This window comes from Triturus cristatus, chromosome 4_1, assembly GCF_964204655.1.
Source record: "Triturus cristatus chromosome 4_1, aTriCri1.1, whole genome shotgun sequence".
Lineage (NCBI taxonomy): Eukaryota > Metazoa > Chordata > Amphibia > Caudata > Salamandridae > Triturus > Triturus cristatus.
In genome coordinates this window covers 65,356,726-65,428,814 of record NC_140585.1, presented here as the reverse complement: position 1 = coordinate 65,428,814, position 72,089 = coordinate 65,356,726, and the positions used below count along the sequence as shown (strand labels likewise).

Below are 72,089 nucleotides of genomic sequence, written 5' to 3'. Positions count from 1 at the left end.
CTGTATCACCTAGAATTAGAGGTGAAAGGCTCTGTATTCCTGTACCACCCAGTGATAGAAGTGAAAGGCTCTGTATCCCTGTATCACCTAGAATTAGAGGTGAAAGGCTCTGTATTCCTGTACCACCCAGTGATGGAAGTGAAAGGCTCTGTATCCCTGTATCACCCAGTATTAGAGATGAAAGGCTCTGTAGCTCTGTGTCAGAAAGAATTACTGTTTCGAGTCTATTGAGCACCCATTTCCTACAGGTGAGTGACTTCTCTGCATCCTGTCCTACAGGCGAATGGCTGTGTCAGTTCACCGAGCCCCCTTATGCCCTAAAGTAGATGGCACTGCCAGTCCCCCTGAGCACTATGTTCTGGCCATCACAGGCCGAGCCTGTCCTCTCAGCCCTTCAGAACCTATAGGCGCATTGCTGTCTTGTTATCTGAGCCCCGTATATCCGTGCCAGTCTCACGGTGTCCTGTGATGTCATTTTTCTAGCTCTTAGTACAGCTAGTGTCCTTTCTAGGCGCTGGGCTGATGAGTCGTATGTCTGGACGAGTCTCCATCGTAAGTGTCAAGCACTGACTGAAAAGCAAGGATGGTTTTAATTGTTCAGAGGGTGTTGGCCAGTGAGCTCCACCGTCTTGCTCCTCGGTGGTCTAGCGCCTAGAGGTGGTGAACCTCCCCCCCGCCCCCAGGTGAGCTGCAGCGCCCCCTTACCTTAGCGGAGTAGCCCTGGAGCGCTTCAGGGGTCTGGCGAGAGAGGTACTCATGCAGCGAGGATCACAGGACCTGTTGGCTGGGGCTTTATATAGAGAGGGCCTCTTTAAAGGGACAGGCGAGGGGCAGGAGAGACAGCCCCTTCCAGGGAGGAGTGCGCTCAGCAGTTCAGGGCCCGGGGCACACGGAGGGAAGAGAGGCCAGGGCAGAGGGCCGGGGCTGGGAGGGCAGCGAGACCGCATCCATTGGTTAGAAACAGAAGGCTCAGCAGTTCTGGGTCCGGCACACACAAAGGGAGGAGAGGCCAGCGCCCAGGGCGGGCGTCAGGGCGCAGAGGGGCACAGAGGGAGGCGAGCATCAGCGAAAGTCGCATAATACACGGATTTGGGAGAAGCTACCAGCAGCAGGCACGTGGGGAAGAGAAAGGACAAAGAATTCACCTGCCCCTGGGGGGCAGAAAACAAACCACACACTGCGAAGAGAAAGCAATGCACCAAACACTACACCCAGAACGAGAACAGAGGCGCGCCATTCATCCAAACACTGCTAATGGGGCACATGACTGACTACCATCCAGAGAGGGCACAGGGCGTGTCCCTCACCCAAACACTGCACACAGGGCACAGGAGGCACCATTCACTCACCCAGGGAGGGCACAAGATGTGTCTATCACCCAAACACTGCACACAGGGCACAGGAGGCACCATTCACTCACCCAGGGAGGGCATAGAACGTGCCTATCACCCAAACACTTGCACAGGACTCACCATCCACCGACCCAGAGAGGGCACAGAACATGGCATGCCCATCACCCAAACGCTGCACACAGGGCACAGGACCGACCATCCACCCACCCAGAGAGGGCACAGGACGTGCCTACCACTCTAACACTGCACACGGGTCACAGGACTGACCATCTACCCACCAAAGAGGGCACAGAACATGGCATGTCTATCATACAGATAACTCACTCCGAAGAGAAGGACTAGAAACAACAAAATAATGCCCACCTGAGATGGAGGGGGAAATAGTTTTATAATTGTGAAGCCCTCCCTCGAGATGGCTAGACAACTTAGCAAACGACGTAAGAGGAAAGAAGAAAAGACATTGCTTTTCTTAATACTGCCCTCACACACTTTGCAGTGTCATGCTTCATCATAGGGCCGCATCAAACGTCCAGGTTCAGAACAACGCACTGGACGGAGCGCGATTTTTTGGAGTATGAAGATGAGTGGTGAGGGAGGAAAAGAAAAGGCGAAAAAATTGTGAAAACAGAGGAAAGAATATTCCCTCAAGGAGGCACCAAAACGTGCAGATAGAGATAGTTAAAACTACCTAAGGGGATAATCACTATGGGCCATATGTAGGAAGCCTAATACCGGTCGGTAACGGCCGATTTTCGGTAAATATCCCGTTACCGACCGGTATTTAGGCTTTTGGTATGTAGGGGGCACATTTCAGGATTCGGTAATTTACTGAATCGGTAATTTTACCGATTCGGTAAATACCGAATCCTGAAATGATATGTAGGGGGAGTGTGTCGTTGGTGTGGGGATTCGTTATTTACCACCAACTAAAAGTTGATGGTAAATGACGAATAGCTGTAAAAAAGCATTTTTGTGCACTTTGAAGTGTGCAATGTGGCAGACATACATGCCCTTAGGGCATGTATGTGCGCCACATGTGCACACATGGACGAATCAGGGGTGCAACAGGGTGTCAATGTGACACCCTGCCACCCATGATGATGCCTCCCCCATTACCGATTCGGTATTTACCGATTCTTAAATACCGACACTTACCGATTCGGTAATATTTTACCTACATTACATTTACCGATTCATAAATACCGAATCGGTAAAATTCGGTATTTAAGAATCGGTAAATGTAATTTACCTACATATGGCCCTATATGCCTTTATTATTATGTCCTCTTGATAGGATTACAACTTAAGAGATGGGATACTTAGGGGAGGTAAAGGCCCCTATATATCCCTACTGCAAAACCAACATGTTTCAGCCTGTGTACGTGCCGAACCGAGTCACAGTGGCCTTCGTCAGGGTATGAACCCTTATCCTTTATGATCTTCACCCCTACTAGGGTGTTTACCTCAGCTGCAAGGTGGAAAATCTCCAATACTTCACACTCCAGTAATCGTAGAGAGGAATCGTTTTCTGAAAGAGAAGCAAAAAACGTAATTCTAATGTCATCAAAGACATAATTATTCTCCTCCTGTTATCCAAATTCTATGATCTATATACCACTACAAACGCTTCCGATGCAGTGTCTTCATCACTCTCAGCCAGTGATGTATTTATAATTAGAAATGTGTACACCACTTGGTGCAACAGCACAAGCACTCACACAACGGTGGGGGAACAAACTTGAGACTCTCCCATATAGCCGTGGTGACACTTTTACTCCTAAACGTGTGAAAATAATTAAAACTTTAGAAGACTGTGTGTGTAATCCGCAATTATATAAACGATAGATATTACATGGTTCTCTCCTTTATACAGCGTGTGACTACAAGCCCACGTTCCCACAAAGGTCCCAGGTTCAGAGAATTTCTTGTGAACTCTTGTAGGTAGGAGAATGATATGATAAGATCATGGATTTTCGCCGAAGGCACCTAAGTATTGGTGTTTTTTAAAAACTTTTTCACACGTTTAGGTGTAAAAGTGTCACCGGGTCTATTTGAGAGAGTCTCAAGTTTGTTACCCCACCGTTTGAGTGCTTGAGCTGTTGCACCGAGTGGTGTACACATTTTCTCTCTTCTTATTGTGGGATAGAATGTCTATCATACAAACCCTGCACACCAGGCACAGGACTGACTATCCAACCACCCAGAGAGGGTACAGGATGTGTCTATCACACTGACACTGCACACCCGGAATAGGACTGACCATTCACCCACCTAGAGAGGGCACAGAACGTGGCATGTCTATCACTCAAACACTACACACAGGGCACAGGACTGACCATCCAATCACCCGGAGAGGGCACAGAACGTGGCATGTCTATCACTCAAACACTACACACAGGGCATAGGACTGACCATTCAACCACCCTGAGATGGCACAGGTTGTACCTATCACTCAAACACTGCACACCAGGCACAGGACTGACCATCCAACCACCCAGAGAGGGCACAGGACGTGACTATCACACTGACACAGTGGACTAGGCATAGGCATAGGACTGACCATTCACCCACCTAGAGAGGGCACAGAACGTGGCATGTCTATCACTCAAACACTATACACAGGGGACAGGACTGACCATTCAACCACCCAGAGAGGGCACAGGACATATAATCCATCTAACCACTGCACTGAGAGATGGCACAGGACATGCCTATCACACTGACACTGCACACAGGGCACAGGACTGACTATCCAACCACCTAGAGAGGGCACAGAACATGGCATGCCCATCACTCAAACACTGACCACAGGGCAGAGGATTGACTATCCAATCAACCAGAGAGGGCACTACAAGTGTCTATCACACTGACACTGCACACAGGGAACAGGACTGACCATCCAACCACCCAGAGAGGGCACAGAACATGCCCATCACCCAAACACTGCATACAGGGCAGAGGACTGACTATCCAACCACCCAGAGAGGACAACACATGTCTATCACACAGACACTGCACATAGGGCACAGGACTGACCATCCAACTACCCAGAGAGGGCACAGGTTGTGCCTATCACCCAAACACTGCACACCCAGCATAGGACCGACTTGCCAACCTCCCGGTGAGGACACAGAACATGACATGTCTATCACTCAAACATTACACACAGGGCAGAGGACTAACCATCCAACCACCTAGAGAGGGCACAGAACATGGCATGCATATCATCCAAACACTGCACACCGGGCACAGGCCTGACCATCCAACCACCCACAGAGGGCACAGCACGTGTCTATCTCACAGACATTGTACACAGGGCACATGACTGACCATTCAACCACCCAGAGAGGGCACAGGACATATAATCCATCTAAACACTGCACTGAGAGATGGCACAGGACATGTTATCTACCCAAACACCGCACACAGGACAAACATTCAGGAAAACACTGTCCCAATAGAGGGTACGCGACAACCCACCAATCCAAACACCACATATATAGAGCAAACCAAGCTAGACATGACAAACCATGAATCCAAAACCTGAGTGGGCACTTGACATGCAACCTATTGTTTTGTAATGTAACCTTTCTATAGCGCTTACTACCCCTACGTGAAGCGCTTGCCTACATGGATAGCACGCTACACCCTGTGGGGTGTTTGGTTGAAGGTATGTTGTCTTTGTTTTGATCCTTTGTGGGAAGTGTTTCCATGTTGCGCGGGAGAACCGATGAGGTGTGGTTGTCGTGTATGGGACACAGCGCTTAGCAGCGTGATGGATGAAGATGTGTGAGAGACAGGCACACAGTTTATAGTTTTCAGTAAACTGGCAGCTTTGAGCAGCTCTGCAGTCTGATCTCAAGAGTGCACCCAGGGCAAACCAGCCAACAGAGCCTTATCTCAAGTGAGGGTACAGGAGAGACCTTCTATCCAAATTCGGTACCCAAAGAGGGCACAAGACATGCAATAGATCCAAAAACTGCCTACAGGACACAGCACAAACCCTCCATCCAAACGCGACACACAGAAAGCAAACCAAACACTGCATGTGGCAAACCATCAATCCCAACACTGTACCCACACCGGGCACTTACATGCAATCCATCTAAAACCTGCACCCAGAGAGGCACAGGGCAAACCATACGACAAAACACTATCACATGTGAGAACACAGGACAAACCATCCACCCAAACATGATATACATAAAGTAAACTAGGCACAGCAAATCAGACCATCAATCCACACACTGCACCCAAGGAGGGCACACAACAGATTATCCATTAATCTCTATTAAACTCTGTGCAAAGAGGGGACATAAGACCAATATTCCCCAAACACTCACCCACAAAGAGCATACCATCCATGACACCTCTCTATACAGAGAGGGAAAACAATCAATCATCTACCGAAACAAAGCACTTAGATTTTCATAATATGCCTGTACTTATAGGGGCACAGAACAAACCATCAATGCTACCAGTGCACCAACAGTGGGCATGCAACAAACCATTGATCCAAACACTGCACCCATACAGGTTACAACACTCATCATTCATGCAACACTTCAGCCAGTGGGGAACAGAGCAATCCATCTATCCGAGCTGTGCACCCAGAGGGGGGAATTTATACACTGCACCAAAACAGAAACACGTGTGATACAAAGACACATGATACATGCTCATATCCAGGCAAACGGCACATCCTCACCATCAGAAGCTGAAAGGAACGTTGCAATCTACCATCCTAAATGATGCTAACCACTACAACCTTATGTAAACCACAACCACCCAGACAACACACTCAACCCACACTCCTGCGGACTAGCACTTATCATGCATGCTAATAAATGCCACATTGGTTAACGCCTTTCACAACAAAATATTCAACCCGATATAGACCATAAGCTCAATGCACTCTACATTACCGAGACCTGGCTAAATGACCACTTCAGTTCCATCCTTCTCCTCCTAGTTCCTCATAACTATGGAATCCTATGGAAAAAACAAGATAAGTGGAGGCCTAGTGGCCATTGTCAGAAACTGCACAAGTGCCAAAATAAATCTACTACAACCCCCGGCAAATTAAATACCTCAAGCTATCGGTGTACTTGTCCAAACAGAGACAATACATCAATAGCCCAAGAACGACCCAAAAGTTACAGACCAAGTAACTGAACACTTCTCCAAGAGCCGCAGGCTATCTCCAAAGAACATATCCCTGGCGGATCTTAATCTAGAGTGGGACAATCATAAATCCAAACACTTCACCACAGTCAATACATGAAGTGGTTCTTAACCTTTTCACTTCTCTGAACCCCAACTTAATCACTACTGGAACCTGGGGACCCATACTGAATTATTGGAATCTGGGGATCCCCCTACTGAGTCATTACTGGAGTCCGAGGACCTCGGCCTAAGCAATTTCAATAATTTGAACCGCAAAATAATACAGAGAGATATGGAAAAGGACTTCTGCGCTCCCTGCAGCCCCCTCAACATTTAAATAAATCATTACCGGTGCCCCACCCTTTATCTGGCACCAGTACAAACATACCAACAAAATTTTCCAAAATAAAGTCCTTGCAGGGCATTATGGAGTATTCCTCTCAGGAGGAGAAAATATTTTATGAGCAGCGAAGTTGCTACTGTTTTTCTGTGCATGGCGGTTGCATCGTAATACCGCCTGTGGGACCACCGCATTGTGGGCAGGTGGTCCCACTCCCCGACAAGATGATGGATGGACTGAAGTCCGTCCACCATTGTACTGACACCCTAAGAATCTTGCTATAAGGTCCCAGAAAATGTATAGAGCACCGACCATTGGTGTCTTTTCTTCTGGCTTACGTGTACAATAAAAATATCTCTCCGAGCCCACTAAAAGTCTAAAACATGTTTATTGAGGAAAATGAAGCAAAATTAAAGCAATAATATTTCTCAGCGAAGCAGATCTTCAGCTCACTAAGTAATTAAGTATCTATTGCTAACCCCTCCCCAAATATCCCCAACTTGTATACATTCTCTTCACAAAGGTGGTTGAAACAGCATACTTGTGATTGCAACCAACATTTTACATAACGCTGCTAACAGGTACCCTGGTTTCTCATGAGAAGAATGAAAAAGGACCTTTAAATTACAAACAGCTGGGGGAGATCTCAGATGCTGGGCTATCGTCGTTTCTGAGTGACAGCCATGGAAACAAGTCCGAGTACGTCAGAAACAGGGTAAGGTAAGTCACAGAACATGGTGGTTTAGCAAGTTTGTTAGTAAATTATTAGAAAACAGCAAAATTTGTTCACACGTGCAACAATTTGCATTATCTTTGTGACTGAGACTGTATGTTTCTATTGCTGATGAGTGGGTTACATTATTTTTGTTACATTATTTTATTTACTTGCTAGACTACATTTTAGATACATTGTCTTCTGATACTGAATGTTTATTTACATTGGGGTCTAGTCACACAATGCACTTTGTAGTATGTTTAGTAGTTCTAAAATAGTAGTAGTCATGTACTACAAAATGCTCACAATATTCACAAACCTACATGTAGAGTCCTCCACCTCTGCCTCTCCTCTCATTTCTCTGCATAGATCTCCCCGTTATATTTTTGTAGAAAATATTGTAGGGATTACAGGCAGTGTCTGAAAATGGGGAATACTTACTATAAAACGGTTTACGGGAGGGAAAAGAGGGGTTAAGCTGTATTAAGGAGGGACAAACTCCCATATACAAAAGAGTACAAAATTAAGCCCTTTGTTGTTTACAAACTGTGGGACATATCATCAAGGTGGCGCTATAAAATTATCGCCGCTTTTGCGTCCGTTTTCAGCCAAAAAGCAGCGATAATTTTATCGCTTTATCAGCAAGGTCACGCTATCATGTGAATCCTTGCCTTAGCGCCCTTCTCCTTAACGCCCAGCTTTGCATCTCTAATGAGATGCAAAGTGGGCGATCCTTCCCAAAAGAACGTGAGAAATGTCGCTAACTGACATTTCTCCTATATCTAGCCTCACGCTAACCTGCAGAGCGATAAGAAAAGTAGTGCTAACCGCGGTTATCGCTACTTTCCTTACGCCTGCTTTTCATCTGACTTAGCCATGATATCCAATGGAAGGTGGATATCATGGCTGAGTCTGCCCTGCCCTATCAACAAGCTATCGCCAAACGTTGTGCGATTATCACTGGATTTCCAGCGATAATCGCACATTTGGTAGCTTCCGCTTGGAATTTTATCGCTGTTGAGATCAGCGTTGCTGATCGCACGCTATCTCAGCTATAAAATTTAGCGTTAGCCGGCAATAATTATCCTCGCGCTAAGCGCGCTGAGCGATAATTATCGCCGGCCCTTGCTGATATGCCCCTGCATTTCTATAGTTACTAAAGCCATAAACTGTTGTAAAGGTTCCTCCAGCTCAGACCTGGCGGAACCACACATGGCCAGTCACTGAAACTGCATTACCCTTCTAAAGAAATAGAGGCAGGATTTAAAACAAACCCCCTTAGAAAATAATCTTAAAATAAATTAACATATTTTGACTTTAACAAAATATATACACTTTATTTAAAGCTTAAAAATAACTCAAGCTCCCAGATTTCAGGTTATATACGGATTTGTACACATAAAACAGGCGGAAAAAATGTTGCTTCTCTGTTGGTATTTGTGTAAACACCGGAAAACGCTTCCCCTGCCTGTGTAGCCTACTTACAAGCAGCGGGCACAAAAAAAGGGTATTGGAGGAATTATCTGTACAAATACGAGGACCACCGTAAAGCAAGTTAGAGGCAGTAATTAAAGCTTGAACGTTTCTAATGGCGTTCACTGGCATTTCTTTTCCATCAGCTGGCTCTCATTTCATGAATGGTCATGGCCTGAAGTGGAGTGAAGCTGTGTGAAAAGTTGTGTTTTGCGTGGTGTCGGAGCACCTAGGGGCATATTTACAAGCCCTTAGCACCGCCAGAGCATCTCTTTTTGTGATGCTCCAGTGGCGCTGTGTGCTGGCCCATGTTTACAAGCAGAAGTAAAGCCACTTTGGGTGGCTTTACACGGCCTTGCAAATATGGCCTTCTTTCACTCAGTACTCTGTTTCAAAGGGGTGTGCCATGGGGTTTGCTGTGGGTGTTACCACACAACCCCCATGGCTTGTTGACACTGCCCCAAAATTACAAGAATCTATAAATCTGAGGCAGCACCAAAAACGAACAACTTTCCAGGGGAGGCGTTAAAGTGGTGCAACGAGGAGAAATACTTTTATTTCTCCTCGTTTGTTGCTCTTTCTAAGTGGTCTGCATTTTGAGGCCCACATAGAAGGAACGAAATGCCATTAAATAATATTTTTGTGCAGGAAAGTGTCCTTTCCTGTACAACAACAAACATCCCTGAAACGCAGGCCCCCAAGCACCAGGGTGCAAGGGGCCTGCGGTGGGACACAGCTGCTGTTTTAGCGTCGGCGCAGGGGTGAGTACAGGGGTGCGCCATATTCTTGTAAATATGGCGCATCCCTGTGTTTTTGAAAGTACGCAGCTTGCCACAGCAAAATTGCTTGTGGTGCCACTCTGTGCCATTTCATTGTATTTATGCCCCCTAGTTTTGAAAGGAAAGACGTGGTTTTAATTGTTGCAATTAAATTGCCATGGGCACTTCAGGATGCTCACTGCCCCAGCCCCTCTGCTGCCTTTGAATGTCATATGTAGGGGTTTGTAAGAAGTAGGTATGGCTAGTCCAAACTTACATTAATGCACATTGTTTCAAAGAGGCTTGAAGGGCTGGGGTGGGGAGTGTCGCAGCACTCAACAATTTACAGCAGTGTGGATGGTGAGAGCAAGGTCTGTCCAAATTTATTATTTATAATCGCCAATCCCATGATTGTCATTCTAGAGAAATAAATATGATGCTGATGATTACATGTATGTCAAGGTCTTTGTGACAGAGAAGACACTCCACATAAAAGAATTACACACATTTTTATTAAAATGAAATGATGTGTATTCTGTCCTGCTGTGTACAAATCTATCTCCCGAAGGAGAACAAGCTCAGCCCAAGGGTGAGTCCCAGGCAGGCGCGTCTGGTACAGGCAAGAGTGGTGGGGCGGAGGTAAGTAAACATACAACGCGATAGGGAAAATAAATAAAAGAAACTACTTACCTTGCCGCATCGCCGAGTCGGTGTTGCGGCGAGCGCCAGGTAAGTGGTTTTATTTATTTATTTTCCCTATCCCGTCATCTCTCAACTTTCGCCCATCCTGCCCTACACCCGCCTTGCCCCACCGCTCTTACCTGTTTCAGGCAGAGTGGACTCCCCTTCCAGATTATCACAGATTTTGTGGAATGGACAAGTAAGTTTAGCACTTGCTTTTAAGGTCTTTATTTGCCAGATGGAGTCAGAGTAAATTAAGGGTGGCAGACTTGGCTTTTCATCCTTGACTAGCTTGATGTTTCTATTACCTCATTGGTGCTTATTACATCTGTTCTTTTCAATCCTATGGGATGGAAAGGGTTTCTTTGCTCAGGTGTGTTTACAAAGAAGGTAAATGCAAGGATTTTTTCCAAAGGGAACAGTCTAATGTGATTTCCTATTGAATGCCCGGTAGGTTGTATGTTCATATAAAGTTATAATTCTGCCTCATGGAATGTATAGCTTTTTTACAAGTTAAAAGCTGACATCACGAATGTTGTTGAAGAAGAGTTCTACAAGTTCACAATGCGCAGTATTCCACAGGGAAAGATCAGCGATATGGCCCTCTCAGAGGTAGGAATGGACTCTCCTCACCCTGCCAGCATCCTCTGCAGATGCAGGGTTCCAGCTGCCTTCAGTACATGAGCAAGTCAGAAAGAGCCTCAATGCCTGTAAAGTCTCTTGAGAGGCATGTGCTGCTATCTCGAAGTCTTCAGATGAGCGTGGTGCAGCTACATGTCATGCCCATGTAAATATATGTTACTCTCTAACTATCAAGTGCAAGTGTGCATTGCCTCCTTTTCTCCATGAACAAAAGAAACGTGGACAAATACAGATACAATAACAAAAAAAGAAATATGGATAAATACAGACTGAAAGGAAAAAAAATATTTATATATATATATATGTTGCAGGGATTCTGCACAAACACAGAACTATGCGCAGGAATATGGGACCTTGGTGTATAGGGACTGAGCCTTCCTACCACCTTAGTACCCACGTAACCAGGACCGACTAGCTATAGTGTCTCACTTGCTCTACTACTTACTCACAGTGAGACAAATGATGAGACACCCCAGAACACAACACTCCCAGATCTCTCAGGAATCGCGGTAACAAGACACTCCCTTTGGCTCGCACTCTATACTCTACATCATAGGTGCTGTCTCGCTATTCTCCCTGCAAAGGTCCCTCTCCAAGTGTGCGTTACCTATTTGTGTATCCCACTAAAAACCAGAGCACTTTGTCCAAACAATAGCTGCATCGGTATTTTTTGTCAAAGGGCTGAGGCCTGGCCAGAACAAAATAACAAGGGGCATTGTTGTGCGACCTTGCACATAACGTTCAGTCAAAATTCCAGGAACATGCAGAGAGTGAACCCCGCGATGAGATCTCATGTGAAAACAGCCATAGAAAACATTGCAAAAATAAAGACGCGTAGTAACGTGCGCAAAGCAGCAGGCAAGCTGCAACGTGCTCATGCTAACTTAGTGAAAATGACAATGTCCCTAAGGGGCACGTGACATATATATGTATTTAAAAAATGTATATTTTATTATATTTTATTAAACTTTTAAAGTGTAAAAATTAATTTTGCATGTATTTTAAGTGAACACATTTCATTTATTAAATTCATTTTATATATACCTTTTAGTAATGTTTACATATTAAATAAAAATTGATATTTTATTGTTGACAGGATATTTTTTTTAAAATAAATCTTTAAATGAATAATTCTATAATAAGTACATTTATTTTAATTAATTAATTTGTAATACATTTTACGATAGTAGTGCTGTAGCATTGTGTATTTGTTCTCGGTTTAAAAAAAATAAAAGTAATTAATAATAATTTTTAATATTAGAATGTTTTTACGAAGTTATTTTAAAGTTTAAGAACTAGAAACTATACACCCTGGTTTCCCCGGGGAATGTAAATGTACACTTTGTAATGAATTTACACTCAGAATTTGTGAATAGCCAAAAGATGTAAAGTTGCTACTAAATCTATACATGTACATTTAACTTTATGAATAGGGCCGGTTGTGGTATCACTTTTTTGGTACCAGTTTTTGTTCTACTTTTTGTTTGCATTATTGTTTTTGATATTAATAAAATCTTTTGAACAGAAAGATTCAAATCTTCAGTTATTTGAAAGATAGACTGTATTTGTGGCTTCCCCAACAGCAGGCAGGGGGACGCACTAGAGACTCATTATATTGGTTTTTTTTGCACAGTCAACATATATGCTTATGATTTTCCATTTTTACCTTGGCACTATGAATATGTAAGATGGGTAGATACCTACCTGCTCTTTGGTCTGCCTCATATTTCATCAGAAATCAGGAACGACAAGGTCTAAAACCATGGGGTGTACCTTAAGGTGAATAAAATGGCTTATTCCAGCAGCCTTTAAGATCTCTAACAGATTGAGCTGGCAAAGTGATTTCAACTGAAGGCTCAGTTCTCTTATCAATACTGGAAAAGGATCAAAACCACCTTCAAATTTACAAAACAACAAAAAGTTGTTTTTATAGCCACCACGTTGGATAACCAAATTATCACCCCTTCGCTTCTCTCATATAACCAAGCATTTGTGTCTTGTTTTGTTATGAGTTTGCAGTTGAATGATTATATGGACTAGAGGGTGAATACCTTCAGAGAAGGAACACTTGGGCCATCATTGGTTGAAGACCCGTGACTTGAAGGCATCTTAGAATTTTGGTCAGCAGTAGGAATGAACAACATGAAATGTAGAGGACTAGAAAAAGTTATGAAAATGTAGCAATCTGAAATAATGAATACAAAATGTAATTTGACTAAACCAATAATACAAGAGAAGAGAGGCAACAATAGTGCAGCGTCCGTACTATAAAGTTTTACAACCAAAAGTAATGTGGTCCTGCCCTAGATGCTAGTCACTACCACATCTTATTGGGTCTCATCTCTAAGGGACCTATTACGATGTCGGGCCGACCGTCTCGGTGTGAGAGCCGACCAACCGTAGATCAGCCGTTCTGCCCCCCACCCCTAATACGATGTGACCACACATGGTGCTGCCACAAGCTCCCATTACTCTATGGGAGCTTGTGGTGCAATTGGAAACTGGCCTCAGCACAAGCTCCCATAGAGAAATAGGAGTTTCTGTGAATCCCGGCACTGCTTGGCAAGCACCTCACGGTGCCTGCCACACAGTGCAGGGATTTACAAGGGGCATAATAGGTGCCCCCCCAGGCACCCATACTAAGGCTGCTGAGGGATGGGGGCCCTGCTAGGGGCCCCCTAAGTTGCTTTCCGATAGACTTTTCATGTCGGAAAGCCCGACATGGAAAGCCTGTCTGAAACCGACTTCATAATCCCGATGGCAAAACGCTATCTGTATGGAATTATGGTGGCGGTTCGGACTGGCCTACAGACTCTTTGAGCCCATTGGAAGCCAGCCGGACTGACTGTCCAGTTTACACTCTGACTGACGACATTATAATTCGACGGTCCGACTGTAAACCTATGATGTGAGTCAGTGAGCCTCCGATGAGCAGTTGGAGGAGCCCTGACCGACATCATAATCGGGCCCTTAGTGTTTTCTAACTGTAATCATGGATTTCTATTATTAGGATGCAAAGGACTGGGGGCGTGGCTTGATGCCTGAGCAAGATGGCAGCATCGCGCTGAGGCTTCGAGTGATGGCACATGGAGCAACGATGCAGAGATGGCTTCCCTGATTAAAACTTCACCTCAAATGTCTCTAACTGCCTGCGAACTCAGACAGACGCCACAAATAACCTTGTAAATGCTCGGGTAGGCATAATCATTGCATTTTCAGCAGTCCACTCAAGTGCTCTATACGCGGCCACCATTTTGTTTTCTGTGAGATGCGCAATGAGCTCGAATACACGCAGTCTGCATGCAGCTCTTTTCAGCTTTTCTTCACAGAAAATAACCTCAGCACCTGGCGGTTGGTGATAACTTCTTTGCCTTGTTTGAAGACTCCTCACAAACCAAGTGGCACCAATTTGTTGGCATGGGAGAATTAATCATTTTTCCTCCTCAGTTGCATTACTTTATCCCCTTGCTGAAAGAACACATTGTGGACCCCTGAGTTCCTGTTGCATGGTATATATCGTTGTGCACCATACACTTTACTTATCTCTACATTGCCTACAATTTTTTGGCGGACTAAGGAACCTGAAACAACACTCTAGGCTCTCTACAGTTAAAACCTTCAAGTGCTCTCCAGTGTTTTCTACGTTTATTAAAATGGAGGATGCTTCATCACATAAAAGCCCTACCTTCTCTTCGGTTGCTCTCACCAATTCTGCGCAATCTACCTCTGGCAAGGTGGTCATTAAAAGACTTAGAAAGGATCCACCTTTTCCCACCAAATTTCCTCCCAAAGGATCCACCTTTTCCCACCAAATTTCCTCCCAATGTCTCATTGGATCACTTGTTGGAGGGAATTAGGCCCCTACGACCCTTCAAGGAGGAAACGAATTCCAGGTTACAGAGTATCAGAAACATTTCGAAGAGCAAAAATCTACGGTGGAGCAACAAATCACTAGTTTTGATGAAGCTCCTCTCATGGTGAATTATCTATAAACGTAAGTAGTTGCCCTGCAGAAACAAGTGGAGGACCTTGAAAATCACAATAGAAGGAATTACCTCTGAATTTATGGTCTTCCTGAGGGCTCAGAAGGGATGAACTCCCTTTCTTTCTTCAAAACATTTTTACCTCACATATTGAAATTACCAGCAGGGCTTCTGCTTAACTTCCAGTGAGCACACAGCCTGGGCCACCCTTCTTCAGTTCTTACTATGTCTACAAAGCCTAGAGGAGTCATTCTGCACTTTCTGGAATACACCACAGAGATGCAGGTCATTTCTGCTGCCAGGCAACCTAAACATATTTCCCAGTCAGGTCACAACATTTACTTTTCCAAGGACTAAGCTTAGAGTACTGCAGATGGGTGCAGAGATTTCCTGAGTATGCGACCAACACTTCGCTGCCTTGGAGCATGTTTTGCGCTTTTTTATCCTTGTCTTTTTAGATTCACATTCAACCATAAGACGATGACCCATGAAGACCCTTCTTGCTTGCAGTCCTTGCTTGCAACATACAGATTGGATAATATGAACACTATAGCTTTAGCACATTTATCTAAATGATTTATTTGCCTCTAGTTCTTATTTTTTATATTTGAACGTGTTTGATTATATAGGATTGTGTTGTCACTGTTACTGCTTCTTTCACTTCACTTCATGATGTAGTAATACTGCAAGTCATCGCATGCTATTCCTTTAAGATGCAGCAATGCTGAATGTTGTTACTCTCTACTTAAGTCGATTTACCTTAATGTATTTCTTATTACAGGTGTTGTTTCCTCATTGTGCATGTCCTCGTCTCCCATATCATGTCACAAAGCCCTCCAAGTGCCTTGTCTTCCCTCTGGAGTTTGTACGTGCCGTCTTATCCACATGATCTCTCCACCATTCTCATAAAACTATTTGCAGGTATGTTTTCCATTTTTATTATTTTTATTGTCCTCCTCACTCCTATCCTTCTTCACCACACTTTATTTCTCCTCTTTTTCCTCCCTCTCCTGTTCCTATCTCCTGTTTCCCTCTCTCCTGCTTTCGTCTCTCTGAACTTGCAGTTGTAACACTTTCCTTTTATGATCATACTTTTCCTGTTACTTGTCGGCTTCTTTTTTACCTTTTTAAACTTCATGTCTGAATGTACTTCGCATCTCGCTTTTTCTAAGTGGTTTTGATAATGGTTCTTGGAATATCAGAGGTTTAAACTCCCCGATCGAACAACAAAGAGCCTTGACTCATTTAGCAAAGTTGAATGCTGACATAGATTTCTTACAGGAATCACATCTTACAGAAAGTACATCTGTAAAATAATGTAAGGGGTGAGTGGGTGGAGTATTCTTCTCTCTGGTCAATGGTAAAAAGCATGGAGTTAGAATTTTTTGTCATTCCTCTTAGCACATTCAAAAGGTGTCTCAGTGAACTGATGAGGAGGGGAGATGGTTACTACTTAAATTATATAGTGCTAAGATTCCGATCATAATTGTTAATGTATATGGTACTAATGCTCCGGATTGCCAGTTTTGGTACGCTAGTTCCCAGAAAATCTTACAATTTCCTGATGATAATTTTGTTTTACCGGGAGACTGTAATCATTTTGTTGATCCATTTCTTTCTTCTCATCTCACTACATATCGAACAAATCACAAAAATAATTTGTCCACGCCATTCAACAACATCACCTTGGCGAATATGCAATCCTAGATTTGACATATTTAGACACAGATAATACATATCCAGCCCTTCATCTTGCACTACTTGCCCTTAAAAAAGATAAAAGCTCCTGGACCAGAAGGTATTAGCACTGAATTTTACATATACTTTTCCAAACTACTTCTTCCAAAACTATGAACCCTTATTCACTCGTTTACTAACACTTTTAACTCACCTGATTTCTTTTTAGACACACTCATTTGTCTTATTCTGAAGGATGGGAAAGATTGACATTATTGTAAGAACTATAGACGCATTTCTTTTTTTAACTTAGAATATAAGATCTCTTTGAAAGTATTAGCTGCTAGATTGGAACCTTAGCTTCCCAAACTTTTGAGAAAAGAGCAGTCAGGTGTCATCAAGGGTAGATATCTTTCAGATAACACTTGTTTTTAATATCATTACCAAATCCTCAGATATCCCTGAATCAATTGCTGTAATGGCCTCTGATACTGAGAAGGCATTTGATAAAGTCAACTGAAAATTCCTCTTTCATACTCTCGCTTAGTTTGGCATTTGGTCCTAATACTATTACTTTATTTTCTCTTTTATAGGCTTCTCCTGAAGCCGCCATTTATGCTAATGGGTTGACCTCTCCATATTTCAACCTAGGTAGGGGAGTCCAACAAGGTTGTTCCCTTTCTCTGTTTCTTTCTCTTTTTTTTTTTGTATTCCTCATATGCCACCAGATGGGAAGGGCAATCTAGATGGGGAGCCCCTTCCCCTCTACCCCCAATAAATATTATACGGTTCCGATGTTTAAAACCCAGGGGGAGAAAGAGAAGGGTCTAACCCCTCTAGTATTTTACTGTTTGCTCTGTCCACTCCAACCTTCTCTCACTGAGAGGCCCCTTAACAATGTTGGAGATAGAGCCCCAACAGTGCCCAGGTAAAATCATCGGAATACCTTCATCTGTTCCGCCAGGCCATAAAGGCTGCCCATATCTTTACACCACTTGAAGGATCGCAAGCAATATCGGGCTCATAAGTAAAGATGATGTGTTTCAAACAGTCTGAAAAAGTAGGTGCCTTCTCGTTTTTCCACGCCCTACATATTTCTCGCCTAGCTAACAACATTACATAAAAAATAAATTTGGAGTCCATGTCACCAAGTCGATATTCCTTAGCTGGCCCAAACAAGATTATCCTTGGAGTGATTGTAAATTGTATATTCAATACTGCCGCGATAAATTTGCCTATTCTAGCCCAATAACTCACCAGCAATGGACAATCAACAAACATGTGTATGTCGTCGGCGGCGAGGAACCTGCAACGAGGGCATCGATGTTCTAGGTTTGTAATTCTTACTAATTTCTTAGGTGAGATGTATACTCTATACAGGGTAAACAGATGATTCCTTTTGAGTGTAGCTGACTTGACCACAGTGTGTAGCATTGTAAAGGAATCCACCCACAGCTCCTGAAGATTGTTATGATCTAAGTCAACCTGCTCACCCCATATTTTTAAGAGTTCGGCCTCCGGCACTTCTTCTTCACCCGTCATGGCCCAATACCAAAATGCCAGCTCTCTTTTCCAGGTCCCTTTCCTATTTACTAAATCAAACTTTGGATTAGATGAACAAGACGACGACGCGAGAGTTGCCCACCAACCCGATAGTTGATAATATTTAAACCTGGTGAGTGTACCCCCAGTCAATCTACCGAGAGAATCCCAATCCATGAGCTGCGTATCCTTTAGAAGATCTCCCCAGTGTGTTATACCGGCCGACCTCAGGGGGCGAGCTAGCTGATCCTTTAAACACTCGGGAGTCCCTGGGGAGTCCCAAATCGGGGCCTGAGGAGCATAATAGGGAATTCCCAGCTTTTTCCTGAAAAAAACCCAATTTTTTTGGGCAGCTATTAAGATCTTTAATCTTACTTTTTTATAAAACCTGGGATCTCCGAATTTAAACAGAAAGTATTCCTGACCCTGGGGTAATCCATGTAACAATGCCTGAAATAGAGAGCCTAAAACAGAAGTATCTGCCTTATCAGCCATTCGTCTAAAGTTTTTTAGTTGGAACGAGTGACAGTAAATGAGTAAATCTGGGAGGGCGAGACCCCCAATTTTTAGTTTCCTCGTCAATTTCTTCCAAGAAATTCTCGGAGACTTGGAGTTCCATATAAATGAACCTATTTTCCCCTGTAATTTAGCCATGTCTTTCGGATTGAAAGTTAACGGGATAGAATTAAATAAGAAGGTGATTTTTGGTAAAATAACATTTTTTATGAGGTTCACTCTGCCGAATATGTTAAGCGAGAGACCAGACCAGCGTTGTAGGAGATGACAAATCTCCTTATAAACTCTATCCAAATTTATTTTAGATATCTGGTTGATATCTTGAACTAGATGAATTCCCAGGTACCTCATCTTAGGTTTAACAGCAGGATACTTCTTAGCCTGGTTCCACTGCATAAGCTCGGTCTTTTCTCTATTTATTTTGTAACCAGAGATTGCCCCAAAGTCTTCTGCCCAAGCAAAAAGTCTAGGGATAGCCTCTTCAGGATTCAAAGTAAACATTAGGAGGTCGTCAGCGTAGAGAGCGAACTTCAGCTCCAGACTCGCAATATTAAAAGGTTTGAAAACAGGATCTGCTCTCAGCTTAATAACGAAAGGTTCAATGTATAAATTAAACAAAAGGGGAGAAAGGGGACATCCCTGTCTGGTGTCACGGGATATATGTACCCAGTCGGTAAGAAGGCCATTTACTAAGATTTTAGCTTTGGGACTAGTATATAGGGATCGAATCGAGGCTATAAAGTTCAATGGCATACCGAATGCGGCTAATGTTTCCCATAGATAGAACCAATTAACTTAGTCGAAAGCCTTTGCGGCATCAATGGCCACAATGGTCAGGGGAGATTTTTCATTAGTAGCAACATCAATAGCAGCAATAGCCTGAAACGTGAGCTCGTTCAACTGCCTACCCGGCATAAAGCCCCTCTGATCGCTATGAACCACTGATTTAATAACCTTAGCCAATCTCGCTGCCAGTACACCTGCAAAGATTTTATAGTCAGTATTCAACAGCGAGATTGGCCGATAGGATTCAACGGTCTGGGGGTCCTTACTGGATTTTAATATTAGAGTCTCTGTTTCTTTTTGACTTGATTCTCAAACTATTCTTGTCTCGGATCAGGCAAAACATAAACATACACTGTTTTACGCACTATACCCATCACATCAAATTGGCGGTATACGATTGTAGGAGAGTAGGATCGGCACTTATGTTGCCCCCACTTTTTTTTCTGATGTTAACACTGGTTTCTGGCTATAGTCTGGCTGGGTCCCTGCTAATCAGGCCCCCAGTCTCTCTGTTCTCTCTAAACAACTTGGAGTGCATATTAGATGCACTAGTGATTTGATACTGTGGTACCTTATGAGCCCCTAGTACATGGTACCTTAGGTACCAAGGGCATAGGTACTCCACAGGCCTACCAGGGGCTGAAGCATGTATTATGCCACCCCTGGGAAGCAGACTAAATCTGACTCCACAGGCCTGCTACTGCAGCCTGGGTGAGGTAGTGTTAGCACTCCTCACTGAGGTATAGGTTCCCTTTATCTCACCATACACACACATATAAACCTATCAGTCACCCCTAAGGCAGGCCCAATCAATCCTGAGGGCAGAGTGCTGGGTTTACAATGTAAGGGGGTGCCTCTGCATGAGCACAGCCCCTCTGCAGCTGGCAGAGTCTATTCCCTGTGGCTGTTTGTGGATGCGGTTAAACCATGTACTCTTAAGTGCATTATAACCTGCCGGTAAATGCTACCTTTGGAATGACTGCATCAAAACATGTTGTGTTTGGTGTCAAACAACTTGGAATCATACCCCCACACCAGTAACTGGTGTGAGAGTATGATCCCACCCATCTAGAGGGGAAGACATGTGCCTACTGTGGAAACACAGTAGAAATCTGAAAGAGCCCTGGCATCACAAAATGGATGCCACCAGCACAGACACTGGGCTGCCCTCCTGCTGCTGACTGAAACTTGCAGTGCAGGAGACCCAACAATAGGCTCTTGTCACAGGGAGGTGTAACCACCTTCCAGACAGGGTTTAGTGTATTGGGGCTGGGTGGGTGCACTCCTAGAGTGCTTTGAAGTCCTGCACTGGGGGAGCAGTAGGCTCCCCTGTGCATATGCCAGCTCAAACCAGTTCAGGGGCTATCTGTCCCTGCTCTGGCGTGAAACTGGACAAAGGGAAGTGGGTGTAACCACCCACTACCCCGACCCTCCCAGAGGTGTGGTCATAGAGCTAGTCTTTCCCGCTCCTGCTGGAGTCCGAAGTCCCTGCAGCCCTGGAAGTAGATTTCCTGACTTCTCAATGGCCATTGTGACTCCCCATCAAAGCTGAGGCAAGTGGACCCCACGAGTGACGAGAAACAGCAATACCTGGGTACCGTGCACTATTGTCGAGTGCAACCACTTCACAACGTTCTACGAACTTATGCATTGGACTACATGTGGCCCAAGCCTCCAGCAGGATTTCCCTTGAAAATCAGAGGCCTACTTCGTCCCGAGTGACCGTGGGCTCCTATGAAGTGAATACTCATGAGGTGTCTTTGCGATCCCTTGCCCATTGGCTTGTGAGTCCCCTGAAGACTTTCTCATCAAACCAAAGGGCTCCCTTGGTTGCTCCAGGCCTGCCCTGACTTACCCTCGCTGGGTGAGTCCCTCAGACCTTGCTGGTCTGCACCGCTGACTTTCTTCATTTTCCACAAGACTTGCTGTTGCCAAGGCTTGTTGGCTCCAATCCGGTTGCCGACACCTCAGTAAGCTGCAGACTTTATGGAACACTCTGAATCCAGCTCATGGTCATTGTTGATGCCTCCTGGACCTCGTGGCTGAAGTCAAAACACCCTTGATCACCTGAAACCACCCGACTTCCGTTGGCATCCATCTTCCTGGCCCCGGGTCACTGGCAAGTGACTGTGAACACTGTCCCTTCTGCTTTCAAGTCTTCTTCATCTTGAATCCAGCCTTGGATTCCACCGGACACTTCTACAGTCTTCACAAGCAGCAAAACTTCTTCGGCTTCCATTGAAAACGACGACGCGACCCGACACCAAAAGACACCTATGCACCCGGCTTCCCTGGGTGAGGTAACTCGTGCACTCCGGTGCTCCTGTGCGTGTTGGCCCTCGAATTACCTTGTAAGTGGCTTGCTTGTAGACTCTCCGGAAGTACCCTAAAACTTTAAAAATCTAACCGCGACTTGCTCCATTGAAATCAATAGGGAACCTGCGGCTGTGTTCTCACACTGCACGCGTCTCCCGTGGGTCCTTTACTTACCTGCCTTGGGTGGATTAGTGAGGCCCCAGCGATTCTACAGGCCCTAGGCCTTGTCCCCTTGCAAGTCGACATTCCTAAACCTCTTTTTTAGTATATGGTCTGGTACGCCCCTAGGACCCCAGCCATATTTGTGCTTAACTTATTGTGAAACGTTGATATTTGCATATGTTCTTGACTTCTAATCTCATAAAGAGATTAGTAGAGTGTGTCTAGTAATAAATACATATATATTTGATATATATACCTGTGTGGTGCCTATCATTTGGTAATTCAAGAGATTATAAGGTGAAACAAGCTGCTTTACATTCCTCTGAGACTTAGCCTGAAGGCTGCTCTCCACAGCTACCACTAGGATAGCTTTCTTTAAAAGGTTATCTTAAACCTATCTACCATAAGAGTCGAATTGGACTGGTGCAAGGTGGCCACTATAACTAGTGACCAGCATATGCCAGGCCAACTTCTCACAACAATGATGAATTTTTGTTATTTCGTTCAAAGCCTCGTTCTTCGTTGTCTTCTTTTTCATCACAAGTTACGGGGCATGCCTTAGTTTCTCAATGTAAATTAAACTATGACTAATGCAAAGTTCTAACTTTGAACAAATTCATTCTTAGGCATGACTTCTCAACCTCCAAATTTGCATGGCAATCCATCCAACTTAAATATCTGGGCCTTCAATTTACCCAATTCCTTAACAGCTCTATTTCCTTTGGTATAGATATCTTTGATCGTAAAATCACCTCATTAATCATCAGATGGCATCTCCTTCCCTTATCCTGGTGAAGTCAATTGGACACCATCAAGATGATGTTGGTTCCAGTTATCCTTTTTACTTTATCTAACATTGATTATTCCTCTTAAATCATACCCCCAAAAACCACTCTATAATATCCTCCTTTCTCTGAAACAACAAGAAACGCGCCATGTCTTCACTTAATCTAAAATGCCCTAAGGCTCAGGGGGCGTGAAATATCCTGATTTCCCTAAATACCATAAAAGAGTTTTTATTAAAACAATAGATACATTAGATTGCCTACTTGGTACCAAACACCCCACAATGGGTAGATATGGAGCGCGCGTTCTTAGCCCCTTTTTCTTCTCTCAAAAATGTAATATTCATGTGACAGCACCAAAAAATTTCTACTCCAATCTTTAGGAATACCTGTAAGTTATTATCATTGTTAGTTCTTATCATCCCACAGACTTAAGTTTTTTTAAGCATTCCACTATTTGGCATAACCAGTATATACAACAGAAGAATAGACCTATTTAATGGAAAACTTGGAGAACTAGAGGATTAATTTGAGTAAACCAATTGTTTAATTGGGACTCTCTTATATCTTTCTCACAAACCCAGGCACTCTTTGGTTTCTTGTCCGCATTTCAAACCTGATTCATTACTCTACAGAACATCGTATCTCAAGCTTATGTTCACTTCAAATCAATTTCTCCACCTAATCAAAAACCCTCCAACCATTATGTTAGCATTTTACACACCAATCCATTTTACACACAAATCCAAAGGCAATCACCATCTACTCACACTTACAGTGCATCTATGGTAACAGACCTAAATCTAGCACTGAATTAGCATGGGAAACAGACTTTTCCTCTACCTTTTCTATACAAACTTGGAAACACATTTGGATCAAAATTAGGAAATCCTCCTGAGCAGCAAACACTATTTTTCATATATAATAGACTTTTTGCGAGAACTGCTTTTCTACACAAGATGAACCCGAACACTGCAGGCCCTTGGTGGACTTGTTTTTCTCAACATGCTGATTTGAAACACTTGTTGTTCATGTGACCTTCAGTTTCTATTTCTAGGACACAAGTTTGGGACCAGATTAAATCTATATTCCATTCCAACATACCTTATTCAATAGGTAATGTGTTTCTAGGCAGTGTTTCTAATGCATGGGCAAATGTTTAATTTGACATGGAAATATTGGAATTTTATTAGCAATTTCCTTTCAGCAAATATCTCAACATTGGAAAGACTCTACGCATTTATCATCCAAAGGATGGTGGTATGCAGTATGCCAGAATCGTCGATTAGATCCTGCTTATATGCACCCAATCTCTCTTGTTTTAAAGTGAAAAGAACTTTGGACACCCATTACACAGTTTCTGCACAATTTTGCAAAATTGGCTTTTGTACCTCCACCCGACCTCCAAGAAGTTCTTCAACCTCCCTAACTTCCTACTTTAGATCATATATTTATCTCTTATGTAGAGTTTGTTATATATTTCCTTACTTATCCTCTGCTTATAATCAGACGACATTTATGTATGAAGCAAGTACTTCCTCCCTCTCCTTTTTCTACTCCCCTTCTCCTACACATTATTTAATTGCTTATTGTTAATTCAATGCAGTGCTCCTTATGTATTTTTAGTCTCTATTAAATTAATTATAATAAACGTACTCTTTAAAACTTTAGGATGCCTCACCCACAGTAAGTGACATGGACTATGAGCTACTAGTACCCTTGTAGTCATTATGTCCCTTTATTTTGGACATGTTTCTTCGCACATCGAATGCCATTTTAGGTGGCATTCATCAGGACACTGGGAACCCGAAACGTATTATCTAAGATTGTTAGTGATTTCTACTAAGGATGTAGACCAACCAGTGATGTCTTAATGTAAGAAATGATCAACCTATTGCCAGTGTAAACAGGACCATCTTGGATGATCCTGTTAGAATAGAAATGTTTCTGCTTATGCATTATCCCATGTAAGTTAGCATTTGCGTCGCCATTTTGAATAATGATCGAAACCAATCCTTTGCTATTTCTGAGAAACAGCCTCTGATAGGTTTCGTTTCCCCAAGGCTGGGTTTTGCTTTGCTAATAAATAGACTGTTCTTATAGCGCATACCTTTACCACTAGATAAAGGCCTTCTCCCACTTGTCTGGTGACGGGCCTGACTGGAACAACCTTGGACTTTGTAACTTTGTGTAAGATATAAGTGCTGAGACAGTTTTTTTTCCTTGCCTTCCATTGCTTAGCTGCCCCTGCCTGAAAAAATCCACTACGGGCCTGTTTTAGCCCAGTCACGAAACATACATAATGTATCTTTATGCTGGTCAATTTCAGTCCCAATACAGCACTCATAGCGACTGGGCAGACTGAGCTCCGCTCTGAGTGTACTTTGAATAAACAGCTTTTGGTTTGTATTCTGTACTGTCTGACCGACTCTTCATTTGGCATGGAAGGCTGAGAGGTGGTCATTAGTGACCTGTGTGACCGAAACAGGCCACTTCCTTCAATTTCCCAAGTTTGAGTGAAGCATCTATTGACTGGCAACTGTCGGGTGCATAATTTTCACAGTGTATCACCAGCCTCCAGTGTCAGCCCGCCACTAGTCCCAGACCTGAGGGCTATCAAGGTGCAATGGGTGTTGTCTGAGTTAGCCATTGCTCCCTCACGACCTAGTATAAACAGACTAGTGTGGTTTGCCAGAGGTTTGTACCATGGCTATGCCTAGGGCAAAATCCTGGCTTCCAAACCTTGGCTTCTCCATCCTGCCACATTGTCTGATGCCCGTACCTCCGTGTTCTGAGTGGCACACACTGGAGGCGTTTGGGACAAATTTCAGTAGTAAAATACAGGGCTGATGAGGGGCAAAGGTCGCAACCAGTGGCAAACTCTATGTTTTCATCAGAGAACAAGGAGGCATGTGCCACTTCCACTAAACCTGGAATTTTGGTGACGGAATCTCTTCGTGATGGAGACGATGAGGTTGGTCTTGTGAGGTAGTGCAGCGTCAATGACCTGCAGCTGTCAGAAGTCAGATTAAGAAGGAGGACAAGGACATGGAGGGACCGCGCTATAAACAAGGGTTTCCTACAGAGAAAGGTTAGCTTGCCCATCTGTTCTCACTATGTCAACGGCTGGGGTTATGTTGGCAGGGCTCATTTTGAGAATTCTGTACACCCCACCCCTTCAGCTGTGATAAAGTCTGTACACTGAGGAAGACAAAGCAGACAGTAATGGACCTCCACAATATGTTTTAAGATTTAATCATTTTTATTGTTCATCAGCCGATTGCAACATGTCTTTCTCGTGTCAATAACTTCACGTATAATCCAACGACAGTGGAAACTGTTAGAATGCCCCCCCCCAAACCAGACATTTTAAAAGGACATTGCTATCAGAGTTGGTGAAGAACTCTTCATAAAACTGCAGCCTGCAGATTAACTGGAAGCACCCTACTGCCTTTGTGGAATGTGGGACTGACCCTGAAGGCGTCACCCAGCTCTCGTAGCAGGAAGTGGATTACTGAGATGCCTCTGAAAGGATGTGACGTGAGAGGGGTGTGGCCCAGTGGCCACTGGCTGGACCTGCTGACCTGGGAACATGTGGAAGCAGGTTTGAAGTGTGGTCTACATAATGTCCTGTGAATCTGGGAAACTGACTAAACCTCTCTATGCCTGAATACAAAAAATGGAAGATGTTATCTGGCTCTCCTATAAAACTCTTAAATGCCAGTGGGCCAGATTTTTTCTGTAAAAACATTTTAAAGGCAGCACAGTATTTTCAGTGAAGGCCTCACATCGGCTCCTGGGTTAACTGAGTGACAGTAATCCACTCCAGTGAATAGTTCTGACAGTGATGCACTCTAGTGAACAGTTCTGACAGTAATGCACTCTAGTGCACAGTTTTGACAGTAAAGCACTCTAGTGAACAGTTCTGACAGTAATGCACTCTAGTGAACAGTTTTGACAGTAATGCACTCTAGTGAACGTTTCTGACAGTAATGCACTCTAGTGAACAGTTCTAACAGTAATGCACTATAGTGAACAGTTCTAACAGTGATGCATTCTAGTGAACAGTTCTGACAGTAATGCACTATAGCGAACAGTTCTGATAGTAATACACTCTAGTGAATAGTTCTGACAGTAATGCACTCTAGTCTACGGTTCTGACATTGATGCACTCTAGTGAACAGTTCCAACAGTAATTCACTATAGTGAACAGTTCTAACAGTAATGCACTCTAGTGTACGGTTCTGACAGTGATGCACTCTAGTGAACAGTTCTGACAGTAATGCACTCTAGTGTACAGTTCCGACAGTGATGCACTCTAGTAAACAGTTCTGGCAGTAATGCACTATAGTGAACAGTTCTGACAGTGATGCATTCTAGTGAACAGTTCTGACAGTAATGCACTATACTGAACAGTTCTGATAGTAATACACTCTAGTGAATAGTTCTGACAGTAATGTACTCTAGTCTACAGTTCTGACAGTGATTCACTCTAGTGAACAGTTCCAACAGTAATTCACTATAGTGAACAGTTCTGACAGTAATGCACTCTATTGTACAGTTCTGACAGTAATGCACTATAGTGAACAGTTCTGACAGTAATGCACTATAGTAAACAGCTCTGCTAGTAATACACTCTAGTGAATAGTTCCACAGTAATGCACTCTAGTGTACAGTTCTGACAGTAATGCACTCGAGTGCACAGTTCTGACAGTAATGCACTCTAGTGAACAGTCCTGACAGTAGCACACTCTAGTGAACAGTTCTGACAGTAATGCACCCTAGTGTAAAGTTCTGACAGTAATGTACTCTTGTGTACAGCTCTGACAGTAACACACTCTAGTGTACAGTTCCAACAGTAATGCACTCTAGTGAACAGTCCTGACAGTAATGCACTCTAGTGTACAGTTCAGACAGTAATGCACTCTAGCAAATAGTACAGACGGTAATGCACTCCAGTAAACAGTTCTGGCAGTAATACACTATAGTGAACAGTTCTGACAGTGATACACTCTAGTGAACAGTTCTAACAGTAATGCACTATAGTGAACAGTTCTGACAGTGATGCACTCTAGTGTACAGTTCAGACAGTAATGCACTCTAGCTAATAGTACAGACGGTAATGCACTCCAGTGAACAGTTCTGGCAGTGATACACTATAGTGAACAGTTCTGACAGTGATACACTCTAGTGAACAGTTCTAACAGTAATGCACTATAGTGAACAGTTCTGACAGTGATGCACTCTAGTGAACAGTTCTGACAGTAATGCACTATAGTGAACAGTTCTGACAGTGATGCACTCTAGTGAACAGTCCTGACAGTAATACACTATAGTGAACAGTTCTGACAGTGATACACTCTAGTGAACAGTTCTGACAGCAATGCACTATAGTGAACAGTTCTGACTGTAATACACTCTAGTAAATAGGTCTGACAGTAATGCACACTAGTGAATAGTTCTGACAGTAATGCACTCTAGTGAACAGTTCTGACAGTAATGCACTCTAGTGTACAGTTCTGCCAGTGATGCACTATAGTGAACATTTCTGACAGTGATGCACTCTAGTGAACAGTCCTGACAGTAATACACTATAGTGAACAGTTCTGACAGTGATACACTCTAGTGAACAGTTCTGACAGCAATGCACTATAGTGAACAGTTCTGACTGTAATACACTCTAGTGAATAGGTCTGACAGTAATGCACTCTAGTGAACAGTTCTGACAGTAATGCACTCTAGTGTACAGTTCTGACAGTGATGCACTATAGTGAACAGTTCTGACAGTGATGCACTCTAGTGAACAGTCCTGACAGTAATACACTATAGTGAACAGTTCTGACAGTGATACACTCTAGTGAACAGTTCTGACAGCAATGCACTATAGTGAACAGTTCTGACTGTAATACACTCTAGTGAATAGGTCTGACAGTAATGCACTCTAGTGAATAGTTCTGACAGTAATGCCCTCTAGTGAACAGTTCTGACAGTAATGCACTCTAGTGTACAGTTCTGACAGTAATGCAGTTGAGTGAACAGTTCTGAGAGTAATGCACTCTAGTCAACAGTTCTGACAGTAATGCACTCTAGTGTACAGCTTTGACAGTAGCCCACTCTAGTGACCAGTTCCGACAGTAATGCACTGTAGTGAACAGTTATGACAGTAAGGCACTGTAGTGAACAGTTCTGACATTAATGCACTCTAGTGAACAGTTATAACAGTAACGCACTCTAGTGAACAGTTCTGACAGTAGTGCACTCTAGTGAATAGTTCTGACAGTAATGCACTCTAGTGAACAGTTCTGACAGTAGTGCACTCTAGTGAACAGTTCTGACAGCAATGCACTCTAGTGTACAGTTCTGACAGTGATGCACTGTAGTGTTCAGTTCTCACAGTAGTGCACTCTAGTGGACAGTTCTGACAGCAATGCACTCGAGTGAACAGTTCTGACAGTAACGCACTCCAGTGAACAGTTCTGACAGTAACGCACTCCAGTGAACAGTTCTGACAGTAATGCACTCTAGTGTACAGCTTTGACAGTTATGCACTCTAGTGAACAGTTATGCACTCTAGTGTACAGTTCTGACAGTAATGCACTCTAGTGAACAGTTCTGACAGTAATGCACTCTAGTGTACAGTTCTGACAGTAATACACTCTAGTGTACAGTTCCAACAGTAATGCACTCTAGTGAACAGTCCTGACAGTAATGCACTCTAGTGTACAGTTCAGACAGTAATGCACTCTGGCAAATAGTACAGACGGTAATGCACTCCAGTGAACAGTTCTGGCAGTAATACACTATAGTGAACAGTTCTGACAGTGATACACTCTAGTGAACAGTTCTAACAGTAATGCACTATAGTGAACAGTTCTGACAGTGATGCACTCTAGTGTACAGTTCAGACAGTGATGCACTCTAGCAAATAGTACAGACGGTAATGCACTCCAGTGAACAGTTCTGGCAGTAATACACTATAGTAAACAGTTCTGACAGTGATACACTCTAGTGAACAGTTCTAACAGTAGTGAACAGTTCTGACAGTGATGCACTCTAGTGAACAGTTCTGACAGTAATGCACTATAGTGAACAGTTCTGACAGTGATGCACTCTAGTGAACAGTCCTGACAGTAATACACTATAGTGAACAGTTCTGACAGTGATACACTCTAGTGAACAGTTCTGACAGCAATGCACTATAGTGAACAGTTCTGACTGTAATACACTCCAGTGAATAGGTCTGACAGTAATGCACTCTAGTGAATAGTTCTGACAGTAATGCACTCTAGTGAACAGTTCTGACAGTAATGCACTCTAGTGTACAGTTCTGACAGTGATGCACTATAGTGAACAGTTCTGACAGTGAGGCACTCTAGTGAACAGTCCTGACAGTAATACACTATAGTGAACAGTTCTGACAGTGATACACTCTAGTGAACAGTTCTGACAGCAATGCACTCTAGTGAACAGTTCTGACAGTAATGAACTCTAGTTTACAGTTCTGACAGTAACGCACTCTAGTGTACAGTTCTGACAGTAATGCACTCTAGTGTAAAGTTCTGACAGTAACGCACTCTAGTGTACAGTTCCGACAGCAATACACTCTAGTGAAGAGGTCTGACAGTAATGCACTCTAGTGAATAGTTCTGACAGTAATGCACTCTAGTGAACAGTTCTGACAGTAATGCACTCTAGTGTACAGTTCTGACAGTAATGCAGTTGAGTGAACAGTTCTGAGAGTAATGCACTCTAGTGAACAGTTCTGACAGTAATGCACTCTAGTGTACAGCTTTGACAGTAGCGCACTCTAGTGACCAGTTCCGACAGTAATGCACTGTAGTGAACAGTTATGACAGTAAGGCACTGTAGTGAACAGTTCTGACATTAATGCACTCTAGTGAACAGTTATGACAGTAACGCACTCTAGTGAACAGTTCTGACAGTAGTGCACTCTAGTGAATAGTTCTGACAGTAATGCACTCTAGTGAACAGTTCTGACAGTAGTGCACTCTAGTGAACAGTTCTGACAGCAATGCACTCTAGTGTACAGTTCTGACAGTGATGCACTGTAGTGTACAGTTCTCACAGTAGTGCACTCTAGTGAACAGTTCTGACAGCAATGCACTCGAGTGAACAGTTCTGACAGTAACGCACTCCAGTGAACAGTTCTGACAGTAATGCACTCTAGTGTACAGCTTTGACAGTTATGCACTCTAGTGAACAGTTATGCACTCTAGTGTACAGTTCTGACAGTAATGCACTCTAGTGAACAGTTCTGACAGTAATGCACTCTAGTGTACAGTTCTGACAGTAATACACTCTAGTGTACAGTTCTGACTGTAACGCACTCGAGTGAACAGTTCTAACAGTAATGCACTCTAGTGAACAGTTCTGACACTAATGCACTCTAGTGTATGGCTTTGACCGTTATGCACTCTGGTGAACAGTTCTGACAGTAATGCACTGTACAGCTTTGACAGTTATGCAATCTAGTGAACAATTCTGACAGTAATGCACACCAGTGAACAGTTCTGACAGTAAGGCCCTCTAGTGACCAGTTCTGACAGTGCTGCACTCTAGTGAACACTTCCGACAGTAATGCACTCTAGTGTACAGCTTTGACAGTTATACACTCTAGTGAACAGTTCTGACAGTAATGCACTGTCAGCCTTGACAGTTATGCACTCTAGTGAACAGTTCTGACAGTAATGCACTCTAGTGTACAGCTTTGACAGTTGAGCACTCTAGTGAACAGTTCTGACAGTTATGCACTCTAGTGTAAGCTTTGACACTTATGCACTCTAGTGAACAGTTCTGACAGTAATGCACTGTACAGCTTTGACAGTAATGCACTCTAGTGAACAGTTCTGACAGTAATGCACTCTAGTGAACAGTTCTGACAGTAATGCACTCTAGTGTACAGTTCTGACAGTAATGCAGTTGAGTGAACAGTTCTGAGAGTAATGCACTCTAGTGAACAGTTCTGACAGTAATGCACTCTAGTGTACAGCTTTGACAGTAGCGCACTCTAGTGACCAGTTCCGACAGTAATGCACTGTAGTGAACAGTTATGACAGTAAGGCACTGTAGTGAACAGTTCTGACATTAATGCACTCTAGTGAACAGTTATGACAGTAACGCACTCTAGTGAACAGTTCTGACAGTAGTGCACTCTAGTGAATAGTTCTGACAGTAATGCACTCTAGTGAACAGTTCTGACAGTAGTGCACTCTAGTGAACAGTTCTGACAGCAATGCACTCTAGTGTACAGTTCTGACAGTGATGCACTGTAGTGTACAGTTCTCACAGTAGTGCACTCTAGTGAACAGTTCTGACAGCAATGCACTCGAGTGAACAGTTCTGACAGTAACGCACTCCAGTGAACAGTTCTGACAGTAATGCACTCTAGTGTACAGCTTTGACAGTTATGCACTCTAGTGAACAGTTATGCACTCTAGTGTACAGTTCTGACAGTAATGCACTCTAGTGAACAGTTCTGACAGTAATGCACTCTAGTGTACAGTTCTGACAGTAATACACTCTAGTGTACAGTTCTGACTGTAACGCACTCGAGTGAACAGTTCTAACAGTAATGCACTCTAGTGAACAGTTCTGACACTAATGCACTCTAGTGTATGGCTTTGACCGTTATGCACTCTGGTGAACAGTTCTGACAGTAATGCACTGTACAGCTTTGACAGTTATGCAATCTAGTGAACAATTCTGACAGTAATGCACACCAGTGAACAGTTCTGACAGTAAGGCCCTCTAGTGACCAGTTCTGACAGTGCTGCACTCTAGTGAACACTTCCGACAGTAATGCACTCTAGTGTACAGCTTTGACAGTTATACACTCTAGTGAACAGTTCTGACAGTAATGCACTGTCAGCCTTGACAGTTATGCACTCTAGTGAACAGTTCTGACAGTAATGCACTCTAGTGTACAGCTTTGACAGTTGAGCACTCTAGTGAACAGTTCTGACAGTTATGCACTCTAGTGTAAGCTTTGACACTTATGCACTCTAGTGAACAGTTCTGACAGTAATGCACTGTACAGCTTTGACAGTAATGCACTCTAGTGAACAGTTCTGACAGTAATGCACTCTAGTGTACAGTTCCAACAGTAATGCACTCTAGTGTACAGTTCTGACAGTAATGCACTCTAGTGTACAGTTCTGACAGCAATGCACTCTGGTGAACAGTTCTGGCAGTGATGCACTCTGGTGAACAGTTCTGACAGTAATGCACTCTAGGGGAAAGTTCTTACAGTAATGCACTCTAGTGATCAGTTCTGACAGTAATGCACTTGAGTGAACAGTTCTGACAGTAACGCACTTGAGTGAACAGTTCTGACAGTAATGCACTCTGGTGAACAGTTCTGACAGTAATGTACTCTAGTGAACAGTTCTGACAGTAATGGACTATAGTGAACAGTTTTAACAGTAATTCACTCGAGTGAACAGTTCTGACAGTAACACACACGAGTGAACAGTTCTGACAGTAATGCACTCTGGTGAACAGTTCTGACAGTGATGCCCTCTGGTGAACAGTTCTGACAGTAATGCTCTCAAACTATAGTGAACAGTTCTGACAGTAACAAACTCTAGTGAACAGTTCTGACAGTAATGCACTCTAGTGAACAGTTATGACAGTAACACACTATGGTGAACAGTTCTGACAATTATGCACTCTAGTGAACAGTTCTGGCAGTGAAGCACTCTAGTGAACAGCTCTGACAATAGTGCACTCTGTGAATAGTTCTGACAGTAATGCACTTGAGTGAACAGTTCTGACAGTAACTCACTCTGGTGAACAGTTCTGACACTTATGCACTCTAGAGAACAGTTCTGACAGTAATGCACTCTATTGAACAGTTCTGACAGAAATGCACTCTAGTGAACAGTTCTGACAGTAATGCACTCGAGTGAACAGTACTGACTGTATCGCACTCGAGTGAAAAGTTCTGACAGTAATGCACTCTGGTGAACAGTTCTGACAGTGATGCACTCTGGTGAACAGTTCTGACAGTTATGCACTCTATTGAACAGTTCTGACACTAATGCACTCTAGTGAACAGTTCTCAAAGTAATGAGCTCTAGTGAACAGTTCTGACAGTAACGCTCTCGAGTGAGCAGTTCTGATAGTAACACACTCTGGTGAACAGTTCTGACAGTTATGCACTTTAGTGAACAGTTCTGACAGTAACGCACTCTGGTGAACAGTTCTGATATTTATGCACTCTAGTGAACAGTTCTGACAGTAATGAACTCTAGTTTACAGTTCTGACAGTAACGCACTCTAGTGTACAGTTCTGACAGTAATGCACTCTAGTGTACAGTTCTGACAGTAACGCACTCTAGTGTACAGTTCCGACAGCAATGCACTCCGGTGAACAGTTCTGACAGTGATGCACTCTGGTGAACAGTTCTGACAGTAATGCACTCTAGGGAACAGTTCTTACAGTAATGCACTCTAGTGAACGGTTCTGAAAGTAATGCACTTGAGTGAACAGTTCTGACAGTAACGTACTTGAGTGAACAGTTCTGACAGTAATGCACTCTTGTGAACAGTTCTGACAGTAATGCAATATAGTGAACAGTTCTGACAGTAATGCACTCTAGTGAACAGTTTTAACAGTAATTCACTTGAGTGAACAGTTCTGACAGTAATGCAATCTAGTGAACAGTTCTGACAGTAATGCACTCTGGTGAACAGTTCTGACAGTGATGCCCTCTGGTGAACAGTTCTGACAGTAATGCACTCTAGTGTACAGCTTTGACAGTAGCACACTCTAGTGACCAGTTCCGACAGTAATGCACTGTAGTGAACAGTTATGACAGTAAGGCACTGTAGTGAACAGTTCTGACATTAATGCACTCTAGTGAACAGTTATAACAGTAACGCACTCTAGTGAACAGTTCTGACAGTAGTGCACTCTAGTGAATAGTTCTGACAGTAATGCACTCTAGTGAACAGTTCTGACAGTAGTGCACTCTAGTGAACAGTTCTGACAGCAATGCACTCTAGTGTACAGTTCTGACAGTGATGCACTGTAGTGTTCAGTTCTCACAGTAGTGCACTCTAGTGAACAGTTCTGACAGCAATGCACTCGAGTGAACAGTTCTGACAGTAACGCACTCCAGTGAACAGTTCTGACAGTAACGCACTCCAGTGAACAGTTCTGACAGTAATGCACTCTAGTGTACAGCTTTGACAGTTATGCACTCTAGTGAACAGTTATGCACTCTAGTGTACAGTTCTGACAGTAATGCACTCTAGTGAACAGTTCTGACAGTAATGCACTCTAGTGTACAGTTCTGACAGTAATACACTCTAGTGTACAGTTCCAACAGTAATGCACTCTAGTGAACAGTCCTGACAGTAATGCACTCTAGTGTACAGTTCAGACAGTAATGCACTCTGGCAAATAGTACAGACGGTAATGCACTCCAGTGAACAGTTCTGGCAGTAATACACTATAGTGAACAGTTCTGACAGTGATACACTCTAGTGAACAGTTCTAACAGTAATGCACTATAGTGAACAGTTCTGACAGTGATGCACTCTAGTGTACAGTTCAGACAGTGATGCACTCTAGCAAATAGTACAGACGGTAATGCACTCCAGTGAACAGTTCTTGCAGTAATACACTATAGTAAACAGTTCTGACAGTGATACACTCTAGTGAACATTTCTAACAGTAGTGAACAGTTCTGACAGTGATGCACTCTAGTGAACAGTTCTGACAGTAATGCACTATAGTGAACAGTTCTGACAGTGATGCACTCTAGTGAACAGTCCTGACAGTAATACACTATAGTGAACAGTTCTGACAGTGATACACTCTAGTGAACAGTTCTGACAGCAATGCACTATAGTGAACAGTTCTGACTGTAATACACTCCAGTGAATAGGTCTGACAGTAATGCACTCTAGTGAATAGTTCTGACAGTAATGCACTCTAGTGAACAGTTCTGACAGTAATGCACTCTAGTGTACAGTTCTGACAGTGATGCACTATAGTGAACAGTTCTGACAGTGAGGCACTCTAGTGAACAGTCCTGACAGTAATCCACTATAGTGAACAGTTCTGACAGTGATACACTCTAGTGAACAGTTCTGACAGCAATGCACTCTAGTGAACAGTTCTGACAGTAATGAACTCTAGTTTACAGTTCTGACAGTAACGCACTCTAGTGTACAGTTCTGACAGTAATGCACTCTAGTGTAAAGTTCTGACAGTAACGCACTCTAGTGTACAGTTCCGACAGCAATACACTCTAGTGAAGAGGTCTGACAGTAATGCACTCTAGTGAATAGTTCTGACAGTAATGCACTCTAGTGAACAGTTCTGACAGTAATGCACTCTAGTGTACAGTTCTGACAGTAATGCAGTTAAGTGAACAGTTCTGAGAGTAATGCACTCTAGTGAACAGTTCTGACAGTAATGCACTCTAGTGTACAGCTTTGACAGTAGCGCACTCTAGTGACCAGTTCCGACAGTAATGCACTGTAGTGAACAGTTATGACAGTAAGGCACTGTAGTGAACAGTTCTGACATTAATGCACTCTAGTGAACAGTTATGACAGTAACGCACTCTAGTGAACAGTTCTGACAGTAGTGCACTCTAGTGAATAGTTCTGACAGTAATGCATTCTAGTGAACAGTTCTGACAGTAGTGCACTCTAGTGAACAGTTCTGACAGCAATGCACTCTAGTGTACAGTTCTGACAGTGATGCACTGTAGTGTACAGTTCTCACAGTAGTGCACTCTAGTGAACAGTTCTGACAGCAATGCACTCGAGTGAACAGTTCTGACAGTAACGCACTCCAGTGAACAGTTCTGACAGTAATGCACTCTAGTGTACAGCTTTGACAGTTATGCACTCTAGTGAACAGTTATGCACTCTAGTGTACAGTTCTGACAGTAATGCACTCTAGTGAACAGTTCTGACAGTAATGCACTCTAGTGTACAGTTCTGACAGTAATACACTCTAGTGTACAGTTCTGACTGTAACGCACTCGAGTGAACAGTTCTAACAGTAATGCACTCTAGTGAACAGTTCTGACACTAATGCACTCTAGTGTATGGCTTTGACCGTTATGCACTCTGGTGAACAGTTCTGACAGTAATGCACACCAGTGAACAGTTCTGACAGTAAGGCCCTCTAGTGACCAGTTCTGACAGTGCTGCACTCTAGTGAACACTTCCGACAGTAATGCACTCTAGTGTACAGCTTTGACAGTTATACACTCTAGTGAACAGTTCTGACAGTAATGCACTGTCAGCCTTGACAGTTATGCACTCTAGTGAACAGTTCTGACAGTAATGCACTCTAGTGTACAGCTTTGACAGTTGAGCACTCTAGTGAACAGTTCTGACAGTTATGCACTCTAGTGTAAGCTTTGACACTTATGCACTCTAGTGAACAGTTCTGACAGTAATGCACTGTACAGCTTTGACAGTAATGCACTCTAGTGAACAGTTCTGACAGTAATGCACTCTAGTGTACAGTTCCAACAGTAATGCACTCTAGTGTACAGTTCTGACAGTAATGCACTCTAGTGTACAGTTCTGACAGCAATGCACTCTGGTGAACAGTTCTGGCAGTGATGCACTCTGGTGAACAGTTCTGACAGTAATGCACTCTAGGGGAAAGTTCTTACAGTAATGCACTCTAGTGATCAGTTCTGACAGTAATGCACTTGAGTGAACAGTTCTGACAGTAACGCACTTGAGTGAACAGTTCTGACAGTAATGCACTCTGGTGAACAGTTCTGACAGTAATGTACTCTAGTGAACAGTTCTGACAGTAATGGACTATAGTGAACAGTTTTAACAGTAATTCACTCGAGTGAACAGTTCTGACAGTAACACACTCGAGTGAACAGTTCTGACAGTAATGCACTCTGGTGAACAGTTCTGACAGTGATGCCCTCTGGTGAACAGTTCTGACAGTAATGCTCTCAAACTCTAGTGAACAGTTCTGACAGTAACAAACTCTAGTGAACAGTTCTGACAGTAATGCACTCTAGTGAACAGTTATGACAGTAACACACTATGGTGAACAGTTCTGACAATTATGCACTCTAGTGAACAGTTCTGGCAGTGAAGCACTCTAGTGAACAGCTCTGACAATAGTGCACTCTGTGAATAGTTCTGACAGTAATGCACTTGAGTGAACAGTTCTGACAGTAACTCACTCTGGTGAACAGTTCTGACACTTATGCACTCTAGAGAACAGTTCTGACAGTAATGCACTCTATTGAACAGTTCTGACAGAAATGCACTCTAGTGAACAGTTCTGACAGTAATGCACTCGAGTGAACAGTACTGACTGTATCGCACTCGAGTGAAAAGTTCTGACAGTAATGCACTCTGGTGAACAGTTCTGACAGTGATGCACTCTGGTGAACAGTTCTGACAGTTATGCACTCTAGTGAACAGTTCTGACACTAATGCACTCTAGTGAACAGTTCTCAAAGTAATGAGCTCTAGTGAACAGTTCTGACAGTAACGCTCTCGAGTGAGCAGTTCTGACAGTAACACACTCTGGTGAACAGTTCTGACAGTTATGCACTTTAGTGAACAGTTCTGACAGTAACGCACTCTGGTGAACAGTTCTGATATTTATGCACTCTAGTGAACAGTTCTGACAGTAATGAACTCTAGTTTACAGTTCTGACAGTAACGCACTCTAGTGTACAGTTCTGACAGTAATGCACTCTAGTGTACAGTTCTGACAGTAACGCACTCTAGTGTACAGTTCCGACAGCAATGCACTCCGGTGAACAGTTCTGACAGTGATGCACTCTGGTGAACAGTTCTGACAGTAATGCACTCTAGGGAACAGTTCTTACAGTAATGCACTCTAGTGAACGGTTCTGAAAGTAATGCACTTGAGTGAACAGTTCTGACAGTAACGTACTTGAGTGAACAGTTCTGACAGTAATGCACTCTTGTGAACAGTTCTGACAGTAATGCAATATAGTGAACAGTTCTGACAGTAATGCACTCTAGTGAACAGTTTTAACAGTAATTCACTTGAGTGAACAGTTCTGACAGTAATGCAATCTAGTGAACAGTTCTGACAGTAATGCACTCTGGTGAACAGTTCTGACAGTGATGCCCTCTGGTGAACAGTTCTGACAGTAATGCACTCTAGTGAACAGTTCTGACAGTAACAAACTCTAGTGAACAGTTCTGACAGTAACGCACTCTAGTGAACAGTTATGACAGTAACACACTATGGTGAACAGTTCTGACAGTTATGCACTCTAGTGAACAGTTCTGACAGTAAAGCACTCTGGTGAACAGTTCTGACATTTATGCACTTCTCAGTTCTGACAGTAACAAACTCTAGTGAACAGTTCTGACAGTAACGCACTCTAGTGAACAGTTTTGACAGTAACACACTATGGTGAACAGTTCTGACAGTTATGCACTCTAGTGAACAGTTCTGACAGTAAAGCACTCTGGTGAACAGTTCTGACATTTACACACTCTAGTGAACAGTTCTGACAGTGATGCACTCGGTGAACAGTTCTGACAGTAATGAACTCTAGTGAACAGTTCTGACAGTAACGCACTCTAGTGTACAGTTATGACAGTAATGCACTCGGGTGAACAGTTCTAACAGTAATGCACTCTAGTGAACAGTTCTGACACTAATGCACTCTAGTGTACAGCTTTGACCGTTATGCACTCTGGTGAACAGTTCTGACACTAATGCACTGTACAGCTTTGACAGTTATGCAATCTAGTGAACAATTCTGACAGTAATACACTCTAGTGAACAGTTCGGGCAGTAAGGCACTCTAGTGACCGGTTCCGACAGTAATGCCCTCTAGTCTACAGCTTTGACAGTTATGCACTCTAGTGAAGAGTTCTGACAGTAATGCACTGTCAGCCTTGACAGTTATGCACTCTAGTGAACAGTTCTGACAGTAATGCACTCCAGTGTACAGCTTTTACAGTTATGCACTCTAGTGAACAGTTCTGACAGTAATGCACTGTACAGCTTTAACAGTTATGCACTCTAGTGAACAGTTCTGACAGTAATGCACTCTAGTGTACAGTTCCGACAGTAATGCACTCTAGTGTACAGTTCTGACAGTAATGCACTCTAGTGTACAGTTCCAACAGCAATGCACTCTGGTGAACAGTTCTGACTGTGATGCACTCTGGTGAACAGTTCTGACAGTAATGCACTCTAGGGAACAGTTCTTACAGTAATGCAGACTAGTGAACAGTTCTGGCAGTAATGCACTTGAGTGAACAGTTCTGACAGTAACACACTTGAGTGAACAGTTCTGACAGTAATGCACTCTGGTGAACAGTTCTGACAGTAATGCAATCTAGTGAACAGTTCTGAGAGTAATGCACTCTAGTGAACAGTTTTAACAGTAATTCACTAGAGTGAACAGTTCTGACAGTAATGCAATCTAGTGAACAGTTCTGACAGTAATGCACTCTAGTGAACAGTTTTAACAGTAATTCACTCGAGTGAACAGTTCTGACAGTAACACACTCGAGTGAACAGTTCTGACAGTAATGCACTCTGGTGAACAGTTCTGACAGTGATGCCCTCTGGTGAAGAGTTCTGACAGTAATGTACTCTAGTGAACAGTTCTGACAGTAATGCACTCTAGTGAACCGTTTTAACAGTAATTCACTCGAGTGAACAGTTCTGACAGTAACACACTCAAGTGAACAGTTCTGACAGTAATGCACTCTGGTGAACAGTTCTGACAGTGATGCCCTCTGGTGAAGAGTTCTGACAGTAATGTACTCTAGTGAACAGTTCTGACAGTAACAAACTCTAGTGAACAGTTCTGACAATAACAAACTCTAGTGAACAGTTCTGACAGTAACGCATTCTAGTGAACAGTTATGACAGTAACACAGTATGGTGAACAGTTCTGACAGTTATGCACTCTAATGAACAGTTCTGGCAATGAAGCACTCTAGTGAACAGCTCTGACAATAGTGCACTCTAGGGAATAGTTCTGACAGTAACGCACTCGAGTGAACAGTTCTGACAGTAACGCACTCTGGTAAACATATCTGACAGTTATGCACTCTAGTGAACAGTTCTGACAGTGATGCACTCTGGTGAACAGTTCTGACAGTAATGAACTCTAGTGAACAATTCTGACAGTAACGCACTCGAGTGGGCAGTTTCCTGGTGAAGAAAGGTGTGTATGTGATTATGTCATTCATTTCACTAAATCTTGTCTGTATCTCAAACTACATTTTCATTTGCTTTGATCGGAATCAAATGTTATTTGATTTCCTGTGGTGCCATCAGCGTGCCAACAGTCATGTGACATCAATAGTGACATCATCATTATGCTAATGGGTGGTTTAGAAACTTGAAAACCCTGCCTTTTTTTGGGCACAGGTTGCTGACAAGCATGTGCCTTCATCCTCTCCTGACAAGGAGCTCCCCAAAGCCTACAGTGTCTTTATTATTATTTAGGGGGGATTTTATCCCAAATTTTCCGGACTTCCAAAATCAGTCCTCGGAGAGTAGATTCATGCTGCTGCCATGTACATAGACTGGTGCACTGTGAGATTTGGGTTTCAAGATCATGTGCCTTACTCAAAAGAAAAGACTCACTTTAGGAGCTACAGTGGTTCCCATGGCCACTATAAGGTTCCCTCAACCTTCCATATGTGCTCAAGGTATCAGCTTTCAGGTGAGTCGTTCCCCAAACCTCTCCTTTCCAGAAGTGGAGAAACAAGAGCAGTTTTGAAAGCATCATGGAACATGTGGCAGAACTTCTGAGGGGCAAGTGCCGCTCATGTGCTCCTTCTATGGTTCTTCCAGGTGTGAATCTAGTCACTTCCACGGCCTGTGCTGTGGGGCGATCAGATTTCGAGTTGCTCCTGCAGTGACAGACTGCTTTCTGGAGGAAGGGTGGGACAGAGAAGTGGGTACTGCAAGTGAAGCAGACATTCAGCACAATCTTTGAAGACTAAGACTCCAAATCAAGTTTGGTGTTTTGAAATGGATCAATTAAGGAGAGCTTGAGGCCCCAAACATTGTCAACTGTCATGCAGCCAGTTGCCTGTGTGAGTAGGAGAAGCTCTGCAAGACTTCAGCCTGTGACCAGGACAGGGGTCTAAAGCATGTCAGTCTCCAAGTTGGGTAAGGGGACATCACCCAGTGAAAATCTAAGACCACACCTGCTCCTGGAGCCTGGAGCACCTTTGCCTGTCTATTTGCATGACCTGTGTGTCCTGTGAGGAAGAGAAGAGTGCTTGGAGTGGGTTAGGTCTAATGGGGAATCCTGGCAAGTGGATCCCTGTAGAGAGGTCTGAGGAAATGGTTGCTGCACCGATTGAGTTGTTGCCCAAGTGAGGAAATGATTGCAGCACCCATTGGATTCTTAACACAATGAGATGATGGACTGAACACTGAAACTTTTCAGACACTCTCCCCAGTCACAGATCAGGGTTGAATCCATGATCGTTTGTTTCGGCTACTTTGCCACCCCAGTAAGACCCAGCCATATGCAAATCAGTCTTGACCCTGTGCCTCATGGGAACAGTTGAGCCCGAACTGTCAAGCCAGGTCTTCCCTGGACCAGAAACAAGCATCCTGGGACTGGTTTCACTCTAACACCCCTCATCAGCCAGGAAAGCTTGAATCCAGTGGCAAAGTGAGCAAGGGACCCACGTCTGGACATACCCTACCAACTTACGGCGAACAAAGCAAACACAAGGAGACGATGGATGGTGCGCTGAAACTTTTCAGACTCTCACCCTCAGTCACAGATCTGGGTTGAATCCATCATCGTTCTTTAGCTCACTTCGCCACCCCAGTTCAGACCCAACCATATGGGAACAGTCCAGCCCGAACTGCCAAGCCAGGTCCTCCCGGGACCGGAAAGAAGCATCCTGGGACCGGTTTCAGGGTAACACCCCTCATCAGCCAGGCTAGCTTGAATCCAGTAGCAAAGTGAGCAAGGGAACCACACCTGGGTATACCCTGTCAACTTAGGGCGAACAAAGCAAACACAAGGAGATAAAGAGGAGAGAGCTGAAACTTTTCAGACACTCACCCCCAGTCACAGATCTGGGTTGAATCCATCATCGTTCTTTAACTCACTTTGCCATCCCAGTGCAGACCCAGCCAAATGCAAATCAGTCTTGACCCTGTGTCTCATGGGAACAGTCATCACTAGTTTCAAGCTAGCCTGGCTGATGAGGGGTGATGCCCCAAAACCGTTCCCAGGATGCTTATTTTTCAGTCCAGAGAGGACCTGGCCTGGCAGTTCGGGCTGGAATGTTCCCATGGGAAACAGGGTCAAGGCTGATTTGCATATAGCTAGGGTCCAAAATGGAATGGTGTGGTGAGCAAAATAACAATGGATTAAACCCAGATCTGTGACTGGGGGTGAATGTTTGACAATGTTCAACATTCTGTCCATCATCTTTTTTGTTGCATTTTCACAGATGGGTTGTTGCCCGTATGCAGATTCAAGCCGGCGAACCCGTATGCCAGAGGGGGCCATCGTGAAGTTAGATGTGGTTGCACCGATTGGGCTGCCTTCCGCGTGCCGAGTAAAGTCGGTGACCCTCTACACTAGAGGGGCCCGCTGTTAAAATTGTGTGACTGTTGTGCCGATCAGAGTGTGGTCCAATGTGTTGTGTGAAGTCAGCTACTCCATATGCAAGAGGGGGCTGTAGTGATGAGGAAGTTACTGCTGTGCCGTTTGGGCCATCGACCATGTTTGGAGTAAGGTCGGTGATCCCATATACCAGAGGGGGCCATTGTGAAGAACAAGGAATGTTGCTGTTTCCACCATCAACGAGAGGACAGGACACTATGTTATGTGATGTTATTTGGATTTGTAGAGCAAGACATCACCGGAAAGGGTATCCAGGCACTGAATGCCAAATGTAAATGACATGCCAACCAACGAATAAAGAAGGTTGACTGAAATCCCCATCTAAGTAAGTATATATGCATTTTCTATTATTTTTTGGGATGGAAAAAATATAAAGTCTTACCTAAAGCCAATCCTAAAAATTGAAAGACCACAGCTTGAAAATCACAACAGAGAGATGTGTGCTGAAAAGCATGATGCTGGTGAAAGGCCGGCACGGGACAGCTCAGAGATAGTCCTGTATTGATGCCTTTCATACAGCGCCTGCTGCTGCTCTATCGCAAATTGTAACTCTGGAAATAACAGACATTGTTTATCTTTTGTGGATGTGGTCACACTGCAGATGCCATGAAAGGCCATAGAGGGGAACCTGCAATTTCTTGGTGACCACAGCACTCTGTATCCCCCCGAGGAACTAGCGGACCGAGAAAGAGGTCGCAACCACGAACTAGAACTAGCAAAACTAAAAATCGAAGGAGAACTAAAACTGGCCGAAAAGAAGCTGGCGGTAGAACAGTTACGCCTACAAGGAGAACTTGAAGAAAAGAAACGACAAAGAGAACACGAAGAAAGAAAACTCCAACTGGAGCACGAACGTAGCCTGAAAGAGATCGAGCTCAAGGCTAAGAATGCGGAGGCCAGACCCTCGGAAACCCAACCCCTCTCCTCCACCGTGGAACCAAAGGTCCACATCCCCAAAGATGTGGTGAAAGAATACTATAAGAACGACGACATCCAGCAATGGTTCAAAGCATACGAAGTCGCCATGACCTCCCACCGAGTCCCGCAGAAAGACTGGGGGGCTGGGCTGTGGGGCCGGTTCCTGAGCGAGGGGAGAGATAACCTGCTGGACCTGCCCTCCACGGTGATGAACTCCTACAGTCACATGAAAGAGGCCCTAGTAGCCAGATATGGGCTCACCCCTGAAATGTACCGGCAACGGTTTAGAGACTGCAAGAAGATACCCGGTACCACCTGGGTGGAGTACGTGAACTTTTACAGCCGGGCCTTGGACGGGTGGATCAAGGGCAGCAAGGTCTCCACCTTTGAGGAGCTGTTCGACCTAATCGCCTGGGAACACTTGTCCGCTAATTGCTTTGTAGAGCTGCGCCAGCACCTCCTGGACAGCAAACTCACAGACCCTCGAAAACTGGCCGTCGAGGCTGACCGGTGGGTAAACACCCGGGCCTCCCGGGGCCCCGTGGGAGACTACGGTCGCCACAGTCAGGGACCCCCCGCCAGAGGGGCGGAGGGAATCAAGGCCGGCCAAGAGAACTCCCGGGGGGATCCCCGCTCAGCCCCCCCAGAGGACAACCTCCGCCCTTTCCAGACCCACCTCCAGCCAGCACCGGGCCGCCGGGGAGGCCGGGGCCCTGAGTGAGGATCACCTGTTTCCGCTGCCAACAGACCGGACACTATGCCAGCGACCCTCAATGTCCCATGTACCAGCGAACCGCCACAACAACCCCGCCGGCCCGACAAATGGCCTCCGTAGCCCTGGGGGAAGAGATGGAAGACTCCGAAGAATGGGAACCAGCCGCCATGGCCTTGGTCTCCCTAGGGGACCGGGAGATGGTCCCCGGAACGTCCCTGCCCGCCAATACGAATAAGTACCGACAGCAGGTAACGGTCAACGGTCACCGCGTCGAGGGCCTCCGGGACACGGGGGCGAGTGTCACGGCGGTTCATTGTCACCTGGTCTCCGAAGCTCAAATCCTGCCCGGCGCCTTTTGTCCCGTCATATCATCAGACAATTCCGAGAGCCTCTGCCGGATGGCCCTAGTCCCCTTCGAATGGGGGGGAGTCACCGGCAAGTTAAAGGTGGCGGTCCGAACCTCCCAGCCCGTCGACTGCCTCCTGGGCAACGACCTTGAGAATTCCCCGTGGGGACAAGTGGAACGAAGAGCCCATCTCGAGATGATGGGCCTACCCGACTGGGTATGCGCCACCACGCGCTCGATGACTCTCAGAGCGCCTTCCTCCGAGGGGGGAGAAGCCATGCCGCTAAGCACCGCCACCATCCTGAGGTCCAGAATGAGCCACCAGGGGCCAACGACCCCCTTCCGGACGAAACAACCATTCCCGACGAGGGGTCCGTGCCTTCCGACCCCGAACCCCTGACCGAACTCGGGGACCTGCCAGAAATGGCCCAGTGGCACTGCGAAGGAGGCCCCTCCCGTGAAGAATTCTGCCAAGAACAATCCACCTGCCCGTCCCTCATGGGACCCCGACAACAGGCCGAGGCCCAAGCAGCAGTCGACCGGACCGGCACCCACTGGGTATACTGGGAAAACGGCCTCCTGTACAGCGAACAGAAGTCGGCCGAGTTGGGATCGGCCCGAGTACTAGTGGTACCCCTGCGCTTCCGAAGTCTCCTCCTGGCCCATGATGTACCCCTGGCCGGACACTTAGGCCAAGATAAGACCTACCAACGACTCGTCACCCACTTCTATTGGCCCAAGATGCGAGCAAATGTGGAGGCCCACTGCAAGTCCTGCCCCACGTGCCAGGCCAGCGGAAAGAGTGGGGGGAAGCGCAAGGCTCCGCTACAGCCCTTCCCAGTCGTCAGTACCCCTTTTGAGCGGGTAGGAATCGACATCGTGGGACCACTGGACCCCAAGACCGCCCAGGGCCACCGGTTCATCCTCGTCCTGGTGGATCATGCCACCCGTTACCCCGAAGCCATCCCTCTCCGCACCGTGACGGCCCCCGTGGTAGGCCGGGCCTTGATGGGGATCTTCTCCCGCGTGGGGTTCCCCCGCGAAGTCGTGAGTGACCGGGGTACGAACTTTATCTCCAGATACATGAGGTCCCTCTGGCAGCAGTGCGGAGTATCGTACAAATTCACCACCCCGTACCACCCCCAAGGGAACGGCCTAGTCGAGCGCTTTAACAAAATACTGAAAGGAATGATCATGGGCCTCGAGGAACCCCTACGCCGGAGGTGGGACGTCCTCCTCCCATGCCTCCTGTTCGCCTACCGGGAGGTTCCACAAAAATCCCTGGGGTTCAGCCCATTCGAACTGCTATATGGACACCCCGTCCGGGGACCCCTGAGCCTGGTCAAGGAGGGTTGGGAAACGACTCCCCGGGGGACCCCTCCGGATGTGTTCCAATACATCTTGGCGCTCCGCAACCAGACCCGGAAATTCCGAGAACTCGCAGAGGCGAACCTCGAGGCTAGCCAAGAAGAGATGAAGCGCTGGTATGATCAGAATGCTACGCTGGTCGAGTTTCAGCCGGGCCAACAAGTCTGGGTCATGGCCCCGGTGAAACCCTGCGCCCTCCAAGATAAATGGACTGGACCATTCAAGGTGGTCGAGCGGAAGAGCCAAGTCACCTATCTCGTCGATGTGCAGTCCCCGCGGAACCCCCTCCGGGTTCTCCACGTGAACCGCCTCAAACCCCACTTTGTAAGGACGGAATTGAGTTTACTCCTGGCCACCGACGATGGGGCCGAAGAAGACACCGAGCCCCTTCCAGACCCCCTGGGGGAGAAAGAGACCGATGGTTCCGTGGAGGGGGTGAGACTATCAACCACTCTCGCAGCCCAACAGTCCGACGACTGCCGCCAGCTACTAAGGCAGTTCGCGGACCTCTTCTCCCTAACCCCTGGGGTCACCAACTGGTGTGTCCACGACGTGAACACCGGCGACAGCCCGCCAGTGAGACACCGGGCCTACCGGGTCCCTGATCGGGTCTGAACCTGCATCCAGACCGAGGTAGCGAAGATGCTGGACCTCGGGGTGATTGAACCCTCCGACAGCCCCTGGGCCAGCCCGGTAGTCCTGGTTCGGAAAGCGGCTACCCCAGGCGTCGCCCCCGAGCTGAGGTTTTGCGTGGACTACCGAGGACTCAATGCGGTCACCCGATCAGACGCTCACCCTATCCCCCGTGCCGACAAGCTCATTGACCGCCTCGGGGCCGCTCGCTACCTCAGCACCTTCGACCTAACTAGTGGATACTGGCAGATTGCCCTCACCGAGGGAGCCAAGGAGCGCTCCGCCTTCTCCACCCCGGATGGGCACTACCGCTTTAGGGTGATGCCGTTTGGAATGAAGAATGCCCCGGCCACCTTCCAGCGGCTGGTGAACAGGGTCCTGTCCGGGCTAGAGGGGTTCAGCGCAGCATACCTCGACGATATAGCGGTATTCAGCTCCCAATGGACCGAGCACCTCCAGCACCTCCGACAAGTCCTGCTGGCTCTGCGCCGGGCCGGCCTCACCATCAAAGCCAGCAAATGCCAAATTGGGCACGGCTCCGTAACCTATTTGGGGCACCAGGTGGGAAGCGGGCAGGTCGCCCCCCTCCAGCCGAAGATCGACGCCATCTTGTCCTGGGAACCCCCCACGACCCAAACGGAAGTCCGGGCCTTCCTGGGCCTCACCGGTTACTACCGGAGGTTTATTAAGAACTATGGCAGCATCGCAGGCCCCCTCACAGAACTAACCTCAAAAAAACACCCCAAGAAAGTACACTGGACTCCCTCCTGCCAGAAGGCGTTTGACACCCTAAAAGCCGCCATGTGTGCGGCTCCGGTGCTCAAGGCACCCGACTATGCCCAGGAGTTTGTGGTCCAGACGGACGCCTCGGAACACGGCATCAGGGCAGTCCTCTCACAGTACGACGACAAAGGCATAGATCGGCCCATAGCCTTCATCAGCCGAAGGTTGCTGCCCCGAGAACAGTGGTGGAGCACAATTGAAAGGGAGACCTTCGCAGTAGTCTGGGCCCTCAAAAAGCTACGGCCCTACCTGTTCGGAACACACTTCCGAGTACAAACGGATCACCGACCCTTGCGGTGGTTGAGGCAGATGCGAGGTGAAAACCCCAAGCTGCTACGCTGGTCCATCTCCCTCCAGGGGATGGATTTCACGGTGGAACATCGCCCCGGGACGGACCACGCCAACGCGGACGGCCTGTCCCGATTCTTCCGCTTCAGCGAGGAGAACCCCCAAGTGGATGGGTAGTTCTCCCCGCCTTTCAGCTGGGGGGGCACGTGTGAGACCGGCCTCGTGGCGTGGGCCCTCCCGACCAGCAAGCTACCCTGCAACCACGCCGAACCTCGATGATACAGCCCCCCCCGCCCCCGTGGGCCAACATCCCGAGGGCCGGCCAGATCCCCAACACGCATGCCCGGCCGAGGGAGAGCGAAACCCCCCCAAACCAGACCGAGAGGCGCCGATCCTGTCACACCTCTGGTCTCTTCCCCGAGGGAGGTTTCGATCGACCACCAGGCTCCCGGGGAGCAGGCGCCTCGCCCGCTGGGTGTCTGGAGTCCCTCCCGAACCCACCTGAACAGATCAAAGGGCCGAGCGACAGGAAACCCCGACACACCGCCCCCCCAGGCACCAGACCCCTCTCCGCGAGGACTCCGGACTTCAAAGAGGAGGCGGAGTATAACAAGGGGTGCTGAAGGGACGAGAGCAGTGAAGACCTGGACTGACGAGAGCCTGCTGACTTGGTCGCGGCTCGATCGCTCCCCGAACCGAAGAACTCTGCACCCTCTGAGCCCTGCTGACGCTGTCGCGGCTCCCCGAACTCTGAACCATCTGAGCCCTGCTGACGCTGTCGCGGCTCCCCGAACTCTGAACCATCTGAGCCCTGCTGACGCTGTCGCGGCTCCCCGAACTCTGAACCATCTAAGCCCTGCTGACGCTGTCGCGGCTCCCCGAACTACGAACCTCCGGTGCCTGCTGAGTGACTCGCGGCCCGCTCCTCCAAGAGAAACGGCAGAGATTACCGAGAGAAGCATCATCCCCTCAGCTCGAGGATTGAGAGCTGTGCGCCGCATACTTCGCAGAGATACTGACTCAAAAACTGTCCCGCTACCCGTTTCCCCTCATCACGAGATCGCTGCCGCTTGTGGCATCAATTCTGCACCTGCCTTCCGGATCATAAAGATCCCTGACAACTAACGATAAAAGTCTATTGTCTTGCAACGAATTACTGTGTGGTGTCCCTCTATCTGAAGAGAGTAAGCGCAGTGTGTGCGATCCTAGGTACGAGACCCTTCCAGGAAGGGCCTCCCCGCTCTTGCTCGGCCTAACTCTGGGAAAGGTGGGCCTCCGGGTGGTCAGGAACGCATTCTGTAGCCTCCCCGGGGAACGCCTTCCAACACTTATTGAGCTACCTTACCAGCTGTAGAATTTGGTGACCACAGCCTGCAGGGCTCTCTTCCATATCATCCCTTGCCGTGTTAATCTGTGCATGCCTGAGACCCTACTGAAGATAAGAACCCGAGCGATCACTGCCCCCGACTACGAGAAGGATCAGAGAAACTTATTGTCTCACTGGAGGAAACACAGTATATGTATATCAGCTGCCCATCAGAACCATGAGTGCTACTCACTGTCAGACACATCTGCAGCCCTCTGCAATATCGAAAAGAGAAATGTTGCCGGGTTCACTGATAGTGCCCCAGGGATATCTGTTCTGTTGCATAGCGCTTCGGGTGCTGGAAGATTTTTTACTTCGGAATAGTTGGGGTGGTACTCATGAGATTCGGACTAGTAATGGGGCTTAATCTGAACATTGCCTATAGTCGCTTATAGTGAATGGGGAATAACCATTACTGTTAGTGAGAGGGAAATGGAACTCAGGGATCTTTCTGTCGAGCACTAGAACCTTGACCTCAGAAGACTTTATGTATTGTTTGTGAATGAATCTACCTCCTCCTGAGAAGCCTTGGATTGATCGAGTCACACTACTACCGAGGGCCACGTGCTGAAGGCATACTTGACCCCGTTGCTTAGGATCCATAGTAATTCGGGTCCCAAGACATCAGGAGTTAAAGGCCTCAACCCTCTCGGTTGGGCCCAGTTGCTCATGCTTGCCCCATGGCCCTCAGAAAGAGGTTCTGGCCGGATGGTACTCAGACTTAGATGCTCACAAAGGCTGGTCACGCTCCTAGTGCCCCTCCATTCTCCAGGTCGACAACAACCATCACAGGCTTCAGAATGTCCTGACTGCATGTATTTGTTCAGATTCTTCTCCTTCTGAAGGACAAAAGATACTCCCTCCCTCACATCAACAGGACAGACTTACAAAAGGAAAACTCACTGTCAATGTGTCTGTTCATAAAATGCACAGTCTGGGACAGGAGTGAGGTGGTTGTTAACATGCAATTAACAAATAAAATCATTATTGTAGTTTGGTTTTGGGGTGAGGGCTACACGTGAGGAAAAAAAAGGGTTACGAAAATGCTGTACTGCAATTGAACATTTGAAAATACAAACCAAATGAGCTTTTCATAGGGAAGACTATTAGACTCGAGCCTCTCTGCAGGGTCACCCTCAAACATTTTGCCTTCTACCTCCAGTTTTGTTGAATTTGTTGTTGTTGGCCTTTGGACTCTGTGCACTTTATCACTACTAACCAGTGTTGAAGTGCTTTAGCTCAATCCCTAACACATGGTAAAATTGGCTTACACCTGATTAGCATTTTTAATTTACTTACAAGTCTCTAGTAAAGCGATGCATCATATACTCAAGGCTGGTAGTAAATTAAATGCTACTAGTGATTACGGGCTGACCGGCAGGGAGAGAGAGATGCGTTTCTGTGATAATGAAGAACAGCACAAGGAGGTTAGGCCACTGGCAGCGGCGTTTTCAAGGCAATATACTGTTAAGGAGCATTGCAAGGGATATAGGGCAGGTGGGGAAGGGTGGTAATACATTGGGAAAGTGGGAGGATTACAAGTTCTTGCAAATTGGGAGACAGCACGAGTTGTTTAAGTTCTTTTTTGGGGCAACAGTTTGTTTTTAGAGCACAAAGGTTTTGGGGTGACGGGTTTAGCAGGGAGAGGATGAGGATGTTGCATTTGGGTTATATTGCACGAACTACGTTAAAAAGGGTTGGTCATTTTTTCAGGGGGTGTCATGGGGAATTTAGCATTGTTTAATACTTTGGGTTTATATCAAGTGGTTTGCTAAGGTGTTCCTTTATTTGCTCCAGAGGATCCTGACAAAGAGCCACACAGGCTCGAAAATGCATTGGGTGAACAGATGTGTCTACTTCATTATTTGATTGCACTTTGCGTGCTGTCGTACGAAGCCTGGACGGGTATACAGCTGACATGGAAATATTTGAATAAAGAATAAAAAGTGCAACCACGCTGTCTCCGTGGTGGTGAAAAGGATCAGAATGGAAGGAACAAGGATCTGAATAATCAATTGGTATAGAGTGTTCACATTGGAGTACTTGGATGAATTGCTACATTGGAGGGATTATCTCCTTTATCGCAATGCGACAATTTGGTGCATGAAGAAAGTGCCTTTTGGACTACACTGGTGGACTTGCAGCACTTATTGTGTCACCCACTTGAGCAGCCCCTTAAAAATGTCCCTGGCTTGCCACTTCAGCCTGTATGCAGTTTTGAACTGTCAATGCGACTTGGCAAAATAAATCTTTTGCCAAGCCTAAAACTCATTTTTAGTACATAGAAGTCACCCCTTTGTTAGGCCCACAACAGCCCGTAGGACAGGGTGCATTCTATTGGATATTTACTTTGAGGTTTTACATCTCCTGGTAGTAAAAAACTCACAAATTTGTTTTTCACTAATGTGAGGCCTACATCTCCCATTAGATAACATTGGATTACCTTATTAAATTAAATAAATTATAACTTTTGTTTGGGAGATGGTGGAAATGTCATGTTGTCTTTGGGGCTGTAATTAAAAATCCTATATAATGGTAAGGTTGGCCTTAAAATCACAAATCCGAAAATGACATTTTTAGAAAGTTGGCAATTTTTTGTCCTAACCATTTGGTGCCCGCAGCCTGCTTCCTGTGTCTCATGACTAGGTGTTGTTGGTGGTTGGCCTTTGTATATTCCTTCCAGACAGCCTCACAATAGAGTGTCTGGGTGTTGGCAGGGTGGGTCTTCCAACTGGATTGGGGGTGGAGCTGAGCACAGCCCCACTTTCACTTCAAAGACTCTGCCTCATCTCACAGACAAGTAGCTTCACACTACCCTAATATGCCTGCAGACAGCCTGGGACCTAGGCATGGAGGCAGTAAATGCCAGACATTTCTGTGGGCGGAACTCTCCAGACGTTTCTTCCACTTCAAAGCTGGCACCACATATAAAAAAGGACCCTCAGACCCACTCATCAGTTCAGTTCTGGATCTGCAGAAGGGTTCTCAGAGCACTGACCTGCTGCTATGGCCTGCTCTGTATTTCAGAGCACTAACTTGCTGCACCAAGAGAACTGCCCTGCTGCTTGAGACCTGCCCTGCTGCTTGAGACCTGCTCATGCCCTCAGAGGCCTGTCCTGCTACTTGAGACCTGCCCTGTGTCCTCGGAGGCCTCCCCTGCTGCTTGAGACTTGCCCTGTGCCCTCAGAAGCCTGCCCTGCTGCTTGTGACCTGCCCTGTGCCCCCGGGGGCCTGCCCTGCTGCATGTGAACTACCCTGTGCCCTTGGAGGCGTGCCCTGCTCCTTGAGACCTGCCCTTTGCCCTCGGAGGCCTGCACTGCTGCTTGAGATCTGCCCTGTGCCCTCTGAGGCCTGTCCTGCTGCTTGAGACCTGCCCTGTTCCCTCTGAAGCCTGCCCTGCTGCTTGAGACTGGCTTTTCAACTTGAACCCAAGACTTCCAGTGTGACACCAAGGGCTTCAATTGGACTGGAGTGGGGTAGATTTGTGTGAAATGTGGTAGATTGGAATGTAGTGGGGTACATTGGCTAGAGTGGAATGTAGTGTGGTAGACTGCATTAAAGTTGAGTGGGGAAGATTAGGTGGATTGGAGTGCGAAGAGTGGAGTGGAGTAGATTGGAGTGAAGTGAAGTGGGGTGGACTGAAGTGGAGTAGAATGGAGTGGAGTAGAGTGGAGAGGAGTGAAGTTGGACAGATTGGAGTGGAGTTGAGATTGAAGTGAAGTGATATAGATTTGGGAAGAGTGGAGTAGGATAGATTATAGTGTAGTGTAGTGTAGTGGGTTAGATTACTGTGAGGTTCAGTGGGGTAGATTGGGTGGATTCAAATTGGACAGATTGGAATGGAGTGGGGTGGATGGGAGTGGAGTGGGGTAGGCTTGAGTGGAGTGGGTTGGTTTGGAATGGGGTAGATTGGAGAAGAGTGGAGTGGACTGGGGTAGATTAGAGTTAAGTGTAGTGGGTAGATAAAAGTGGAGTGGGGTAGATTGGGTGGAGTGGGGTACATTGAAATGGAGTGGGGTACGTTTTAATGGGCTAGATTGGAGTAGATTACAGTGGAATGGGGTAAATTGGAGTGGAGTTGGGTAGATTGAAGTAGAGTGGATTGGATTGGGGTGCATTGGAGTGGGGTGGATTGGAATGGGGTAAATTGGAGAGGGGTGAGGTTGACTGGGTTGGGTTGAGTAGAGTGGGGTAGATTGGAGTGGAGTGAAGTAGACTATAGTGGAGAGGAATAGGTTGAAGTGGAGTGGGGTAGTTTGGGATAGAGTGAAATTGGGTGCATTGCAGTGGAGTAGATTGGATCATAGTGGAGTGGATTAAGGGTACATTGGCATAGAGTGGGGTAGATCGGGTTAGAGTGGAGTAGATTGAAGTGAGGTAGATTGAAGTGGAGTAGATTGGAGTGAAGTGGGATAGATTGGGGTGGGGTGGGTAAATTGGGGATGAATAGAGTGGAGTGGAGTGGGTAGATTGGCATGGAGTGGGGCAGATTGAGTGGAGTGGCGTCGATTGGAGTGGAGAAGATTTGGATATATTTTAGCACACTAGAGTGGGGTGGGGTAGATTGGGGTACATTGTAGTGGAGGGAGTGGGATAGATTGGAGGGAAGTGCGGTAAATTAGAGTGTGGTTGAGTGGAGTGGAGTAAGTGGTGTGGAGTGGGGGTTCAGCTTGCGTCATGAAGTGAGTGGCGTAAATTGGAGTGGCATGGCATAGAGGGTAAACAACGTTTACCATGAAACTTTTTCCCTGCAGGGAATTACAACGGGGTTGTTAGAACGACCGCGTCGTAATTCCGCATACCATTACTCCGCAAGTCGGAACAACGACTTGCGGAGGGGGGAGAAGGAGTTGGATTAAAAATCCAACACTTTCCCCACTGTCCGCACAGATTGGAGTTGGAATAGTAAATTATACTATTCCAACATCCAGCGCCCCCCCTCCGCAAGTCGTTGTTATGACTTGCGGGGTAATGATATGCAAAATTACAACGCGGTCGTTGTAACGACCGTGTTGTAATTCCCTGCGGGGAAAAAGACTGTATGATAATGAGGTACATTCGGCATAGAGTGTCTTAGAGTGGTGGACCGTAGAGTGGAATGGCATGTCCTAGAGTGGAGTGTCGTAGAATGAAATGCTGTGCATAGAGTCGAAAGGCACTATACCACAGGAAGTGGCTAAGTGTGGCATATGCATGGTGTGCTGGCGCACTGCCGTACAAACACATTTTCAATTGAAATGAGCATTACATTTGCCTTGAAATACGGTTTTACTGCACACTAATGATAATGTGTGAAAATATTATGACCTAGTGTATTGATGTGTTTCGATCATATTCAAAAATTTGTTTCCAACTCACTGCAGAATTAGAAAGAAAATGTGCTTCATTTGTACTAATTCTGATATATTCTGAAACATCAGCACAGTTCTTTTTTTGTCATTGTGTGCTCTAAAAAAAACGACACCCTCTCCTCCTACGTCTCTCACTTTGAAATCAGAGAAAAGAAAGTAAACACCAAGGGCCCAATTCACAGAACTAACTTACTACAAAATTCTAAACTTACTACCATTTTGGTATTCACAGAAGGCATTTACTCATGTTGGTATTCACAGAAGGTACTTACTCATTTTGGTATTCACAGAAGGCACTTACTCATTTTGGTATTCACAGAATGCACTAACTCATTTTGGTATTCACAGAACCATACCAACCATACCAACTTTATGTCCACACTCGGGCCGGAGATTCCGGCCCAGTGGTGGAGATTACGGCCCTCTGGTGGAGATTACGGCCCGTTGGTGGAGATTACGGCCGGTGGTGGAAATTCCGGCCGGTGCAGACATAAAGTTAGTATGAGTAAGTGCATTCTGTGAATACCAAAAGGAGTAAGTGCCTTCTGTGAATACCATAATGGTAGTAAGTTTAGGATTTTGTAGTAAGTTAATTCTGTGAATTGGGCCCCAAGCTTCCTGACTTTGAATGTACTGCAATTCAGACCAAATAAAAACAATCAGTGAGTTGTGAAGCGCGCTACTCACCCATCAGGGTCTCAAGGCGCTGGGGAGGTGTGCATCTCTGGTCAGTCAAAGAACAAGGTCATGAAGGTCTTCCTGAAGATGTGCAGAGCTCGTTCCAGGTCTTTGCCATGATGTAGGAGAAGGCTCTTCCACCTGTTCTGGCTCTGTGGATGCGCGGGGTTTCGGCGAGGGTGAGGTCGGCAGATCGGAGGATTCTCTTGGGTACGCGGAAGGAGATTCTTTTGTTGAGATATTGGGGTCCGGGGTTGTGGAGGCACTTGTAGGCATGGGTGAGTATCTTGAAGGTTACTCTCTTCTCGACGAGGAGGCAGTGGAGGTCTCGCAGGTGCTGGGTGATGTGTTCATGACGAGGGATACCAAGCAGGAGTTTGGCTGCGGTGTTCTGTATGGTCTGGAGCTTGCGGAGCAGAGATTTGTGGATCCCGGCGTAGAGGGCATTTCCATAGTCTAATCTGTTGGTTATGAGTGTGTGGGTGACGGTCTTTCTTGATTCGGGGGGATCCATTTAAAGGTCTTGCGAAGTATGCAGAGGGTGTTGAAGCAGGTGGAGGCAATGGCGTTGATCTGTCGGGTCATGGTGAGGGAGGAGTTGAGTATGATGCCGAGGTTCCGGGCATGGTCCGTGGGGGTGGGGGGGCTGCTGAGGGCAGTGGGCCACCAGGTGTTCTCCCATGCAGAGGTGGAGGGCCCAACGACTAGGACTTGTGTCTTCTCCGAGTTAAGCTTCAGGCAGCTGCTGCTCATCCAGGATGCAACGCCCTTCATTCCTTCCTGGAAGCTGAGTCTGGTGGTGAGGGGGTCCTTAGTTAGGGAGAGGATGAGCTGGGCGTCGTCGGCATAGGATACTGTGCTTAGTCCATGCTGTCGGACAAGGGGGCCATGTAGATGTTGAAGAGCGTGGGGCTGAGCGATGATTCTTGGAGTTCTCTGCAGTTGATCTCTGTGGGTTTGGAGAGGCAGGGCAAAAGTCTGATTCTTTGGGTTCTGCCAGTGAGGAAGGAGTGGAGCCAGTTTAAGGCGGTTCCCTGTATGCCGACATTGTGGAGTTTGATGGTGAGAGTGCAGTGGGAGATGGTGTTGAGGGCTGCGGAGGGGTTGAGCAGAATCAGGGCAGAGGTGTGGCCTTGGTCAAGAAGAGTGCGGATGTCGTCTGTGGCGGTGACGAGGGCGGTCTCGGTGCTGTGGTTGCTGCGGAATCCGGATTGGGACGGGTCAAGGATGGAGTTCTCTTCGATGAATTTCGTTAGTTGGACGTTGACAATCTTCTTTGTGACTTTGGCCGCGAAAGGGAGGAGAGAGATGGGTCGGTAGTTCTTGTGGTCTGTCGGGCTTCTTGAGGAGGGGTTGTGAGGGAATGTGCCTGCTTCAAAGGTGGCATTGATGGTGCGTCGTAGCTCGAGTGCAATGGCAGCGGAGGCTTTTTTTTTTTATTGGCATTTTCAAAACAATCAAAATACCATACAATACAACAAGTCAGCAAAATGTGATCGATGTAGGAGCTGAAAAATCACAGTCTTACGAATACACAGTTCTTATTAGTGACATATGCTTCATTAGCCCATCCCTAGCAAATCAATCAACGTGCATCATTCACCTAGACAGTTATGTATAATAACAATTACAACGACGATAGGAGAAGACATCATTCAATACCTCAGATGGGACCAAGTATGCAACCCGCGCATTCCCTTCCCATCTTCGTCTCATGGAAGCTACGCCTCATGGGCAGGGTTTGGGGGCGCGGGGGGGCAAGGCCACAGCTCGGCAGTGCCACACTTTGAGTGTCTACCATGGCTACTTCAACAGTCGACTCCTGCTGTCTTTGGAGCCATGCCAGAAATGGTTCCCATATGTCGCGGGGTCTGGAAGAGGGTGGCATCAATTCCCAGAATACACCCAATTGTGTGTGCCCATATGTGACATCCCAAAACCAGTCTTTAATAGCAGGCACCTGTCTCCTGCCCCAATGGATCGCAATTTGTCTTTTTGGGAACAGTAGCAGGAGTGCATGCAGCTTGCGCAGCTTGGACGGTGTGTCTTTGACATATCCTAAAAGTCCGAGAACAGGGGAAGGGGCCAGTGATACATTCAGGATGGAAATTATTGAATCAAAGACTAACACCCAGAACCCGGCAATCTTGGGGCAGTCCCATGCTGTATGTAAAAATGCAGCTGAGGTGTACCCGCAACGCCAGCAGTTATCATTCTAGTGTATACCCATGCTGTGGAGGCTAACTGGTGTTCTATAAAATCTATGCAAATATTTCAAATCAATCAGCCTCAGTTTGTAGTTCGGTGAGAGTTCGGTTAGTTGCCCACAGCAGAAGTCCCACTGCGCATCAGTCAAAGGTGTCTCAAGGTCTGCATTCCAGTTGCTGAGGGATGGAGGTACCACCAATGGGGCAGTGTTTTGCACGCATGTATACAGGCGTGTAATGAGTTTGCGAGGAGACAGGGTTTTCAATAAGTTTTCCAATGCAGGTAGCTGCGGTGGCGCCTTTGTGAAACCATCCCATAGGGCACGGCATGCCGCACGCACTCTGTGATACAAAAAAATTTCCGCAAATGTCACCGTCTGACCCTCAGTCACCTCAGGAGGGGGTCTGAGCTCGTCCCCAGGATATAAGTCAGCAAAAGTTTGAAGGTTCATATTCTGAGCCTGTGACCTACTGATACTGTCTCGAATGCAAGGCAGCATTGGATTATGCATCAGAGGAATCGAGGTGGCAAATAGCAGTATTCTTGCTCTTTTACGCAGCTCCTCCCACGCCCAGCACAGTGTTCCAACAGAGTCTATGTCTCCGCGGGGGCGGCGGGCTTTCTGGTATAGTGCCACTTTAAGTGGAACAGGGGCCATAGCAGCAGTCTCCACCGCCATGTGTGGCTGAAAGGGGGTAGGGTGTGCCCAGTAATGTAAAAAGTGTGCCTGAGCATAAAGCTGCATGTCTGGAGCACCCAGTCCTCCCTGCCTCAACGGGAGGGTCAGCAGGTCCCAGGAGGTTCTGGCTTGACCACCCGCCCATGCCAAGGAGACTAGCAGAGACTTCAGGGAGTTAAAAAACTACTGAGTGCGGGGAATCGGAATATTGACTAATAAATACAGGAATTTTGGTAATATTACCATTTTGGCCAGAGCAATCCTGCCAGCCAACGACAGCAGCGATCAAGACCACACTTTAACTTTATCTTCCAGCCATGTGATCGTTCGACCGTAGTTCAATCTCCACACTTCCTGCGTGTCTCGACTTATCCAAATCCCTGGGTATTTGACTTCATCAGCCTCCCATCTCAAGGGGAATTCCGATGTCACCGGGGGGGTACTGTCTGTCAGCGGAAAGATCACCGACTTGGCCCAGTTAATAAAAACACCAGACAGCCAGCCAAAACAGATGAATTCTCTCAAAAAGGGGATCTAGGTTCTCCTCTGGGTTAGTAATGTAAAGGGTGATATCATCTGCGTATAATGAAATAAGTAGGCTTCTAGAACTGAACCCAAGGCCCCGCACAGTATGGTGTTGTCGGATGCGGGCAGCCAGCGGTTCCATTGCAATCGCAAAAAGCAAAGGGGACAGTGGGCACCCCTGTCTTGTGCCTCGCGAAATTGGAAATAGATCAGAAAGTAGGCCATTTACCTGTATGGATGCGCTAGGTGATGTGTACAGCAGCCAGATGCTCTGTATAAATAACGGGCTGAATCCCATACTCCCTAGAATCGAGAAGAGGTACGGCCATTCGAGCGTATCGAACACCTCAGTGGCGTCTAAGAACACGACCGCGGCTCTTACGTCTGGGTGTAGATAGTGTAACACCGAGAAGGTTGTCCTTAAATTGTGGGAAGTGGATCTCCCCGGGATGAATCCCGATTGATCTGGAAGTGCTACCATCGGCAGCAGAGGCTGCAATCGATTGGCAATCAACTTGGCAAGGATTTTCACATCCACGTTTATCATGGACAACGGCCGATAGGAGTCCAATTCCTCCTCTGAATTCCCAGGCTTAAGGAGAGTGATAATAATTGCTTCCCTCATGGATGGAGGTAGTATCCCCTCCTCCAACGCCTCTCCATATACCACCAGCAGTCTAGGTGCTAGTTCTTCAACATAAGCTTTATAAAAGGACGTAGTTAGACCGTCCGGTCCCGGAGCTTTACCCAGGGGCAGGCATTTAATCACCTGGGCTACATCTTCCACTGTAAATGGACGATCCATGTATGTTCTATGGGTATTGTTAAACCAAACTAGAGCCAATGACTCAAGGAAGTCTTTTAACTCCTCGGTATGTGACCCTTGCTTTGTAGTATATAAACGGGAGTAGTATGCAGAAAACTCAGTCAATACTTTTTCTTGGCCTCTAACAATGTCTCCCTGCGGGGTTCGTATAGCATGAATAAATGTGGCTGACCTAGAAGGCCTAGTCATACCAGCCAGTGTGCGCACTGGTCTGTTCCCCTCACCATACCTATGCGCCTCCGCATACTTCCCCAAGAATTTTGCCTCTCTTTGAGCCTCCTCCACAAAATCCAACAGTTTGCCCTCCAGGGTTTTCATAATATGGGGCTCGTTTGTGGAGTAAAATTGTTCCTCAAGTTTTTTAATTTGGGACTCCTGTGACAATAGCGTACCCCGGAGAGCTTTCAACACACCCACTTGACGAGCAATACATTGGCCTCTGATCACCACTTTAAATGCCTCCCAAAGGGAGGCTTCAGTGGTTACTGAACCTGCATTGTTGGTGAAGTAGTCAACAATAACCGTTCTAATTTCTTCCTTGAAGGTGTCATCCATCAGGGCATGTGGCGGTAGGCACCACACAAACGCCCGAGGGATTGACCCTGGGAGGGACAGTCGCAGCAAGCAGGGGGCGTGGTCTGACAGGGTACGCAGCAGGTGGGAGACAGCAGTAGTCCATGCAGCCACATCTCTAGAGACCAGCCAGAAGTCCAAGCGGGACCAAGCACTGTGGTGGTCGGATATACAAGTACCTTCTTTCACCAGGGGGTGTCTGTAGCCCCGGATGTCTATCAAATAACCCTCTGCAATAATAGTCTTCAGAGCAGCAGTGGCAGCCGGGTGTAAAGAGCGGGCTGCACCTTTCCTGTCCATGACATCATCTAGGATCGCATTAAAATCCCCACCCCACAATATTGTGTCGCAGCCAGTCATTGGGAGTCAGGGGAGTCAATGTTCGGACCATAAATGGCTACCAGTACCAAGGAGATCCCTCCCAGCACCCCATGCAGTAGAACAAATCTCCCCTCGGAACCTCTGTGCAGCCCACCCTCATGCCAATCCAACCCTCTCCTGACCAACACAGCCACCCCCTTGCATAGTTGGAATAAATAGACGAGTATACATGTCCCCATCTGCTATGCCGCAGCCTCTGCGATGGTATAATATTTAAGTGCATCTCTTGTGATAAACATATATCGATATTATGTCTGGATAGGTAAGCATGCACAAGTCGAGCCTTCCTGCCATCGTTCAACCCTCTAATGTTCCATGTTAAAAAGTTTAAGGCTGCAGCGTGCGCCTGTCTGTAATGCACCAGTCAGTGCAGCGTGGACGTCCGAAGCATAGTGACTCCCAAACATAAGCTGTGGATGTTAACCAACGTCTTGTGATTATACTGGCATTAAACAAACTAACAACCCCTACCCACCACCCACCTCCCACTCCAACCCCCCAATCAGGTTGCAGAATACCCCCCCAAAACAGCCAAAGGCAAAACAGTCTTCCAAATGAGAAAGGGAATCTCCCCATGGGGGCGTAGTGGCACCAGCAATTTTCCCTGCTCACACAGGGTGGCTGGGAGTTCTGCAGCATGTATTACAGGCCCTTCCCAACAACCCCAAACAACCTAAATGCCAAATCGTTATATATACCAGAACCCACAACAGCATGTGCATAAGTTACCACTTGGGTCCGCATCCCGGCGTTGCAGTCTTAAAGTTCTGAGGGCTTGATGATGTCCAAGTCAATCATTGTCACTGAGTTGGCCAGTCACAGACGCCCCGGCACCCCGAGAATCTTTATTCTTCTTCCCACCAACATGTTTAGCAAATTTCAAGGCAGACTTCGCATCGGTAAAGTAATGCGCGGTGCCATGATGCGAAACTTTCAGTTTGGCAGGGTAGAGCAGAGAATAGGGGATTTGCGCCTGCAGAAGGATACGCTTGGCCGGCAGAAATTCTCGCCTCGCCGCCTGTACTGCCGGGGTAAAGTCCTGGTAGAATGAAATGGTGTTGCCCTTGTGCGTCACCTGACCTTTTTCCCTTGCCACACGCAGGATGATATCCCGATCTTGATAGTCCAATAGCTTGGCTAAGACCGGCCGGGGCGGCCCCCCCACTGGAGGTATGGGGCCCAAGGATCTGTGCGCTCTTTCTACCACAAAGACATGAGATAGGTGAGGGTCAAACAGCTCGTGTAGTAAATCTGTTACAAAGGCCTCCATTTTGGTCATAGCAGTGGTTTCCGGAATGCCTGTACTGCACAGGTTGTTCCTACGTGACCTCGCCTCTAAGTCATCGTTCTTGGCTCTAATGACCCCCAGCAGTTTATCCATATGCAATGACTGTTCTTTGGTCTCCATCTGAAATTCGTGAAATTCGGTTTGTTGGTTTTCTAGGACATCTAAGCGAGTTTCGTGCACCGTCACTTGAGTTTTGACTGAGTCCAGTTGCGCAGATAGATTATCCAACTTGGAATCAATGGTGCATAAACTTGAGCGCATTTCCAACATGAGGGTGCGGAGATCTTCACCCTGATCCTCCACCTGCAAGTCCTGATGGTCTGCCGATTGGGCATCCGAAGGAGGTTCATTTTGACATGTGGATCGTTTATCAAAGGTGATCTTTGCCTGCTTTGCGTCCGAATTGCCCATGGTGTAGAGACAAACAGGACGGTGTATTCTGCTGGGGATAAGAAGTTTCTCTAATCTGCTAGCGCGACGCCCGCTCCCACAGCCAGCAAGTGTATCTACGCTGCCGCCGACGTTCAAGCCACCCGGCACCACATGTCGCAGTGTAGGCCCACCGCAGCCGATCTTGTAGGTATTGTTCACCTCCTCTCTTCCCGTGTGAAGCTCTCCCGGACAGCAGCCTTCACCAACAGCAATATCTGGCAGCGGGCCACAGTAAAATCACCAAGGGCCAGTTAGTAAGCAAGTGTCCAGCTGCAGCCGTGCAATATAGCAAGAGCAGTGGCACATGAGGGGCCCAGAACAGCGACACGAACTTCAGCGCCCACCAGCTCACAAGTTCCACCTGCCCATCTACGTCTCACCGCAGCTCCAAGGCTCACCCATGCGCAGGCAACTCACCGCGGCGCATGTCTTTTAGTGCGGCACAGGTTCTCAAGCACCCATCCCTCCGTCATCCGTGGGCAGCAACCAACAATATTCAGCTGCGAAGATTCCAGCTAAAGGGGATGGGGGTATGTGAGATGTTGGCCTGGCATCTGCTGGTCACTAGTTATAGTGGCCACCTTGCACCAGTCCACTTCGAGTCTTATGGTAGATAGGTTTAAGACAACCTTTTAAAGAAAGCTATCCTAGTGGTAGCTGTGGAGAGCAGTCTTCAGGCTAAGTCTCAGAGGAATGTAAAGCAGCTTGTTTTACCTTATAATCTCTTGAATTACCAAATGAAAGGACACCACACAGGTATATATATCAAATATATATGTATTTATTACTAGATACACTCTACTAATCTCTTTATGAGATTAGAAGTCAGGAACACATTCAAAAACCAACGTTTCACAATAAGTTAAGCACAAATATGGCTGGGGCCCTAGGGGCGTACCAGACCATATACTAAAAAAGAGGATTAGGAAAGTCGACTTGCAAGGGGACAGGGCCTAGGGCCTGTAGAATCGCTGGGGCTTCACTACTGCAGTATTAGCAGGTAAGTAACATACCCACAGGAGACGCGTGCAGTGTGTGAACACAGCCGTGGGTTCCCTATTGACTATAATGGTGCAAGTCGCGGTTAGATTTTTAAAGTTCTAGGGTACTTCAAGGAAGTCTACAAGCAAGCCACTTACAAGGTAAGTATTTCGAGGGCCAACACACACTTGGGCACCGGAGTGCTCGAGTTACCTCACCCAGGGAAGCCAGGTGCATAGGTGTCTTTTGGTGTCGGATTGCGTCGTTGTTTTCTATGGAGACCAAAGAAGATTTGCTTCTTGCGTCGACTGAAGAAGTGTCCGGTGGAATCCAAGGGTGGATTCAAGAAGAAGATGACCTGAAAATTGAAGGTACAGTGTTCAAAGTCACTTGCCAGTGACCGGTGGCCAGGAAGATGGATGACCACGGATGTCGGGTGATTTCAGGTCGTGGAGGGTGTTTTGACTCTTCGCTCACGAGGTCCAGGAGGGTTCGACGATGACCAGCAGCTGGATTCAGAGTGTCCCACGATGTCTGCAGCTGACTGCAGTGTCGGCAACCGGATTGGAGCCAACAAGCCTTGGCAACAGCCAGTCTCGTGGAAATCGAAGAAGGTCAGCGTTGCAGACCAGCAAGGTCTGAGGGACTCACCTAGCGAGAGTGACTGAGGGCAGGCCTGGAGCAACCAGGGGAGCCCTTTGGTTCAACAAAATAGATTCGGGGACCCACAAGCCAATGGGCAAGGAATTGCGAAGACGCCTCACAAGAGCCCTCGGTCACTCAGGACGGGGTAGGCCTCTGATTTTCACTGCAAAACCTGCTGGAGCCTTGGGACACAAATGGTTCAATGCACAAGTTTGTAGAATGTTGTGAAGGGGTTGCACTCGACAATAGTGCACGGTACACGGATATTGCTGTTCCTCGTCACTCGTGGGGCCACTCACCTCAGCTCTGCTGGGGACTCACAATGGCCGTCGAGAAGTCAGGAAATCCACTTCCTGGGCTGCAGGGACTTCGGACTCCGGCGGGAGCAGGAAAGTTTGCAACCGTTAATTAGAGTTTTTGGTGCCTGCCAAGCAGGGCAGTCACTCCTTGACTCCAAGGGAGATTCTTCTGTCTTCCAAAGGTAGTGGAACGTCGAAGGGCCAGGATTCTTCTTGTAAAGCATCGGCCAGGGTTATCTAGCTTGCAATGGCAAGGTTTACCTATCTTATACTAAATGTAGGGGAGGGACTAGCTCTATGACCACTCCTCTGGGAGGGTCAGGGTAGTGGGTGGTTACACCCACTTCCCTTTGTCCAGTTTCGCGCCAGAGCAGGGGCTGAAGCCCCTGAACCGGTCTGAGCTGCCATATGCACAGAGGAGCCTACTGCTCCCCCAGTGCAGGGCTTCAAAGCACTCTAGGAGTGCACCCACCCAGCCCCAATACACTAAATCCTGTCTGGAAGGTGGTGACACCTCCCTGTGACAGGATACCTATTGTTGGGACTCCTCCACTGCGAGTTTCAGTCAGCAGCAGGAGGGCAGCCCAGTGTCTGTGCTGGTGGCATCCATTTTGTGATGCCAGGGCTCTATAGGATTCTACCGTGTTTCCACAGTGGGTACATGTCGACCCCTCTAGAAGGGTGGGATCATGCTCCCACATCATGGACTGATGTGGGGATATGATTCCAAGTTGTTTGACACCAAACACGACATGTTTTGATGCAGTCATTCCAAAGTTAGCATTTATAATGCACTTAAGAGTATATGGTTTAACCGTATCCACAAACAGCACAGAGAATAGACTCTGAGAGCTGCAGAGGGGCCCTGCTCAGGCAGAGGCACCCCCTCACATGTAAACCAAGCACCCTGCCCTCAGGATTGATAGGGCCTGCCTTTGGGGTGACCGATAGGGTTATATGTGTGTGTATGGTGAGATATAGGAAACCTATACCTCAGTGAGGAGTGCTAACACTACCTCACCCAGGCTGCAGTAGCAGGCTTGTGGTGTCAGATTTAGTCTGCTTCCCAGGGGTGGCATAATACATGCTTCAGCACCTGGTAGGCCTGTGAAGTACCTATGCCCTGGGTACCTAAGGTACCATATACTAGGGGCTCATAAGGTACCACAGTATCCAATCACTAGTGCATCTAATATGCACTCCAAGTCATGTAGAGAGAACAGAGAGAATGGGGCCTTGATTGGCAGGATCCCAGCCTGACTATAGCCAGAAACCAGTGTATACATCAGAAAAAAAGTGGGGGCAACATAAGTGCAGATCCTACTCTCCTACAGGGTATCAACCGGGCATATCTATCTCCGCACAGGCACAGTCCATCAGGTGAAAAAGCAGTGATGACAGGCACCCTCATGGGCAAGATATACTCCCCCACGCCCATGCAGCGTATCAGTAATAGGAGGCCAGAGTCTGTACCTCAGGCCGTGCCGGCAGTAGCGATGCCGGCCAGCGTTACACTTTCAGTCAGTGGCCAGGGCTGGGCTCTTAATAGATCAGCCTCCACACCTCCGCCACTCGGCCCGCGCCCAACGCAGAGCCGTGGGCTGAATCTTCAGGCTCCACATATAGATCACGTCCAGAGGGGCCCAGGGCGGTCAGCGACATCCAGCTACGCCCTAGTATATCACATTGGGCCTCTCCTCAGTCTCACAGGGGCATCCTCCTTCTCCCCCACAAGTGTCGACTGCAGCACTCACCCCCGCAAATGCATGCCAGGGCCGTCTCACCAGCAGCAATCGCGCCACCTCCACTGCAGCATATGGAATCAGGCACGGAACTGGCCTCAGACTCACCCCCTCGTGCTCCGTGTCAGTGGATCGATGGTGTTCAAGTATGAGCAGCGGGGGGTACAGTGATGGGGAGCAGAGGCACCGATCAACCCTGCGACACACCTCGAGATCACAGCGGGGCAGGGTCACAAAATGGCGCCGGCGGTCCTCTATGCGTGCTCTGGGCTATTCCTCCTCCAAACCCGAGCCGAGTCCTCCGCACAGGTCCTGCAAGCCTCTCAGCTCCCTTAATCGACTCCCGCACCTCTGGCCTCGGCATCTGCGCTCACAGCGAGGTCCTGCATACGTAGTCGGAATGCGGTCTGGAATGCATCCTGCAGCCGCGATCTCGATTTTCAGGTCCCCAGCGCCGGGCCCTCCCGGGGGACAGGATCAGCAGCGGCAGACTGTCGCAGCAGTTCGCCCCAGGATATCCGCTTCGTCCGAGCTTGGTATCGATCGATTCTGCCGTGTTTCAGCAAGCTAGGGATGTCGGTCACGGGCCCAACAACACACTATTTATCAGGATAATTGCAGGATTTGCAACCCAGACAGCGGAGCGCACTCAAAGAGCGGCCATTCCGCTGTTCGGCAGACCACGCCCCCATGGCAGCGGAGGCTTAGTGGAAGATGTGCGGAGGGTAGGGGTCTGTGGGGGCTCCAGAGTGAATGCCTTTCATGGTTGATGCAGTGTCTTTGGTGGTGACTGGGGTCCAGAAGGAGATGGTGGGTTTTAAGTTGTTGCTGGGGGGAGGAGTGGATTCAGTGTCCGGAGTCTGTTCATTGAAGTTGTCATTGAGGTGGAAGTAGGAGCCGAGTTTGTTGAAGAGGTCCTCGGGGTGTGTGACGCCCATGACTTCGCTGGGGGGCTTGGAGAATTTCCGGATGATGCTGAAGAGTTCCTTGGATTTCTTGCGTTGGCGTGGATTTTGTTTTGGATGAAGGTCCTTTTGGTGGATCCGATGAGTTGGTGGTATTCAGTGATGGCGTTCTTGCATGTGGTTTGGTCTTCTGGTGTTTTGCTGTTTTTCCAATTCTCCTCAAGATGTCTGCTGGTGCGTTTGGATTCTTGGTCGTCGGCGGTGAACCAGGTGTCCTTCCTGGGGCTCTGTTTGTTGGGGTTGTGGCGGGGGGCGAGCTTGTCTGCACAGTTGGTGATCCATCTGTGGAGTTCTTTAGCTGGTGTTGGCGTCGGTCGATGTGGAGGGGGCATTGAAGATGAGAGTGGAGTTGAGGTGCTCCTTAGTGACCTTGCCCCAATTCCTTTGTGGAGGGCAAGGTGTAGGTTTGGAGGTGGTGGATTTGTTGATGTGGAAGTGTACGCAGTGGTGGTCTGTCAAGGGTGGTTGAGTGGTGTGTCTGAAGTGGATGTTGTTACCCCCTGCGAAGATGGAGTCGAGGGTCTGTCCTGCGTTGTGGGTGGGGGTGGTTACGAGTTATTTCAGTCTAAGGTTGGCGAGGTTGTCCAGGAGGGAGGGGGAGTTGTGGTCGCTGAGGTTGTCGAGGTGGAATTTGAGGTCTCTGATGAGTATGTAGTCCATGGAGGCAATGGCGTGGGACGCGATGAGGTCGGCGATGGTGGTGGTGAATGCGGTTTGAAGTCAGGGGGGTCTGTAGGCAAGGGTGCTGCGTAGGGTCATTCTGGGGCTGGTCTGGATCTGGAAGTGCAGGTGTTCGGTGGTGGACGGGGAGTTGCTCGTGCTGGATGTCTCTGTGCAGGGAGCGCACGTCGAGGAGGATGCACCTTAGGGCTTCAGGGTGGCTCGCGTCTGGCGTTGTGAGGGCGGCAGTGGGGGTGCGGAAGATGGTGAAGGTTTGTCGCCAGTGTCTGCAGAAGAACTGGCCGTAGGTGGTGTTTGGTGTAGACAGCTGGCAGTTGTAGTTCCTTCCGGGGTTGAGTGTGAGGAGGGCAGCTGAGTCGTAGTGGTGGGTGGTCGGAGAACCAGGGTCCCTGGTGCTGGTCGTGGTCCGGGATTTAAATGCCTATTTGCAGCCAGGGAGTTTGTTGAAGAATACAGTAAAGGAGGTTTGGGCAATGGGAGGGACAAACACAAGTTGGACAGCATCAGGCAAATAAAGTCAGCAAATATAAAGCCAGAAAATGTGAGTTAGAAAACCACAAAACCAGTGGTAAGCAACGGACGGAATACATTCCTAGGTCAACTTTCTGAATGTCCGCAAGTAGTCGTTAGTAGGCTTTTTTGGAGTTCTCGGAGTAGCAAAACTCTGCGAAGTGACCAAAAAACTTCCTCAAGCGGCGTAGTACAGTTGGTCACGTGTTGATTTTCAGCACCAGGTGTTCCTCCCATACTGTAAAATCATCGCAAATGGCACCATGCACATCACGAAGGTGTGGCTTCTTTATTGATTTTCTACTTGCGCTGCAGCTTTCTCAAAGCAAACTGAAGGTTTCTCAACGCGAGCGATCGCGACCATCCGCGATCGCCCTTGTTGAGAAATCCAACAATCCACGTTGAGAAATATCGCCGGGAGGTGGATTTTCCTCACTTGTGTGTCAACTTGACGGTAGCGAGCAAGGAAAAAACTCTGCTAAGGCGGAATGTGGAAAACTCAGCAAACAGGGCGGAGTTCACCACCCAGGCCTAGTCGGAAGCAAACCAGACAGCAGCACCCTAATGAGGCATAACACTCACACCATTATATGTGCTTTGCACACTTCCCCTGAACATTTCCCGCATGTGTTTTGCTGGTGGTAATGGTGCATGGTTTTCATTTGTCACTTATAGACTGTGTGCAGTCGGTTGTACATACAGAAACCCAGTCTCCCTAGATTATTCCTGCTCATCACTCAGGCCTTTCTCACCAGCCACCTCGACTACTACAACCCCTCTATGCCGGCATCTCCATCCAGCACCTCATAAGACTCATCCTGAACCTCAACAATGATCCAACATCGCCCCCCACCTGAGAGACCTCCACTGGCTCCCCATCTAGAAGAGATCCCTGTTCAAGGTTCTCATGCATGTCTACAAAGCTCTCCAAGACTTAGTACCTGCCTACATCAAGCATTGACTGAACTTCCACAAACCCACTGGACACCTGCCCTCCTCCTCACTCGCCCTTGCGCACACCCCGTGCATCTCTCACAGTCACAGCAGTGGTCGCTCCTTCTACTACATCGATGCCGAGACCTGGAATGACCTTCCCCTCTAGCTCCACACAGCCCCCTCGGTGGCAGACTCAAGACCTCAGTGTTCGATGGAGACACAGCGCCCAGATGCCCCTAGGGAAGGGGCCTTAAAACTCGGGGACGGGCCCCCTAAAGGGGTCTCAAATGATCTGGGCGGGAGCGCCAGCTCTGACCAAAAGAAGCATTATGCTGATAGCAGTGCTTTGTGTTAACAGACCTCTAATTAAGCACAGATGAGTGGCATCATATGTAAATTACGCACCAAGCATGTCTATTACGTTACAAAGTACAACGGGACATATGTACCAGCGGCTATCGCCACCACAACGTCACTTTAACGGACATTGTGGTGGCGTTAGGGGCTGCCCCTTATGTACAAGGCAGCGTTAAGCCACTTAAGGTGGCTTAATGCTGCCTTGTACATAAGGCACTCTTTCACGTGATGGTTAATGTGAAAGGGGCGTGCAGTGGGTGTTGTGGTGGGCGTTCCACTGCACTTCCCATTGTATTTGATGCTGTCCCCTATGTACAAGGGTGGCATGCATAGGAGGCAGCTCCAAAATTAAGACCAGGAAAATCCCGGTCTTAAGTTGGCGAAACGAGGAGAAATGCATTATTTCTCCTCGTTTTTGCTTTTTCCATGTGTGCTACCTTGTGCAGCACACATGGAAAAAGCAAAATGCCATGGATTGTTTATGTACAGGAAGGTGTCCCTTCCTGTACATAAACAAACCTTTCAAACAAATTGCCATTTTGTAAGCACACATGAAAATGACAGAATGGCATTTTAGGATTGTTTATGTCCAAGAAGGGACACCTTCCAACATATAAACAACCCTCTCCTGCACGCCGATGATGGAGCAAGGACTCGTAGAAAAGAGACTTGCTCGAAGGCAGCCCTCTCATATAACTAGTAAAGTCATACTAATTGCGTATCGTATAATTAATATGCACTATATTACATTTATAGAGAAGAGAAGAAGCTTGCGTATGTTATGTATTTTATTAACAAATAACTCTAGTGAAATCTAAAATGGCCGCTAATGCGGAAAATTGTATTGTGCATGCGTCAACTACGTCTACGTAGTTATGACGAGCTTTTGCTTGGAGGGAAATTTCTGCACTTGCGCAGACACTTCCAAAATGTCCGCTTTGAAACTCACATGCTAAGCAGCTGCTTTGCTAAAACTAAATGACACTATCTTCCTAATTGCTAATGCGGGGAGAGCATTTAAAGTAAATTGGATTAGAGTAGAATTAGGTGGTATAGAGTGAAATCATTTTATTTTGAAACTGATATATTTCTTTCTGATTTCCTTATTAGTTTGTTTTCAGGCCTTTTGGGAGAGACCGTGGTCTATATCCCATGTGATCGTCACACATGCGTCTAAGTGAGCCAGAAGCCGCGCTGTCATCCTTGAATGCCATCCAAGAAAAAAAAACAGCAACATACCCTGGGAACCATCCTGATGTCCTGGGACAAGAAGAAAACTAGCACCAAAATGTATACTTTGCGTTGATAAAAATTGTGAATACAGGTGGGAATAAAGATTTGAATAGAAAATGAAGGGGCGGGATCATTAAACAATTAATTAAAAGAAATTATTGAAAACCTAACATGGTGTGATGATCATCCCCTTTTCCTGTCCAATCAGAATTAGGGGTTCTACGAATCTGAAACATTAAGGGGTGGTACATTGCATTAGAAGAGTGTAATTGAGGTAGTTTAGCTAATTAGTGGGAGAAGAGAGACCGGAATGCTGCAGAGCTCAGGATGCTGTCAGAGTATCGAGCAAATGCTGAAGAAGAATCTTATTCTAGAATTAGAATTTAAGCCAAATAATTAGAAGAAGATCGAGGAAGAATTGAGGAGGAAGATAGTGTCAGAAAGGGGTGCGATGCAGGCGTCGGATCTAGAAGAGGTCACCTTATCCTGTTCTGAATCCTGTCCTGAAATCTGAAGCCTTTGTCTCCTGTCACTTTCCCGGGGGACTTTTCCCAACTCCTTGGCTATGGGGTCGGTTTTCACACCATTCTAGGTAACTATAATGTTCTGTAGGGTTTTATTTGTACTGTTCTCTCTATCCTCTCCTTTCTAGGTACCGTCATTGAAAATCTTATTTGATCTGTATCATTCCTCCTTCCATGGGTGACAGAGTCCGTTCAGTACTTTGATTTTGGCTCACATGAATTGCATTAATTATTTCCCTGAGTCTGTGGTTATTTTGTTGCAAAGAAAGTAGATTTATTCATGTCATTTCACCATCAACTAGTTCAATTAATGGTCCATTGA

At 46.6% G+C, this 72,089-nt stretch overlaps 1 protein-coding gene across 1 annotated transcript in view; it reads right to left on the bottom strand.

Annotated features, from left to right (window-relative positions):
* The window catches only part of LOC146839537 (beta-crystallin A1-like), a 19,005-nt gene extending 18,177 nt beyond the window's left edge, over nt 1-828 (bottom strand). Inside the window, exon 1 of the mRNA XM_085651594.1 lies at nt 706-828. Coding sequence (XP_085507720.1) covers nt 706-758 — 53 coding nt within the window. The 5' untranslated portion in view covers nt 759-828. The remainder of the gene's footprint in view (nt 1-705) is intronic.
* Nucleotides 829-72,089: the final 71,261 nt, after the last annotated feature.